At 34.9% G+C, this 71,799-nt stretch overlaps 1 protein-coding gene across 1 annotated transcript; it reads right to left on the reverse strand.

Moving 5' to 3' along the window:
• Positions 1–1,909: 1,909 nt before the first annotated feature.
• On the reverse strand, positions 1,910–27,760 carry LOC131950070 (multiple epidermal growth factor-like domains protein 6). Its single transcript, XM_059312108.1, has 11 exons — positions 27,613–27,760; positions 11,512–11,646; positions 10,995–11,129; positions 10,461–10,595; positions 9,917–10,051; positions 8,680–8,829; positions 8,019–8,109; positions 5,246–5,319; positions 4,652–4,728; positions 2,767–2,880; positions 1,910–2,059 (listed from the first exon to the last, which is right to left on the reverse strand). Exons 1-11 carry the CDS (start codon positions 27,758–27,760, stop codon positions 1,910–1,912), a joined length of 1,344 nt encoding a protein of 447 aa, XP_059168091.1.
• Positions 27,761–71,799: the final 44,039 nt, after the last annotated feature.

The raw sequence follows: 71,799 nt of genomic DNA on the forward strand, positions 1-71,799 counted from the left end.
GGGGGGGGGGGTTGCAAATCGAAATCTTGCGGGGGGGGGGGGGGGTTCAAATTGAAAAGTTTGTCCCCGGGTGCCGGGAAGGGTCGCCATGCCTCTGAGTGACAGACGTGATGTTTTTTGATGGATGACCCCCGAAACCCACAGTTATCCAACGGATGACGGGTAGTCTAGTCTAAAGTTAAAACTAGAATATTTTTAAAACAGAGTTGTAGAGCGTCGAACTTACAAAGCTTTGAACCGTTTTGGGCATGTCTTGTCTGAGTCTGGAGACCGTGTCGACAAAGTCCACGGCTTGGTTCAGCTTGGCTTGACGGATCAAATCGTGTAGTGCTATAAACACGGAGCTTCTCGTTGTATCCGTCCTGTTAGGTACACACGGGGAATAATGTGTCTAATGTGTTGCCTATATACAATGGCAGAAGTAGTTGATAAAGTACAGACTCGCTTCTGTTATCTCTGTATTAAATGCTATATATCTAAAATAGTTTATAGAATGTATGTGTACTATAAATACTAAATCGAGAAAATGTATATCAAATATAACCACCATATTAACTACTTTACTAACAAAATAAACCGGGAGTGATCTCCCCTAAACTTTCTCGACTATTGTTATCTATATATATATAATTCTCTTCTGGGAGCCGTTAGAAAACAGGCTGCAAGCGCGCCTTACAGTCCCCTCTCTTCCTCTCTATCGCTACCACCCCCACCCCCTTACATGGTCGGGTGAGCTGTGGTTCACGCTGTTTACATTTTACAATCATAGAGACGGGTTTGGTGACGGCTATTAGGGGCAGATAATTTAGTTTGAAACGATTTTAAACTTAGAGGAGGTAACTAAGAGGAGGCTGCTTTCACGTGGGGGGGGGGAAATGGGGGTTTAGTGTTTTTAAGCAAATATTTTCAGTGGCAGCATTGGTACTGTCGAATTCTCAAATTATAAATTACTGAAAAGTAGAAAAAATAAACTAAATAGCGCGTATGATACACAGCGGGTCGGCTCGTATAAAATAACAGGGGATGGGAACTCGGGCTATAGTCATGATTTTTAATCCATTTTAAATACTTAAAGTTTTAAAAATAGAATAAAATCTCGTAGACAAATTAAATGCACACCAAGTAAACGCCAAATAAAAAAGCGCATAATAGTGCGCAATATTATTAGTACTTTTAAAATTTACATTAGTTTTTTGAGAAATCGGAAGTAGCGTTAATTACTACTTCCACTCAAAGGAAATTACTCAAAATTTTACAGAAGGTAGAGAATTAGATCTTTTACTTACATGTGAAATTTCATTTATCTATCTGAAATAGTACTCAAGTTATAGGCTTTTGAAAAATTCAAAGTAGGAAAAGTACCACTTCCGTTTATAAGAAATCGCTCAAAAGTTAATACGAATCTACAATTTTGATAAAATACTTATATTTGAAATTTCATCATACTAGCTGTAACGGTACTCAAGTTATCGTGTTTACACACGGACACACTGACAGACAGACAGACACACAGACATGCGGACAAGATTACAAAATTATGTTTTTCCGTATCATTGAGGTGTAAACCGTCGAGATTTGTAAAAATCTCGATTTTTTTTGCACGATTACAAGACTTTCTCTATACATCGTGTATACGAGAAAGTAAAAATGTATTATTTAAAGTGTATATATATATATATATATATATATATATATATATATATATATATATATATATATATATATAAATATATATATATATATATATATATATATATATATATATATATGAATGTATATACATAAATATATATATATATATATATATATATATATATATATATATATATATATATATATATATATATATATATATACAGTCACAGTTAATACATGTTGTAAAATATGTCGTTTTTATGTCTTTCAAAGCTTACCCAGAATGCACCAGTGTGATAGTTTCTAGTGTGTTTATGAAGACCTTGTGTTCAAAGTCAACCAAACTCCACATACACGGGTCAGACCCGTCTTCCGGCCAGGCCGTGTACTGGAAGTGGGTCACACGACGTGGTGGGTTGTCGTCCTTATTATTGGGGAAGAAAGAAACAAGCATTATATTTATAGATGGCAGAAAATTCGATTAAACCTAACACATCCTATGCTAATGTGAGTTTTTGTAATATCCTTTCCTTAATTTCGATATGGTGTGTAATTATAATTGCTTTGTTTTTGTATGACTTTGTTGTAGTACTTTTAATTATGTTGCTGTTATTAGTTTACGTTTATCTCGTGTATGCTTGTTATCACCATGTAAATTTATATGAGACAACGTGGTCGGTCGTCTCAAGTTCGGATCCCGGGTTCGAATCGGTGTCACGCCCCATAGCCCACTAAGCTTTGATAGGTGCGTCACTTACATCAGGGAGAGCAAATTCAGCTGCTCATGTCACTGACCACGCTATCTTCATATACGCCTACCTTGGTCATGGAAATGGGTAAGCTCTACTTTATCCGAACTAGTGACTGTCAGATACATAACAGCATGCAATTTTACATGTAATACAATTTTAAAGTTCAAACAAAAATAAATATCGTAATTTTTTTCTTTAAAGGCTTAGCAAAATATCTATCTATTTCTTACTTTGTCAATGCGCACAGACGTAATATTTGTTATTTCTACTATTTTAGTTCTATTTTAGAGCGGGACTACACTCTCGACCTTTGAAATAATAGTTAAAATTTTATACCGTTTTAAAAAAGAATAAACTTTTGAAATAAAATACAATTTACTTTTGTGATTTCCAAAGTCCAAATAGTATAATCTAGAAAAACTTCTGTTTTCACCGTCTTCACTCTATAGCAATCAATGTTTTGATCTTTCATTGACCAATAGTTGTATTCATTCTAAAAAAATGATTTTTTGATAAAGTATTTTCACCTTAGAAATATTCAAGTTATCGAACAAAAAATATAAACAAAACCGCTGTCATTTTCCATACCAATCTTACATGTTTCAAAACACATTTTACATTGGGAAAAATCAGAATTATTATCTATTTAATTGGATAATGGAGCAGTACTCTGATGTTTGTGTGTTTTTGCAACTTACATCGATTTTCTCTGTGCTAATCATGACGACTTTTACAACTTGTTTGTCCCATAGCAGATTGAGAAAGCCGACCACAGTCGCAGCTACCGGACCTACGAGAAGATGTGAAAAAAATGAATGAATGTTATTTACCTAAGCAAATATTCGTAATAACAAATTTTGCTACTGACTATAGTAATATTTAAAGTAATTTTTAACTATGTAATGTCTAATTAGATTGGCAATTAGATACTGTTACGTTGTTATTGTAATAAATTTTACTTACTCAAGCATAAATTGAAAACAAGTTAAATAGTTTTTATTTCACGAAGACCTTCAAAAGCAAGTTAAATTACTTTCATTGCCTTAGGCTCAACTTCTTTCAATGATAAAAATGTGTATACGTATACAAAGTTAGTAATCCAAGCTAGACTCAACATTAACACATTTTACTAGAGAATATATGAAAACGTTAACAAATTACCTTGTGATACTATTATTTCTTCTTTAGCCAACTTAAAGAAATAGAATAATTCAACATGGTTAGTCAAAACAAGAAATATTCAGTTTTTTTTAATATTCGTGTTTCAACCCAAAATCTAGTTTATTAATATGTGCAAAGTAACAAATTGAGTATTATTGATGTATAAACGTATTATAATATGAATGTGCAAAATATGTATTAGCCGAAGTGAATAAGATAAAAACAGCATTTTTCATATATAGGAAGAGAGAGTTAAGTTATAGATTTTACATTGTGTTGCCGGTATGAATTAGCGTCTTGTTGTAACAATTATTGAAAACCAAGTTATAAACATCTTGAGATATTTAAAGAACATGCACAATAAAATTTACTTTACAAATTTTAGCTGCGCCATTTTTAAATAAAGAAAAAAAAGTCATTCCATACAAAAATATGGATAATAATCGTACTGATTTTAAAATTATATGACAGCAAGTAAAAATACTAAAAAATAAATCACTTTCATTTTGTGTAGTCAAAACATGTTTTGCTGAAAAATTATCTAAACAAGTACATTTTCGTTTAATCTCTTTTTAGTACTTTAAAAGCCTTATTTCACAAAAGTATTTACCTCATTTTTTTTTTACTTTTTAACAATTAGAAATTAAATTGCAAAGATAAATGTAACTTGAAACTGTTTAAATGAATACCTTTATTTATTTTTACATATCATGTATTTATTAGAGGTTTTAGTTTAAGATCAGATAATTAGCGAGCGCTCTTAACTCTAGACGACATAACTGTCTCATTAACGTCGGTCACTAAGTCTCAGGTGTGTAAACTCACGATTACAACACACCAGTCTCCCCCCCCCCCCCCCCCCACACCTCTCCCAAGTGGTTACAGCTAACTTCGCTACCGACTCTAGAAAAATTTAAAATATATTTAAAATAATTAATGATGTAATATCTAATTAGATTTGAAATTATATACTCTTGCATTGTCATTGGAAATAAAAATTTCTGGAAAGATTGAGTTACTCGATTCAACAAGAACCCCACCAGAGACGGAAGATTTAACTAAAGTAAAAACAAAACAATACATATTAAACATCCGCGCCTCACCGCCAGAAATGAGAGGCTGAGCAAATTGACAGGCTTTTTCTCGGGCCACGGTGTGACGTTGATGCATGCATGGTCATCTGGGGATATAGACCAATGGTCAGTTAGGGTGTAAAAGGTGTTCAAATAGATATGAACACATGTATGTGTAATGGGGATGTTAGTTCTTGATTGTTGATGTTTTAAACGTATTTTAAAATAATAATTTGAAATTAAGAAAAATAAAAAAATTAAATTAATAGGACAGTGAACATTGGTCTGATGGCAAACATTCCGTCACGTTATTCTAGAACTATTTGTCACTTTTGTCAAACCCTTCTATACTTATGTTACGCACTATAATACTTATATATTCCCTGATTTACTCGTTACGCGTATACAATATTTTGTTATAATTATCTATTATTTTAAGAAAAAAAATTAATTCAGACACTAATTCAGTAAATCAAGGGTTAATATCCCACTTAGACTTAAGTTACGGCCTCCAACATTCACATGATAACTTCATGCTTTACCCACTAACACACATAAACTTATTTTCTCACACACATTTCATTCATAATACAGTGACGATGTAATAAGAAACCAACGACTTACAGGTACCAGCCGTGTACTTTTTCTCAACTTTTTCACCATCATACACAGTTGGTATAGACTGTGGGATATAAATACTGTTATAATATAAATCAATACAGAAAAATTAGCTGTCTTTAAGAATTTTAAAAATATACTTGAAGTCAACACACGATAAAATTTCAAAGGAACGAAAAATGAAAAAAATTATTCAAACTTTTTAGTGACTACCTTGAACTGGTTGAGAAAGAATTCCTTGTTGTGTCCCAGTATGTAGACCTTTAGATTCGCGATGGGTACTGACGTATCTGTTTTGGTGGTTTCGTTCGGAAATAAACAAAACATACAATACTAATACACGACATTAATGCATATATAGGTGACGGAAGTTTATCCAAAGGTAGTTTTCTAGAAATAAAGACAAAACCCAAATAGAACACATGCACACGCACACATACACACACACACACACATATATATATATATATATATATACTAGCTGCATCCCGTGCTCCGCCACGGTAAATCTTTTTTAAATGTACCAACTTGGGAACAGAACAAAACTAAACACAACACAAACGAACGCAAAAAAAACAAACGAAAAAACAAACACAACACTCATAACATAGACACAATTTAAATGCAATCATACAGGCATATTGCTCACAGTCTAGCCCGTAGCGCCAAATTGCGCCCTTTCCGGTGATTTGCACCCCCCCCCTCAAACTTTCGATTTGCACCCCTCCCCCCCCCCCCCGCCCTAAAACTTTCGATTTCCACCACCCCCCCCCCCCCCTCGCTAATTTTTTCCAACCCACTTTGGCGCCCCCTAAGGTCGGCACTCGGGGACATATGCCCCCTCGCTACGCCTCTCCTATAAAACCCGAAAGATAGAATAATAATTAGAAATCAGCATAAATAATAGGCAGTATTTAAAATATCCGTGTTTTACCTACAATATTTCACTTTATCCTTTTACGAAAATTTTTCCAGTACTAATAATTTTAAAAATTTACAATAGAGTTTCATAACTAAAACCATTGCGAACCTAATGAACGTGATTGCCTTTTATCAATCCATGCTAATTATAATTTTCTAACAATAATTTCCTCTTATAAATCCGAATAATTTGCATTCACATTTTGCTAATTATATTATTGCAACACTAATTCCTTCTATGACGAACGTATATTTGCATTCACATTTTTTATTAGCGTGAGTTTAATGTATTTTTAAATTACCTCCTTTGTCCAAATTAGAAAAGAGTTAAATTAATTTGATTTTTTACCGTACTGTTATTGTGTTATTAAAATGTATCCACTTTTTCTAGGAATATAAACGAAAATGATATTTGACATTGATCCTTTTAATATGTTTTAGCAATGTGCATGTATTTAATATTTTCTTTAAGTTATGCAAAAGAGTAAACACAGTGGAAATTATAAAATAGCTCTATGCCGCTATATAAACAAACCCTACTCTACTACTTATAATAAGACACTGCGGTGCACTGAAAAGCACAGCATCGTGCGAATGTTTACTTTTATGGTTCCAAAAGCTATAGCGATGACAGAAGGAAGGAAGGAAGGAAGGACTGACACACGCTCAGCCCGCTTATATTATAGATATATATATATATATATATATATATATATATATATATATATATATATATATATATATATATATATATATACATATGTATATGCCTATATATGTGCTTAAACAAATGCTTATGTATGCTTATAGGTGAGCCGTTGCTCGTGCGTGTGAGTGTATGTGTGTGTGTGTTTGTGTGTGTGTGTGTTTGTGGTTATGTTTGTGTGTTTATGTGTGTGGGGAGGGGATGTATGCTTTAAAACAATAAAAAGCAGCCAGGTATACAATACAATAAGAATGAGATTGGTAGAATCAAGAGACAGAATAAAATGAAACAGAATAGAATTTACCTGGGACAGCCTCAGTCTTAACTGTTTTCATTTTTCTAGACAAATGGAGGAAATGTCTTTAAGAATATATTTATAAGGAAATCTATATATATATATTTTTTTTTCTTTTGCTTCGTTCTTAATTCTATTAAATATTTTGTGTCAACTTGTCCTGCGCTATTTAGGCCGATGACCCTGGATTTTTTTTTTTTTTTGTGGTTTTCTTTTTGGTTGATTCCATAGCTTTTGTCCAACCAAGAACAAACTTTAAGGCAGCAGTTGTTTGATTTTGTAGGTGCCTCTCCCAGATGAGTAGCAGTCCCCAGGGGTAGTCCATAAATGACGTCACACTCGTATGGGGGAGGGGGGGGGGGGGTCCGTAATTTTGTGACGGCTTGTGATGAGGGGGAGGGGGGGGGGTCAGATGGTGTGACGTCACACTTTTGCTTTATAAAAAAAAGCAATGTTAGAAAACGAATTTTAGACGTTATTTCGAGTTTTAAAAAACTGTTTTAATTTATTGTAATAGCAATTGATTAAAATACTCTTTTTTGACAGAGTTCAGACGAGATTTTAGAAAAAAATCGATGTTTAAAAAAAATGTGTGACGTCATTTTAGGGGGGTCTGGCATTATATGACGACGTGTGGCGGAGGGAAGGGGGGAGGTAAAAATCGTCAAAAAAGTCTGACGTCATTTATGTATGACCCCCCCCCCCCCCCCACCAGCTATTAAGACTCGTCTGTCCGGGTATCAAACTCGAGACCTCTCGAATATTTTCTCTTATTTAGTCTGTTCACAATAGCAAATGTATTGAAATAGAACAAGTAATTGACACGTTAAATCAGTACTGTACAGAGCGCTACGAACCTGCGTATGAATATAAAGATGACCAGGATTGCAATAAGTAATGCGGGCAGCACAATCAGTAAATACAGTATATATGTATCATCCTTGTTTTCTGTAAATTATTTACATTGTGTCATGTATTAAACATGGTGTATATACATTCTTGAACCATACAGGAATGTATATACAAATGAATATAGAAACACAATACATGAATAAAACATTAAGTAACAAATACACGAGTGAACATAACATACTCATATAAAAATACAATCGGGTCCAATATAGTGATGTTAGTTATGTAAGCAGAGTTTCTTTCAGGCATCTATTACTGGGGAGACTGAAGAAAGTCTACTGCCCCCCCACCCCCAAATTGAAATGAAATTCATATAGAAAATATATGCTTTGACCCCGGAACATTTAGTCCGCCCCACCCCCTTCCGAAAATTTCAAGTACGCCGCCCCCGATGAAAAAAGTTCGATTGAAAGAAACACTACGTACAAGGTATTGTATCTACTCCTGTAAAATGCAGACCCGTTAAAACAACAACCAATTTCATTTATTGGAATATGTATAAATTAATAATTAAATTTGTCAAAAACTATGTTAGAAAACAAATCGATTCCTTGTTCTGGATGTTCAAACTTTCTCTTGGCAAGCGTGTCTCGACCACACACTCACCCTCGGCATTTGGGTCAGCTAGAATCTTGCTTCTTAAAACACTATCTCCGCAGATGGCGTCACACAGGCGTTTGATCTCAGTAGACTCGGGCACACAATCAGGGTCGCATTGTTGTTTGCAGTTGGGCCCGAAAATTGTGTCGATACACTCTGTGGAAGTTTAAGGGTTAAATTGGTTCTAGTTAAAGGGTTAAAGTGGTTCTAAAAGGGTTAAATTTTCCCTATATAAACATTAATAATTTTTTGAAAAACGATGACTGTTTTTAAAACAATGTTATGGAACTTTGGCTCTCTATATCTGGCTCATTTTTTTCATAAAATGGATAAATGAATCGGCTATATATATGTATATATATATATATATATATATATATATATATATATATATATATATATATATATATATATATATATATATATATATATATAACTTTTGTATAGGATATGCTCACAAATAAAATTTAAATTGCCAACTTATATATAAAAACTACTTTATTTAACCACACTCAAAGTATGAATTCTATTAAAATAGAAACTGTAGCCTATATAGGGCCTACTGTGTAAATGCTTTAGTTGCAATAAATTAATTTAAATACTAAGTTGCAATAAATTAATTTAAATACTTAAATCTTTACAGATTTTCTTCTGGTGTAAGATCTAAAAAAAATCCTCTTTAGCTCATTCTTTATTTTGCCCTAAATATGTGTCACTGAGATCTCTATAGATAGGCTTATCTTGAGCATGAGTAACTAAACAAAGGAAGAATAAAAACTAAAGTTAACAAGTAAATTAAAATTAAACCAAAACCAATAATCTTTTTTTTTTAAATTTGAGGGATGGAAAAGAAATTTCCATTTTAAAAATAGTTAACATCTATCACTAGATGAGACACACTTGAAGCACCAGAGGCAAAACCTAAACATTCAAACAGCTAAATCGGCTAAATGATAGGCGCGAGAGTTTCAGATCGATCAAAACGACTACATTTTAAAATTAGCTAAAATGAAAAACAAAGACAATTTTTTTTTTATTTAAAACTCTATAGTAAAATCCGTATAAAGACTCCGAGCATATGCTAAAAGGAAAACAGTTTCTGTGATTCTGTTTGTATCATGTTATTACTTGTATACGGATGTAGCTTAAGGCTATCTATACGCTATGATGTAATTGTATGTGGCTTGAGAGTGCCTACATAACAAATGCATCACTTGTATAAAATACACAAAAAATAATTTACCCTGCTCACAGTAGTCTCCCCGCCATCCAGGGGGACATCTCAAACACCGGCCTGTGATGCTGTCACAGGTCTGATTCTCACATTTGACGCTGCAGTTGAAGGCACATTCCTTGCCGTAGGTTCCATGTTCGCAGTCTATAAATAGGTTTCAACAATCTTGAGATTGAGTATGTTTAAACACATTTTGAGAAAGTCAAAAAAATATGTTTATCAAATTTCGAAACAGTTCTTAAGTCTGTTTATACATACTCAAGGCAATTTATGTAATCTTAAAACCGTCTAAAAATGATTAAATATATTTTGATAGAGTCAGAAAAATGTTTTAGATAGTCTTGAGACCGTCTAAACACTTTAATATGCTATATTTTTACCTTGATGAGTTTAATAATATTTTGGTATCAAACCGCTATATTAAAACATACTAATAATAATACTGGTAATACTGAAACGAAACCTAATGACGGCATACGTATCAAAACCATGATATCAGTTAAGTTAGAGAATAAAATGTTCACTTGTATAAAATACACAAAAAATAATTTACCCTGCTCACAGTAGTCTCCCCGCCATCCAGGGGGACAACTCAAACACCGGCCTGTGATGCTGTCACAGGTCTGATTCTCACATTTGACGCTGCAGTTGAAGGCACATTCCTGGCCGTAGGTTCCATGTTCGCAGTCTATAAATAGGTTTCAACAATCTTGAGATTGAGTATGTTTAAACACATTTTGAGAAAGTCAAAAAAATATGTTAATCAAATTTCGAAACAGTTCTTAAGTCTGTTTATACATACTCAAGGCAATTTATGTAATTTTAAGACCGTCTAAAAATGATTAAATATATTTTGATAGAGTCAGAAAAATGTTTTAGCTAGTCTCGAGACAGTTAATATGCTATATTTTTACCTTGATGAGTGTAATTATATTTTGGTATCAAACCGCTATATTAAAACATACTAATAATAATACTGGTAATACTGAAACGAAACCTAATGACGGCATACGTATCAAAACCATGATATCAGTTAAGTTAGAGAATAAAATGTTCACTTGTATATAATACACAAAAAATAATTTACCCTGCTCACAGCAGTCTCCCCGCCATCCAGGCGGACAACATAAACACCGGCCTGTGATGCTGTCACAGGTCTGATTCTCACATTTGACGCTGCAACTGAAGGCACATTCCTGGCCGTAGGTTCCTTTTTCGCATTCTATAAATTGGTTTCAACAATCTTGAGATTGAGTATGTTTAAACACATTTTGAGAAAGTCAAAAAAATATGTTTATCAAATTTCGAAACAGTTCTTAAGTATGTTTATACATACTCAAGGCAATTTACATACCAAATGCTTTACGTGAAGAAAACACACACACACATATATAATATATATATATATATATAAATAAATAAATAAATATATATATATATATATATATATATATATATATATATATATATATATATATATATATATATATATATATATACGCGACGGCTAATATCAGAGCTACATTGTTTTAAAAAATTCTTAACTTGTGTTTCAAATATCCTCAAACTTTAGAAATAGATTCATCAAAAAAAAAAAGTTTTACCCTGCTCACAGTAGTCTCCCCGCCATCCAGGGGGACAACTCAAACACCTGCCTGTGATGCTGTGACAGGTCTGATTCTCACATTTGACGCTGCATTTCAAGTCACAATCCTGGCCGTAGGTTCCATGTTCGCAGTCTATAAATAGGTTTCAACAATCTTGAGACAGTCTAAAAGTATGTCTAAAAGATCAATCAGAAATTGTTACCTCCGCTACGTTTCAAATCGGTTAATTCCAAATTATCTGTCCCTAACCCGACTATACGATTCTAAACATTCGGGGTGAACCACAGCTCACCTGACAGGTTGGGATGAGGGTGGTGGCTAAGCTGCGTGGTGATTATAGTCTCCGTGAAGAGAATTATATATATAGATATTTTCCATACCAATAGTACTGTCTGTTTTTAACACGTTTTTCTTAACTCAGCTTCGCGTTTGTTTGTTTGTTTGGATGTTTGTTGTTAAAATTGACATCGAAAATTAGCCCACTTCTGATTGCTCTATAGATGTGAAATTTGGCATGCAGGCTACTTTCGCCTAACAATTTCAGATGCAATCATAAAAACTAGCAATTAGAGACCGTAATTAGCTTAATTTAATTACGCCTCAAGGACCATAAAATTGAGGACATGATTTCTAAAGATACCGACAAGACTGGAGGCCTATTGACACAGTTACTTCGGCCCCAAGATTTTTAGTCCGTGTATTTATAAACACTTAGTCAAGTCATACTTAATCAAGTCATTAGATAAAGTAGAAAATAAACTATATAAAAAACTTTTTTAAAAACCACGTTTTTCATGTGTAGCAACGGACTAAAAAGGAGAAAATAAAATACTTAAAAAAACTTTTAAAAAAACCACGTTTTTCTTGTGGACTAAAAAGTAGAAAATAAATTTTTCTTTTGTGCTTCCTCGAGCTGTGCAGATTCTTGTGATGACTGACAAAAAACGTGGGTCGGGCAGATGGGTCGGGAAATTTGATGGTGAACGTACCTACGTTTTTTGTCAGTCATCACAAGAATCTGCACAGCTCGAGGAAGCACAAAAGAAAAATTTATTTTCTACTTTTTAGTCCACAAGAAAAACGTGGTTTTTTAAAAAAAAAATTTAAGTATTTTATTTAATGTTTACCTTCTATTTACTAGTACTAGCGTGCTCTTCGGGATAGAAGAAAATCTGATGATATATGTAAGAAGCGTTCTATCAATGCGTTACCAATCATGTATTATTAGACGTGTGAGCTTTTTGTTTCTAATACTGAGTTTAAATTTAAATGTTAACAATGCCTGCGCCTATATTATATATATATATATATATATATATATATATATATATATATATATATATATATATATATATATATATATATATATATATATATATATATATATATATATATCGGGGCACTTGTTTACCTACCGCATGAAATCATGGTGAGGTAGAACACACTGTGGTGATCGCCCAGGTTACACTACCTCAGGGGCTCCGCGTACGGTCACTGGCTGTTTAAATTTACTATAGCGCCCTGATGCTCACAAGATAACCCAGAGAGCCTAATAGCTTATTGAAATATCGCTCACGGGATACCATTGGGCATCAAATTGCGCCCTGCAGGGGCAAGTGCAAACTCGACTGGTTAAATTTATTAAACGACTATAAAGCCCTAACGTATCCATATCCGATCGTGCTTTTGAAAAAGAACGTACGCGCCATAGTGCTCTCGGGTAATCTTGTGGCACCATATCACCCCCCTGCGAGGACGCGCCTGATTCGATAAAGTCAACGATTATTGTTATTGATAAAGACACAATGTCCTTAGTGTATAGCCCTTTTTTAAACGAACGTAGGTCCTCATTTCTCACAATAGGTTTGAAGTTTTAACGCTGAATATAGTAGTCTTCCTACACGCTATGATAACGGACATCAAGTGCTAAGATAGCCGATTAAGAACTCTGGGCGCCAAACCGTGTATTGACAAAAGACCCTTCCTCTTTCACAGAAAACGTCTCGAGAGTATTCTCATCAAGTATCCAAAGTTTCATGGCATTCGGATGAACGGTGTCAAACCGCATCCTATTTGTATTTTTAATACTGTATATAGAGAAAAATCGCACCCTTGCGAAATTAAAAACGTTTTTTTTTAAAGCAATCCTCACCTTTAGTGTTTTCATCTACTCCCCAAAGTTTCAAGGCGGTTGGATGATTGGTGTCAAACCGCAAACGACTTTAATTTTATATACCATGTTTATAGAATAATTGAATATCGCACTGCCGGGGTCACCCCTGCGACTTTTTGAATTTAATTCTCGCAAACACCTCCCCAGGAATATTCTAAAAAACTTCCGAAAGTTTCATAAAAATAAGGTGTAGTAATGTATAAAAGACACACACACACACACACAGAGATACACATACATTGCTTTATAGATAGATGAAGAGATTGCTATTTCTGGTTTTACAATTGAACCCACGGATCAAAATGTGTGGATCCTATACGTTACCTTTGTAGCAAAACGCTCGTGATGAGAAGCACTCGACGCATGAGCTCTCGACATTGTTACAGGCCTCGGGTTGGCACTTACGCTGGAACTTAGAGGCACATCCTTGGTCGAAATAGGGATTGGTGCATACTAAAAACATGTACAACGTATCATTAGTAATATCAGAGTTATCAAAAAGCCCCCTATTACACTACCGCAGGCTCACCGCGTACGGCACATGGCTTCTCAATACTAACATATGTGCAATAGTGCTCACAGGATAACCCATACCGCCAATTAGCATCCTGAAACAATAATGCAGATTGCGTCATCGCTATAGTGACACAAATCAATAGGATTTTTTTCTTTAACATGTAGGAAAAAAATTATTTGAAGTGTTATAAACATCAGTTATGACTGATGCAACTTGTTAGCGGTATTAGTGGTTTTTTATTATATGCTCGATCTCAAGTTCTAATTGGTCGTCTACCCACACTAATGCATGAAAATATAGTATATATATATATATATATATATATATATATATATATATATATATATATATATATATATATATATATATATATATATATATATATATATATACACTACAGTATCTAACGTTAGACCACTTAGCCCCTACAAAAACCTCAATAAAACTGCTAATCTACTTCTGAAGTAACAACAACTGATGTTCTTAGATCTCAACCCATTTGTGTAGCATGTTATGTAATTTATGTCCATCTTGGTTAAGCAGGGAAGTTATCAGACACATACCATTGCTACCCCCTCAAATTTTTTTACCTACATAATACCAAGCCCTCACCATAAAACTCCATCTCTTTGTAGGTAACATAGATTGCTGCTCTTAGATCTCAGCCGACAAGAGATAGCATCTCTAATGTAATTTATTACCCTAAAGGCGCAGCACGGAAACAATGGTGAAATCAGTATGACTAATCTGCTTCTAAATTTAACTAACCTCAATCCAGTATCAGATACATATTATTAGGCACATATTAGGTAGGACTAATTAATTTATTAAAGCCTTTTAAAACAAAAATAGTAACAACTTTTAAAATTAAATTCAAGGAGCGGATTCTAGGTTTAAGTCTCGTCACACAATCTATTTCAATTTCAGATAATTTTGTTTGCTAACTAAAATAATTAGAATCTACAGCTAGATTCTAGATATTTGAGACAATTAAATTTTTTTTTATTATTATGTCTATTTGTTTTTATTAATTATTGAATTATTTTGAATCGAATATAGATCTAAGTGTTTTCAATTAAATTTAATTTATCTTGTAGTTTAATTTAATTAAATAAGTAGATTTTAGATTCTGTGTCTACCTAGCGTAGCCAGTTTCGTGGACAACATGATTAGATTTTGAGCTAGATTTTATATCTTAATATTAAATAAATATTCCAATTAAATGTTATTATATTTTTTGACGTAGGTGAATGTCAAGCGTATTTGTTTTATTAATAGAAGTCTTGTGTTAATTAAAATGAAGTTTATTGTTTACTGTCCCTAACAAAAACAAAGTGTCGAGTACATATCCGCATTTGATTTGCCGCTGCTTCACTCACGCCACTTTGATATATATTGGCTAACAGTTGACAGCGTCTACGTTCTGTTAATTGTCGATCTCTATCATCTTGGTTTCATATAACTCTTGGCTGTCGAAGTAAACGAATTCCTTTAGATCTGCAACTTCTTGTATCACAGCTTTTTACAGCACAGATTGTCATTTTGAATGTGGATCCGTAACGTCATATCAAGGACTCTATACCCGGCATGGATGTTTGTCAAATACAGACATAACCCATAAATCCAACTCTAACTTTAACCAACAACAGTGAGTTTGCTTGTGTGTTTGCATTGTGTTTGTGCTTTTATTTGTGTTTTTATTTACGTTTGTTTTTTCTTTTGTGTTTGTGTGTGTGTGTTGCGTTTGTGTTTTATATATATATATATATATATATATATATATATATATATATATATATATATATATATATATATATATATATATATATATATATATATACATATAGCTCAAATGGTTTATGTGGCTCTGTATGAGGCGAAAAGCGGACAGAGCACGGTGCCTAAAGTGTTTATTATCTAAAATAATGATTAGAAAAATTATTATAATATGAGGTTTTGTAAAACAAGTTTCATTTCCTAAACGTATAATTTTAAATAAAGTCATGTGGAAAAAATAAAGTCAAAGAATTTGAATCATCTTTCAAAAAAAAAAATTAAGTGTTATTTTTAATTACTTGCCTTCATTGATCACAAAAGTTTTTTACTTATCTTTATGAAAAAATATTATATCGGGGGTGGGGGGATACTTTTTATTATTTTGTCTTGATGTTAAAAAATGTAAATAATTTGCGTTGATTGATCAAGTGTAATTTGGTATGTAAAACACGGATATTGTAAATACTGACTTTAATTTATTTTATACACAGAACGCACTGCACTGTTTACTAATTATTTTTAATCAATAACAGTTAAGAAGCCGCTACTAAATGTCCTCTATGTTTGCGGACAAGCTTGGGGTATTAAAGTTGTTCACTAAATTGAATCAGGCGTGTCCGCCGGTGCCCCGGCTATGTTCGATTTGCCGCCCTGTGTTATCTTGTAAGCGCTATGGTGCAAATGTTTATTTTAAAGAGTGCGATAGGCTGTGAATAAAAAGTGTTACTATAGTTGCACTACAAATCAAATGCAGAACATCAGTTTGGCGTCCCGACAGGGTGCAATTTAGCGCCCCGGGCATTCTCTTGAGCTCTATGGTGCCTAAGTTTGTTTTAAACTGTGCGATAGACAATGTATAAGAAGGGTTACAATGGCCATTATTTAATTCGAAACTGGTCATCCTCTAGCTCCCCGGGAATTCCCGTGATTGCTATGGCACCGACATTCGGTTTGAACTGTTTGATAGCTTACGGATAAGATGGAGTAATTTAGTTGTTTACCAAGTTGAATCAGGTGGATCAGCCGTTGCCCCGGCAGGGTGCTCTTTGGCGCCCTGTGCTATACTTTGAGCACTATGCTTTTATGTTAACATTTAAGTTTGTCTTATTTTCCTGGTTACTGTTTGCGTTTAGGTTTATGTTTGTGTTTGATTTTGTGTTTGTGTTGGCGATTGTACTTATGTTTATGTTTATGTTTTCGTTGTGTTTGTCTTTGTTTCCGTTAGTGTTGGTGTTTGTGTTTATTTTCGTATTTGCATTTTTGTTTGGCGTTACGTTTGTGTTTGTGCTTTCGTTTTTTTTTCGTTTAGGTTTGCGTTATGTTTGCGTTTGTTTATGTGTTTATGTTTTGTTTTTGTTGGTTGGGGTTAGGGTTATTTTGAAAAGTAATATATTTCCTAAAACCGGACAAAGCATGGTATATTCTGTTTAATAAACACATAAATCATGGTCCTTTATATGGGAAAAAGGCATAACCCCCTCTACCCGTCAATTACCTCTGATCATTCACCCCTTCCCATCCCCCGACATCCCCCCCCCCCGAGTAATCACCCTTAGTCAATTACCCCCGCAAAATAGGACATTACTCCCGCCCCCCCCCCACACACACGGACATTGCTTTAAGTTGCAGGTAGGATTAGTGTTATGTTCATGTTCATGTTCATGTTCATGTTCATGTTCATGTTCATGTTCATGTTCATGTTCATGTTCATGTTCATGTTCATGTTCATGTTCATGTTCATGTTCATGTTCATGTTCATGTTCATGTTCATGTTCATGTTCATGTTCATGTTCATGTTCATGTTCATGTTCATGTTCATGTTCATGTTCATGTTCATGTTCATGTTCATGTTCATGTTCATGTTCATGTTCATGTTCATGTTCATGTTCATGTTCATGTTCATGTTCACGTTCACGTTCACGTTCACGTTCACGTTCACGTTCACGTTCACGTTCACGTTCACGTTCGCGTTCGCGTTCGCGTTCGCTTTCGCGTTCGCGTTCGCGTTCGCGTACCCGTTCGCGTTCGTGTTCGCGTTCGTGTTCGTGTTCGTGTTCGTGGTTGTGGTTGTGGTTGTGGCTGTCGATTATACATTAAATAATTATATTTCAATTGAAATGGGATAACTTCGTTATTCTACAATTGGATGCAAATATTACTCACAATAGTTACATTCCTTATGCCAGTAAACACTGGGCACATAACATTTCTGAAGATCATCGCAATCTTTTTTCTGTAACGGGCAAGAACAGGCGTGCTCACACTCCAGGCCGAAATGAAAGGGGTCACATTGGATGTCTGTTGTGGTAGACAAATAGGCAAGTTTAATGGCAAATGTCTGACCATTGTCAGCAACACACACTACTCAAAGATATTGTAATTCTGATTGTAAATTAATGTTCCCCTTCCAAACTTGGCGGTGTATGACATTTCATATATAAGCATTATATAAAACTAGCCAGCGGTACCCGTTTTACGTGAATTATAGACCTATATATTTTAAAATGGTGTACTTGTTTGAGAAAAATAATTTATGAGATAGTTATTGATCAAAACTCAATGTGCTTTACTACACGCTGAACGATATTAGTGACAAAGCAAAGAAATAACTTTTTAGCTAAAAATACGACACATTTAAGATAACACAGGCACACACTGGTTAAGTGACTTAAATGATTCCGTTAAAAATCTGGCTATTCAATGGTCATTACGTTGTTTTTAAGTAATTTGTATTAGTTTGAGCGATAACATTGTATATATTTCATAGCGTACGTCTTGATAAGTAGATCTATAGATCTAGATCTAAATCAAATTTTAATGAAGTAGTTCCTTTCTTTATAGTCTAAAATCGGAAGATTCAAATATAAAAAAAAATTAAGTTTGCTTTGATGTGTCACGATCCTTCACAACCTGCGTGGTATTATGTACACTATCATCTCAGCTATTTTGGCACCTTATAAAACACGGAGAATGAAAGACGTATTTAAAAAGCTTAATTTACGCGAATACGCCTATTCTTTCAAATTAATTTTTTTATCCCAAATTAGCCAGTTCCATAGCTAAACAGATTTCTATAAAATAATTAAGGCCTGAAATAGTTTAACATAGAAATTTATTTTTGGAATAGATTCTAGTGTAGATGGTGTCTAAATCTAGGTCTTAGCTACTTAGCGTCTACGTCTAGTTTTTGCGTAGATTTGGATCTAGTCTAGATCTAGAATCTCTAGATCTAGAATCCAAATAGATTAAATACATTTTATAAATTTAGGTCGGGAAAATGTCATATCGTACGTAGATCTAAATCAAATTTAAATGAACTAGTTCATTTCTTTTTACTCTAAACTCGGCAGATGACGTCATATATTAATGTATAAGCATTAGTGACGTCATTGTTTCACGGGTTCTTTTTCACAACTATAAACACTTTTCCTGTTGCATAATTAAAACTGTTTTTCTACATTCGAATATGCCTTTATTTTTTATTTGTCTTCTTTAAATAAAATGTTGGTTATACATTTAAAACATCTACCATATTATTTTCAACCAAAGTCCGTATCAAGTTCTCTATATATCGCTGAAGATTCTAATGTGATACCCTGCGAAAATACTTTGCGAACTGAGAGAGAGAGATAGAGAGAGAGAGAGAGAGGGAGAGAGAGAGAGAGAGAGAAGTGCTCACATGGGCTTTTAAATATTAGGATTTGCAGTTCTGTATCAAGCTTTAGCGATTTCTGGTAATCGGGATTGGAAATAATTCTACTTTTGGTTTTTCAAAATCCTATAACTTGAGTATTGTTTCAGATAGATATACAAAATTTGAATTGTCAATAAAACATTGAATTATCTGCCATCTTTCCAATTTTGAGTAATTTCCGTTGTCTAGAAGTAGTACTTTACGCCCTTTCCGATTTCTCAAAAAATATTCCGCACTATTTTACAGACATTGTTTGCTGCTCACTTTGTGTGCAGTTTTTTTTCTACGTGTTTCTAATCTATTTTAAAAAGTTTAAGTAATTAAAAATCATGTCTATACCCAGAGTTGCCATCCCTCACTATGTTATATATGTACATTCGATAAAGTTAAGGGGAGATCACTCCCGCTTTTTCAGTTATGGAGAGATTTTTCATAACTTTTTGTTATTCCGTGATTTATTATTTCGAATTGTGTATTTACAATCATTTCGTATAAGCCGTTTACTAATACACACATAGCACCGCAATTTTCACACCATATCCCCAATAATAAGCGCAGTAAACATACTCAGCACACAAGAACCACAACTGCTTACTCGCCTCCAATAACCTCAACTTCACAAAAGTGAATATGCTTGCCAGCTAAAGTAACCCTGATTTCCATTTCCGACATTGCTTCTGTAATGCGTAGGCCAGGTGCCAGCATCACTCGGCTTCTGCTGTATCTAAAGAAAGGGTTACTAATATTCCAACCCCAACTGGAATGCTTTGCAGACTTAAAGCCTATGTCCATAACCTCGCCACCTGCAATGATCGAAATAAACTTACAATTACTTGGTCTTAAACGAGAGGTTTATTTTCCAGATATTTTCCTCCTGGCTACTTGAGTAGGGGGGGGGGCTTAAATTTATTGGGGAAGGTTGAAAGTTATTAAAGTATATATTTTCTTTATATAACTTCTATTTCGTTCACAGCGAGAGACGGTGAACTTCATTTGGGGGTGGGGCATATACCTTCCCTTCCCCTTCAAAGATGCCTCAGAGGATATAGGTGTGCTTTATATGAAATTATATTTTTAAAGAAAGATTATCTATATACTACTAAAACTCAAGTTTGTTTACATGTTTGAATATTTATTTTTTTGTTTGTTTGTCTGATTTCTTACTGTAAGGAAACTGCTTTATATGGGGGCTGTCAAATAGTATGTAGGTAGAGAATAATTTTTGATTGCAGACAGACTGTTAATCACACATTTATTTAAAGACGTTAATTAATTTATTGATTTATTCATAGGTAGATTAACCACATTTTTTAAAAAAGATTTGAAAAACGACTACACTCGATGGAACCGTGACGTCACAGTTTTTTTTTTACTTTTTTAGTACAATAAAATGGCGGCGCTATCGAAGAAGATTGTGTTCCCATTCAAAACTTTAACGCGTTCTAAATCTAATTTTCTGTCGGCAATAACTTAACAATACGTCCGTTTGCTGTATTTATTACGTTCCAACACTTAAAATCAATTTTCAACTGTCTTTTTCATTTAGTTTTACGATAAATTTCACTAGATCTACAGATCAGCTGTCGAAGGAAGAACATGTTATAAAATGAAATCTAGATTTTAGATCTAGATCTAGAATCTAGATCTAGCACTAGGGCACTAGACTTTACGTAAATTCTAGATCTATACTTAACGCAAATTCTACATCTAGAATCTATTTCAGGCCTTATTTTATATAAATCTTTGTTTAGCTTTAATGACCATCTAATTCGAGAATACATCGGATTTATCTGTCTAGGTTCTAGAGCTAGATATAGTAGGATTGGAGGCGTGGTCGGTTGCTAACAACAATGGCGTCCGGACCGGACGCGTGACTTCCGACTATTTTTAGGCTATGTTTACCACGAGCAAAATGGCGGGTTTTCACGTTATATAAACAAGCTAAACGAGTCGTAGAATCTAGATCTAGATAATTCTATCTAGATCTAGATAATTTTAAACCTTCATTATTTTATATAAATCTTTGTTTGGTTAATTTAAGATAAAATTTAATTTGAAAGTTACAAATACTAGACTTAGATCTAGATCTATGCGCGTAAATCAAGTTGCATAAGGAGACACAAAGTATTAAAGTATAGTATAAAAATTCACCTGTGACGTCACGAGTAAAGAACTAAGTTGTTAGTGTAATCGGCTCTCATACGGGTGGCACAGGTTCTAGAACAATACGTCAATGATTTTTTTTTTCTTAATTTTTTTTTTTTTTAGATGTGAATGATAAAGTTGCCTATCTGAACTTGGCGGGATACAGGGCAGGTGAAGTAGAGTTCATCTGTTTCTTTGTCCTAAGCATATGAAGGGATAGTGTGGTCAGAGACATGCTCGGTTGGAATCGTTTTTTTAGCGATAAAAACATGTTGTCTGAGACTTGGTGGGACACTGGGCAGGTGAAGTAGAGTTGAGTAGGTCACCTGTGACGTCAGTATATGAAGGGATAGTCCGAAATCGGTGTTTTAAAAGATTAAAAACATATTTTTTAATGTGCGGTCTGTTTTTTGTGACGATAAGTGACACTGCAGTAGCGTAGCGAGGGGGGGGGGGACATATGTTCCGGGCGCCGACCTTAGGGGAGCCAAAATGGGTTGGAAAAATAAATTGAAAGGTTGAGGGGGTGCAAATCGAAAGTTTGAGGGGGGGGGGGTGGGTGCACATCAAAAGTTTGAGGGGGGGAGTTCAAATCGAAAAGTTTGTCCCCGGGCGCCGGGAAGGGACGCTACGCCTCTGAGTGACAGACGTGATGTTTTTTTATGGATGACCCCCGAAACCCACAGTTATCCAACGGATGACGGGTAGTCTAGTATAACCTAAATGCCGTAGAGGACAAAGTTGTGTATACAGTAGAATATCTCATCTTTATTGATGCATGTGATGAGATTTGTATAAACAATAGCTAAATATGTTCCCTGTGATGGACCAGATTTTGTCTAATAAAAGAGAAATCCAAACATTTTGGCTGCGAATGAAGTAATGTTTTGAAACATGTTCTATTTTACTGTAACGAACTACTTTTTGGATCGTTCATGTAGATGATGATGCTATTTATATAAGACGGTCTAGCGAAGGAAACCCTCCAGCTCCTAGATTTCAAACAATTTGAGTTGCTTGTATCCCCATCCACGGTGATAGGGTCTGTCGCCTGCTGTTTTAGAGCCAGGTTTCTTCCTATGGTCAGCACATATGGAATAAATAAATTCTAGAAGTTAGGTTTGGATTGAAATGAAGATCAAACTTAAGTTTAAGTTTAGTTTTTTTAATTTGGTAATTAATATTATAGTGCAAATTCAAAATGTTCTCTGTTTTCATAAGAGGAAAAGGAAGTACAAAAGGAAAATAAAGCACATAAAAAGAAAAATATCAGTAAATGTAATAGTCATATTCAATAACAGACGTAAAAAAAAAAATAAGACATAATTAAAGTAAGCTATCGCTTGATCTACTTTTAACCGTCGTCATGGTAATGATAGCCGCGGGGAACAATAACACCGAGGTTCCGTTTTTACATTATTCCATGGTTAATATTAAATGCTCATACTTGTAATCGTTATTTTTGCGTGTTTTGGGCGAGACATCTTGTTTTAACAATAGGCAAATAGTGTTTGATGTGAGGTAGCCTTTTATACAATTTTTGGCCATCGCGCAGAACATAAGGTAAAAATAACTTTGATTTCCGTATTTAATACTATTTTGAAAATACACCAACTTATTATAACATATAAAACATTATATATTATGTCTTATTAAACTAATTTCATTAATTTAAAACATTGAAAAAAATGAATGTCAAGAGCACTAGCAGACAACACATTTGGGCAGATCGTTCAATCGCGTCACAACAACATTTCTTGAAAATTAACCAACCGTATCAGTCATAGCACTGTAGCCATTTATTAACAAACTCTTTTTTTATCATTTTCTAAATCTCTATAATAAAAATTGGGTAACAGGACAAATGATCCCAGGACAAATTATCTCAGACAAAATATCTCACGGACAAAAGATACCAGGACAAAAAATATCAGGGCAAATGATATCATGGACAAATGATCTCAGACAAAATATCTCAGAAAAAATATCTCACAGCAAAATTGTAATAGTGTATTGGATGATTTCAGTTGATCTGCACATTTTTATTGACTGTCATATGGTATTGTTTACTATATGTAATATTGTTTATAGGCCTATATAATAGTTTTTAAGAAATATTTGCAGCATAAATGTGTCATATTTCATTAAACATGTTAAAATTCAGATTACTAATATAGTATGTGAAGATTAAAGAAATTTTTCGATAGCCATCTTAGGTGGGCTTGCCAAAGATGAGACAATCCTACCACGTCAAGTGGACGAAACAAGATCAAAGGGAATTAAATAACAATAAAGACACACCTTTGTAACAAGGTGGCCGCCCCTTTGATGGCAGAGACATACCTTAAGGCACGGGTTCCCAAACTGGGGGTCGCGAAGGGCTATCTATGGGGTCGCCAACTGGTAGACTAAACCCTAGCATTGAAAAAAACGTAAATATCTAGAAGAGTATCTGAAATTCGGCTTTACTAACATCAGTGAAAATGGAATAGAGAAGAAGCAATGCCTACTGTATGAAGTTGTTCTCAGTCACGAGTTTATGAAATCTTCAAAACTAAAACGTCATTTGAGACGAGTCATTCGGAACACACCAAAAAAGATATGGAGTTCTTTCATCGGCATGAAGCTAGTTGCAATCGTCAGAGACTTAATTGAACAGGAAGTTAATTCTTGGGGATTCCAGTGCAGTAAAGATGCAACATACATCTCTGCCTAATATTCAGCGGCTTATAGCAGATGGGTTAAAACGGATGGTGCGCCATCTACGTTCAGGTCAAAATCGGGCTTTCAGAAAACAGAAAAGATTTAGCTCCCTAACCACTGTCCTTGCCATCATGACTCCATTGCTAGTAAAAGTCGTAAATTATATTAAATCTGGAGACTTCAAAGAACTGAGCAAAGACATGAATAAAGATCACGAGGTTCTACTTTTCTACATTACAGTACGCTGGCTGTCAAACGGAATGTTGTGAATCGTGTTTTTGAATTGAAATCTGAAATCATATTGTTCTTGGAAATGCAAAGGAAACAAGACCTTTTGGTATGCTTAAAACGACATAGAGTGGTTGGAGAGAGTATGATACCTAGCTGCAAAATCGGCGAAGAAAATAAATCTTGACAATATTGTAAATTTGAGAAACTCTGCACTGTGCTAGATGAATTTGATTGTGAGATAATTAAAATATTGAAAGAAGCTATTTCTGGGCATCTTAAATCTCTTGAAACCAAAATACAGCGCTATTTCTCTGGGCTGAAAAAAGAAGAATCTGCATTGACGCATTACCCATTCTGTTCTTCCCTTGATGTTGCAAGCATTCCAGATGAATTACAAGATGCATTCTTTGATTTGCAGAATGATTTCGCGTAAGATGAAAAAATGTTTACAGAATTTTGGTGTAGTATTCACCATTCATACCCAAACGTAAAATTGATTGACTTTTCGAGAGTAGATTTTCAACACTATTCTCCGATTATAAAAAAAATTAAGAAATAAATTGAATGTTGATAATGACATAGGTTGGCGTTAATAAAAACTTAACCTCGAATGTTTGGTAAATAGCATGCAGTTTTAATCATGGTATTAAAACAGTTATCAAGAGTAGTTCATATTGAAAGTCTACTAGAAAATCTTATTTTAGTGCTTATTAATTTCCATACTAATTTCGACTTTTTAATTCTATGGGGGTCGCGGGTCACTTACTTTTTATAAAAGTGGTTCGCCAGTCGAAAAAGTTTGGGAACCACTGCCTTAAGGGAACGAAATCCACCCTCCATGAACAACACAACTAACATCTAAAGTCAATAGTTATGCGTCGGTCACACCTTAGTGATTAGGTGACAAATGCTTATTTAAGACGAACATCGGTCAACTCGGAGCTACGTTTGTCGTAGTGTGCATGCAAACAAAGCAGTATTAGTGGAGATTACTCAGCTAAGGCCTCTCAAAAAGGGTATAGGACATTTGCTTCTGGTGATTTATGTTTATAAAAGCCAGAAGTGGAACAGCAGGCAAGGAGATTTGGAAATGTGAAGATAGAATATGTAAAGCAAGAGTTCATACAATACGTGATCACATAGTATTGGAGAGGTGTGATCATAACGATGTACCTGCCGGCATAGAAACGTAAGCGTTTTGTTTGTGTTCATGATGCAATAAAAACAATAATTTAACGTTACAAACCTAAAGACCCATTCACATTTTTGAAAAAATATTTCGCGTGTTTTGAACATTAATGTTGTATGTTTGTTTTATACATTATCATTTATTATACATTTCAGGAATAGGTTAGTTTTCATTTTTACTTTTTTAAATCAAATGCTGTTAGAAGGATTAAGTTTAATAAATGTTTTGATGCTTTGTTAAGTTTAACAGATTCATTTTAATCACAATTATTACGCGTAAAAAGTAAACAAAACCATATTGACAGTCAATAAAAAAAAGTTCAAATCAACTAAAATCATCGTACATACTTTTAAAATTTTGCTGTGAGATATTTTGTCTGAGATATTTTGTCTGAGATTATTTGATAATAATATCATTTGTCCTGATATATTTTGTCCTAGTATCTTTCGCCCGTGAGATCATTTGTCATTGAGATCATTTGTCCTGAGATCATTTGTCCTGAGATCATTTGTCCGTGAGATATTTTGTCTGAGATATTTTGTCTGAGATCATTTGTCCTGAGATCATTTGTCCGTGAGATATTTTGTCTGAGATATTTTGTCTGAGATCATTTGTCCTCAGATTATTTGTCATGGAACCGGTCGAATTCGTGCTTTCAGATTAAAAAGTAAAAGATCTAGCTCCGAAATTAACGGGAATCGACACAGTTCACCATTAGGCCCCAGTCAGGAAGTTTCTTACTCCTCTCTTACAAAAACTACGAAAATAAACATCGCTAATTACATTCAATCTGGAGCCTTTAAAAGCCATCTGTTTAACCCATTAACGCCGACTGTCGCGAAAACGCGACATACCGATTTTGCGCTTAGCATAAATTATACGCATACAATTATCCTACTTCTGCCGGTACCTTTACTAATATTTAGGAAAAGACCCACAAACCATTGCATTGCTATTGAGTACCCACATCAGTGGCATTATACTGGCATTTAATACCGACAGCAGTGTTATTGAGTACCCACATCTTCAGCACTGAGTACCAACATCAATGACACTGTACACCTACAGATTCTCCACAAAGTAGGCTACCCACAGCAGTGATACTGAGTACCCACTGCTAAGGCTAGGTACCCACAGCAATGTAATCGATTGCCAAAGGCGCCAGCACTGAGTACCTATAGCAGTGTCAGCAAGAACCGACTGCAGTAACACTGAGTACCCACAGCTTCAACACTCAGTAAACTTCTTAAATACCATTCAATCTGGAGCCTTTAAAAGACGTCTGTTTAAAAAGTAGTACAAAAAAATGGATTCTGTATTTTGTTTAATAAATACATGCTCACCCAATTGTGATGTGGCATGTACCCTTTATACTCTCATGTGGCATGTGTTAGGTCAGAATTCCACAAACATCCATTCACTAGATAATTACAGGGTACACTGTTTGCATTTTCCTGTATGAAGCTGTTCTGGTACCCGCTGTTCCTGTATTGCATGTTCCTGTATGAAGCTGTTCTGGTACCCGCTGTTACTGTATTGCATGTTCCTGTATGAAGCTGTTCTGGTACCAGCTGTTCCTGTATTGCATGTTCCTGTATGAAGCTGTTCTGCTACCCGCTGTTACTGTATTGCATGTTCCTGTATGAAGCTGTTCTGGTACCCGCTGTTACTGTATTGCATGTTCCTGTATGAAGCTGTTCTGGTACCCGCTGTTCTTGTATTGCATGTTCCTATATGAAGCTGTTCTGGTACCCGCTGTTCTTGTATTGCATTTTCCTGTATGAAGCTGTTCTGGTACCCGCTGTTCTTGTATTGCATGTTCCTGTAAACTAAACTGTGCTGTGCAACGAGCTCCCGTAACAACTGTTCCCGCAAGACGCTATCCGTTTAAGAAGTTGTTCCTGCAACAGACGTCCTTAAACAACGTTCCCATACGAAGTGTCCCTTGGCCAGTCTAGCAAGTCACGAAGTGAGCCGTGTGAAGACTACGCTGATGTCTACCCAACTCATCGTTGATGTCCTTTAGTCTACCAACCCAGAAGCCCAGTGTATTTTGTGTGTGAGCGTGTGAAGGTGCAGAAGGCTGCTGATATATTGGACCAGCACTCCTGACCTACAATCACACTCTGGGGTAAGTGCCTTTTGTATCAGCCCTCGTGCGGTGCTCTCGGCAAGCAATGACTCTGGTTTTCTTCTACCATTGGGTTTAGATATACCCGCGTGAAATTCTCTATAGTCGTAGAGGTTAAGTAAACTTACTGAGTTGCCATTACTGGGGTTTCTTGGTTATTACTTGGCAATGGGCCAGAAGTATAAAATTTGCCAAGAGAGTAAACTACTAGAGTGGGCTGAAAATAAACTAGCAGAAGCAGAAGAAAAACATAGAGAGGAAACAAAACTAAATATAGAGTTAGTCGAACGAGAGGCTAAGAGAGCTTTAGAAAAACTAAGAATAGAATCAGAAGAAATGTTTTAATTAAAAACCCTCGAATTGGAGCAACAAAGTTTGGGTAACCAACGGGTAGTTGAACAAACAAAATCATATGTCCCACGTCTTAAGCTGATTAACTTAAAAAGTAACGGTGGTCCAATGGACATGGAGGTAGTGATAGATATTTTTGAAAAAGAAGCTAGAGAGGTAGGGTTAGATCAAAGATATTGGTGCCATGAGTTCAGGAAAGTTCTGTTAGACAGAGGCTGTGATGCCTGGTTAACTGAGCTAGGAGCAGAAGACTACACCAAATTAAAACGAGAAGTTCTGAAACATTTTGGGCTGACAGAGTCAGGCTACAGCAATAGGTTTAACTCATCCAAACCCAACTCTGAGGACAAACCAGGAAGCTACATTAGGAGAACTAGACATTATTTGAAGAGATGGGTCGAACTAAGCGGGATAGAGAAAACTTATGACGGTCTGTTTGATCTGATTCTTAAAGACAAAATCTTAAGGACAGTAAGTGACCCTAGGACTGTTGACGAGGTGGAGAAACAGTGTGACAACTATTTCGCTATATTCCCGACGAAACAGCTAGGCGACTCTCCAGATGCACCGACAGAACTTATAGCTACAATAGCAGAACCAATGCATCAAAAGATGACCGACGTCTTAGTAGATCAAATTCTCCGCACTCTAGACACAGCTATAGACACAACACACGTAGCTCGAAATCACCGCAACTTTGGACCTCGCCTATCACACTTCACAAGATATAGACAGAATTTTGACTCAGACAGTTATAGTTATGTGCAGTCACCGGGTCCATCTCGACAAACTACACGGACTTATAACAACTCGCCTCGACAACAAACGAAATGTTTTTCATGCGGCCTAAAGGGCCATATAGCAGCTGATTGTAATGTCGATACCGAGCGGACACAACGACAGGGGCGTAATAATTCACCTAATGTGGATAAGAGCAGAAACAAACAGAAGAAGGTCAGTTTTAGAAGCAAAAAAAGATGACTAGTCCCGGAGTTTAGTGGAGAGTGCGAAGATTGCGATCAGTGTATCAACCACATGAAGTTTACCTTGCCAATAGGGAACATAGTTAGCGATCTGTGGGAAAAACATTGTAAGGGAAAACTACCTATCGTCTCAGGGAACCAGACAGTTACTGTTTTGCGCGACACAGGTTCTGTAGTCATAGCGTGTAGGAAACAGTTAGTGGACAGAAGTAGATGGAATCGTGGTAGGATGACGATTAAGACAGCCAACGGTGTCAGCAAGAGAGTGCCTAGAGCGTTGGTGAGCATTGAAACTCTTTATCTTACTGGAGAGTTTCTAGCCGTCCTCAAAAATTGTTGGAAGTCTGCAAAAAAGGGCAATAAGAAGTATACACTTGTAGACGGCTTGTTGTTCAAAGTCGTCGGACACAGTAGAGGGGAAGATCAAATTCGTTTAGTCGTTCCATCAGCACTTAGAGATACTGTGTTAAAACTAGGCCACGACACACCCATGGCCGGCCACATGGGGTTGGCTAGAACCAAAGCCCGGATCTTCTCAGAGTTTTGATGGCCAGGCGCAGCTGGAGACAAGTTTGCCAAGTAAGCTATTGATATTGTTGGACCATTAAGGCTTACAAAGAAGAGAAATGGGTTCATCCTAACGGCTATAGATCTACGTACACGATGGCCTGAAGCGGTACCTCTTAAAAGTATAACTGCATCGGAGGTTCAAGATGCTCTGGTCTCAATTTTTACTACAATGGGATTCCCTGAAGTTATTTTGTCGGATAATGGGTCCCAATTTACGTCAGAAATTTTCAACAAGGTTTCGAAGCTGCTAGGTATTAAACTGGGCAAGTTGAAAGATAGAATGGTACTTTCAAGGAAATTCTGAGAAAAATCACAGCAGATAGACAGGAAGACTAGGACAAATTTATACCGGCAGCTCTGCTTGCCTACAGGGAAGTCCCAAATGAAATCACTGGCTATTCACCCTTCGAACTCATGTTTGGTAGAAAAGTTAGTGGACCTATGAACATACTCAGGTCCATTTTTACAGGCGAAGGAACTAGCGACTGTAAGACTAAGTTAGCATATGGCTACTTACTTGACTTAAAACAAACATTACAGTCAGCGTGTAGGCACGCTACGAGAAAGACAGAACTGAGTAAAGATAAATACAAAGAGTAATAAGACAAATCAACAAAAGTAAAAGACAATAGAATTGGCGACCATGTGCTCGTCCTAAAGCCTCAACTGCTGAACAAGTTAGAGCAGCTTAGATGGGCAGGGCCTTACGAAGTTGTTAACAAAATCTCAGACCTAGACTATGTTGTTAGAGTCGGTGAGAAGACAAAAGTCTTCCATGTAAACCGGATAATACTGTACCACCACAGGAATAATTCAGATAAGTCCAAAACACATCCCGTGCTAGCGGCCGTATCAGGTGTTATCGAAGAAGAAGAAGAGGAGCCTGAGTGTGGCAATGATCCGCAACCGGGTGTCCCACCGGTTAGGATTAGAACGCCTGACGTGACAGAACCCACCGACCTAACCACATTTCAAATTAACGAAAAACTCTCCGAGTCGCAACGTACAGACCTACATCGTCTGATCCATGCGTTCAAAGATGTTATTAGTAATATACCAGGTAGAACAAACTTAGTTGAACATAACATTGAGTTAAGTGACTTTAAACCCATTCGGATGAAACCCTATTCTAAACCCTACGCACGCAGAGAAATAATGAGAGCAGAAATTGAAGAAATTGGAAAGATCAGGGATTATAGAAAAGTCAAACTCAGACTATAGCGCCCCGGTAGTTTTGGTCAAAAAGAAAGATGGGTCTGCCCGATTTTGTGTTGACTACCGCAGGCTGAACGCCGTCACCATATATGACGCTGAGCCTATCCCAGACCAAGAGGAGCTATTTGCCAATTTGAATAGTGCTAAATATTTTACTAAATTAGACCTGACCAAAGGCTACTGGCAAATACCCCTCAACGATAAACGCAAGAAGCTTACAGCGTTCTCTACACCCTGGGGACTTTACCATTTTAATTATCTCCCTTTTGGTCTGTCTACCGCCCCTGCAAACTTCGCCAGATTAATGCGTTTAGTTTTGAAAGGCTTAGAGAACGTAGTCTCATTCTTTCACGACATATGCATTTATAGTGACAGCTGGGGGAACACGTTAAAAGCTTAGAGGCAGTATTTAGGAGATTAAGGGAAGCGGGATTAACTGTAAAACCGTCAAAAATAGAACTAGGATTTGAACAGGTAATTTTCCTCGGTCATATAGTGGGAAGTGGAGTAATGGCACCTCAGAGAGAAGTAAAATAGATAAAATTCTAAACATTGCCATCCCAAGAACTAAGAGACAAGTGAGGCAACTTGTAGGCCTTATTAGCTATTACTCCAAATTTATCCCCAACTTCAGCAATCTTAAGGCGGTGCTGACTGACCTTTTGGCGGGGGATAAACCAGAGAGAGTTGCTTGGACAGAGGAGTGCAACAGGGCTCTTGGGCTGATACAGGAGTACTTAAACTCAGAGCCTGTCCTTGTCCTGGCCGATATTAACCAACCGTTCATACTCAGGACGGACGCCTCAGCACGCGGCATCGGCCCAGTGCTACTGCAGGCTCAAGAGGGGGTGCTGCGGCACGTCAAATATGTCAGCAGGAACTTGCTACCGCGAGAGACGAGGTACTCAACAATTGAGAGGGAATGTTTGGCCATTATCTGGGCAGTGGGGAAGTTAGCACTGTACTTAAACAACGTACACTTTACACTCCAAACGGACCAACGAGCTTTGAAGTATTTAAACAACGTACACTTTACACTCCAAACGGACCAACGAGCTTTGAAGTATTTAAACAACGTACACTTTACACTCCAAACGGACCAGCGAGCTTTGAAGTATTTAAACAACGTATACTTTATACTCCAAACGGACCAAAGAGCTTTAAAGTATTTAAACAACGTACACTTTACACGCCAAACGGACCAACGAGCTTTGAAGTATTTAAACAACTGTAGTTACATCAACTCTAGATTAACTCGATGGTCTCTATTGTTACAAGAATTTAAGTTTACTATTGAGCATATACCAGGCAAAGAGAATATAGTAGCGGACATGCTATCAAGGGAGTAGAGAGAAAGAGCGGTAGATGGTGGATTTTAAAAGTGTGAGTGCTAGACTCGCTATGTATTGTCACTAATAGCAATATAAACAAAAAGTATGCAAGTACACTTGAAATTTTATAATTGTTCTAATTGGCTCCAAGGAAGTTTAATTTTGCGTGAATAAGTGAGTGCGTGAGCTATTGAACGTGGGTTGCAATATATATATATATATATATATATATATATATATATATATATATATATATATATATATATATATATATATATATATCTATATATATATATATATATATATATATATATATATATAATTTTTTTTATTTTTACTTGTTTTCATCAAATGAGCTAATTGCTGTTGTAGATTCTGTTTTAAGCTTTGCTTGTTTTGTTTTGTTTTGTTTTGCTTTTTTGTTTTTAAATTTAAAAAATTTCTATATGCATTATATATTATGTATATTGTAATATAATATATGTATACACAGTTTAATTGTATGTGTATTTCATCTGCTGGGCAAAGGCAAATTTGCTATAGTAGTTTAGTATTTAGTTTTAGGCATTTGCTCTGGGTATGGGGGAGTATGTTAGGTCAGAATTCCACAAACACCTATTCACTAGATAATTACAGGGTACACAGTAGGGATGGACAGTAGGTGACACGTTCAAAGAGACTGACCACTCTGACAGAAAAATAGTAGTCTTTATACTGACCAGTAGCTAGGGTTGTTAGCGCCAGGGAGGATAATTTGTTAGGTAACAAGTTCTGAGCTCATTGTCCCGTGGGAATAGCTAGGGGGTTAGAACAGGGGTATAAATACAGGCAGGTTAGTTAGTCTCTCTCTCTCGCACAAGCGCTCACGACGTTAGCGGTTAGGGGAAGCCTAGCTCAGAAGAACAAGCATCCAGCGAATTAATAAACAGCATAAACTAAGAAAGTCTCCTGTCCCGTTGATTATTTTACTGTAGCTGACTCGGGTAGAATCATTAAATACCCCTAGACAACGACGGCCTTATTGGCTAGTGCCCGAGCCAGTGTCAGCAACGTATTCGGCCGGCGACTAAGCAACCGGACAGCAACATCGTAGTCCGGTTTGCAACAGCACGTACCCTTTATACCCACATGTGGCATGTACCCTTTATACCCACATGTGGCATGTACCCTTTATACCCACATGTGGCATGTACCCTTTATACCCACATGTGGCATGTACCCTTTATATCCACATGTGGCGATGCTGGCTTTTCTAGTTTTAAGTACCGTTTGTTTCTACATATCTCGCAAGTGATGTTCTACATTTGATGTCGAGCATGACATGTTCATGGCGTGAACGAAAATTCAACCGCGAATTTTGAGACTAAATAAAAGCAAGCAATTCAACCCATTGCATGATGTTGATTACATTTTTGTTTTTAATACGGCATTAGAAATCTAGTCTCAGTTGTTGTTTTTAAAAACTTACTCAAATTTCCTTTTTTACTTTCTCGTATATACGAAGCATAGAGAGAGTCTGGTAATCGTGCAAAATAATAATCGAGATTATTGCAAATCTCGACGTTCTACAGTCCTTGGGTCGAAAAAACATAGTTTTGCAATCTTGTCCGTATGTCTGTGTGTGTATATGTGTGTGTGTGTAAACACGATAACTTGAGTACCGTTACAGCTAGGTTTATGAAATTTCATATATAAGTATTATATTAAAATTGTAAATCCGTGAAAACTTTTAAGTGATTTCTGAAAACCGGAAGTGGAACTTACTCTACTTGAGTACTATTTCAGATAGATAAATAAAATTTCACACGTAAGTAAAAAATCTAATTCTCTGCCTTCTATCAAATTTTGAGTAATTTCTGTTGACCGGAAGTAGTAATTTTTGCTATTCCGTTTTATTTATAAAGTACTAATAATATTACGCACTATTATGCACATTTTATTTGACGTTCACTTGGTGTGCAATTTTTTTTTCTACGAGATTTTTCTTTTTTTTTAATTTTAAATAATTAAAATGAATTAAAATTCATGTCTATATCCCGATTTGCCATCCCCTGTTGATTCAAATAAGAATATTCGAGAAAGTTTAGGGGAGATCACTCCCGATTTATTTAAATTGTACAAGAATCGAGGGTTACTTAGTTTTTATGAAATGCGGTCCCCACTCAATATCCAATATATTATAGTTTAACAAAACTTAACCGTTATTTAAGCAGTTACTAATAAAAGAAACACACACTTCCCTCTTCTGTTGATTAGGAATATGGATTAAATTGATTAACCTCTAATCAATCACTATTTAAATTGTGAACAAACCACAGGTGACTAACCTCGACTGATTTGAACCAAAAATTGTTTCGCGCTTCCCTCAAAAAACCTGTGATGTAAGTCCATGAATGGTCGGCAAAAGAAATCTAAGCCGTTATTACCAAAGCGGGAGAGATAATAGCTTTCGCATTCCAATGTTTTATACTCATATGTTCGAAAAAGAATTTCCACTTTCCTTGGCAAAATGTTATCTGGTTAGAGAAAAAAAATTATATTTAATTTTTATATTTAAAATTTAAAGTTAATATTTAAAAAAAAAACAACTGGAAAGCGAGACTTTGACAAATCTCTGCGTTTTTCACCTCGGTGATTCAGAAAAAAAAGCCTTAGTCTTACAGTTAGTCTGAATGTCTGTGTGTTTGTGTCTCATGGTATGCCTGTGAACACGATAGCTTGAATGTGTATGTACAGACTCTAAATCTAATCGCGGATCAGTGTTAACAATAATAGTATACATTTTAATGCACCGTAAATGGTTGGAACTTTGTGGAATTTAGACTTTTTTTTGGAAAATAGGGGGTCGGACTGGCTTTCTAACGTATTTTTTTCTGTTTTTTTTTCTTTGCAGAACAAGCAAGCAGCAATTTTTTTAAAAGAATTTTTAACTAAGGGAGGAGAGTTTTAAATCTACTTTGATTACCGTCAAAAATGAATCTAGCCCACGAAAAGTGCGTCAGATACAACATGGGTCCAGATGTATAGCCATCATCCTTTCCGCTAACGTTTATAGTTGGGTCTAAGGACTCAAAGTAATCCACTGTTGAAAAATAGCAATTAATGTATACATGTAATAGTAACATTAGTATTACAAAGAAATGTGATGGGACTTTAAGACCATTGTTTTATATATAAATAATATTCTAGCTATTACGTCTAAGGCAATGTTCTGTACTATCATCATCTTTTCCCTTCTGAATATACACAGATCTATTTCAGTCAACAGATTTATTCTAGGGTAGATGTCAAGATTTTAATGTATTGTAATTCACATTCATCGTTTTTTCCCCTTTCATGTCCAAGACACATCGGGCAAGACACATGGGGCAGATAAAGTAGATTGTACCTGTTTTCAATAACCTCAGCATACTATGGGATGGTGTGTCAGGTACCTATCTAAGCTGGGTGGACTCAGGGACGTCATACAGATTCAAGCCCGGGATCCGAACTCGAGACTATTGAGTTAGCAGTTAAACTGGTGTGTGAGATGCTTTGTTATAATAGAGACACAGTAAATTGTATACAAAAGTAATCGTCTCACTTTTCTCACAGTTCATTAAATATTATTTAATATTGCTGGACATTATGTACATTATCGCAAGAATATTTAAGTATAGGATGTGATTAACGACAAAATACTTTCAATAAATTATTTAATATGATCCATTCTACTTGAATCTACTTTACCATACTGGCACTTGTGACCAAAGTAGCGGTAATCACATCCGTATTTACAGTCCCCCGTAGCGCTGCATGATGTATTTGGCATGCAGTGACACATATACTGGCACTTAGAGCCGAACCAGCCGGTCGGACATTCTGCGGAGGGAAACGAAAACCCTGGCTTAAATCCTAATCAGATAATCTATTAAATTAGGAAGTCTTTAATCCTAATTAACTGGGCTGTTGTGTTAAATGTTAAGCATCTTTAGACCTGTCCATCGATCAGTATCGTCAACTCCACACCACTTTAATACTTTCATAATTTTTTCTTTTTAATTTGGAAGCTGAAATGTATTTGTAAACTCTCTGGAAATACTTCCCACATAATACACAGTCAAATAAACCACAGCAGGTCTTGTGTCCTGTATGAACACTCCCTACAATTATATATATATATATATATATATATATATATATATATATATATATATATATATATATATATATATATATATATATATATATATATATATATATATATATAAATATATATATATATATATATATATATATATATATATATATATATTAAAGTATATACATGTATAAATCCAATTGTGTCGCATCTAGTATGTATGATTCCTTACAATGTGTATATCAATTCAACTTACTTATAGCCGGTGCGCCTAAAGCGACTCCAACAAAAACTGTAAACTGTACAAAAGCGGATATCATTTGTGAGTGTCGATTTGGAGGCCAAGCTGAAAGTTAAAAAAAATAGTTAAATATAGTAAAAAATATAGCTGTAGGCCTACAACTGTTTTCATATCTTTTTATCTTAGAATAACAGCGCTGTACTAATATTATTATTACCTTTACCTAATTCTCTTTCAAACATAGATGTAAAAACGTGACAGTAATATTTAATTGTAATATAGGAACATTTGAACCTGAAATATTAATATACTGTTGATAAACACAAACTTCTCTTACGTTTAAGAGCGATTATTTTATTTTCACAAAGTAAAACATTCGGCATCGAAATGTTAGAAAACCCTAAACCTAACAATATAACATTAAACAAAATTTAAATCCAAAGAGTTTATGACATGCAAATGGAAAATACTCGAAACGACAAATTTCTACAAATATATTATAGTAAAAGCATACGTGTGTGTTTTAATGATTTTCTAAAGACTGGACACATTTCATGCTTTTAAGTATTTCGGTAACGAAACTAAATTTTAAAATCAGTTAAAACGATGAGTTTTTCTTGTTTGTAGGCTTAATTAAAACCAAACTTTAACTAATTAGGGCTGCGTTGAATTTAAAAAGTATCCGTGTATCAAAATAAGCAGTTTCATATTATATTTAAAGGTGGGGGGGGGGGGGCGTAGAAAGCTACCTAACATAACTCACGTTGAATAAAATAGCCAATCAAAGTGGCTTAGCGAAATGAAACAAAAGATTAAAATGTTGAATTCATGTAATTATAAATACAGTTATAAATAAAATGATATGTAGCTTTAAAAGCAAGCATATTATCAAGATCTCTACCTAAGAAATTCTATAACATAATTTCTAACATATACAACTTCTTAATTATACTAAGCATGATTAAAGTTTTTTTTAATTATTATTACTGCTACTCTGAAGACTAAGTTAACAGAAACACGTTTTTTAGTTCATGTCAACAATATGAACGGGTCTTCTTCTTATATAAGACAAATACCAGCTTTACAGATGTAGATATAAATAAACAATCACTCAATTATCTAATTGAGGAAGGGGTTATCAAACTGACGAAGCAAAAGTATAACAACAATGAAGATAATTCGAGACTATGTGGTTGTAAGGTACAGCGCTTGAAAACATGCTCGAATTCGATTCCAAACTTAAGTAAGGACGTCCCAGAGTCCACCCAGCTGTTTAGGGTACCTGGCTTATGTTTAGAAAGTAAAAGCGAATGAGCGTAGTGCTGACCACTGGGCGGTCAAGAAAATACCTGAGCTCTACTTCAACTGACTCGCAGATCGCCAGTTCTGATAATGTAACTTTTGTGTTCTCTAGCTAATTCAAATGTAAGGAGTTTGTTCTTAGGATATCTTCGTCATACAACATGGAGTTTCTAAATAAATAGATCTACTCTAGCAGCTATCCTTAACTTATTATAAAAAAATGCACGCTGCTTTACTTATTCCTTTTATGCATAACAGCGTCCTCAAACAGAAAAAGTATGTACATACTTATGGGTACACGTAGTCTTATGTTTATATTCAGTAACAAGAGAAGCAATCCTCTTCCTTCAAAGGTTTCTAATTGTTTACAATGTGTATTACGGCCATGTTTATGGTGTCTGGAAAAAAATTGTGTTGATTCATGTTACTACGTCATATCTCTTCTTCATTTGTATTAGAGATTTTTTTTGTGCTTAATATTATATTTTTATTTTATTTTATCTTCTATTTTATTCATTTTAAAATAAAGGTTTTGTACACACGAAAATCATATGAAAAGATTCCATTATGTGTTTGCGTTCGAGAAATAATAGAGCTAGATCAAAAAAAGTAAGAACATAATTGCGAATATTTTGTTTAGATAAGGCCCACTCATTTGTAAATATATGTTCCAACAGTGCTTTTTAACTCGGCGAACTGAAAAAGCGAATTTTATGATTACCTAACATTTTACCTATAATTAATTATCATTTACCTAATGATTCTTTCCGGCTACCCTGGCCAAGATATGGGAGGCTCGCCCATTCATCCGAATGATACTAGATCGTGCGTTGCCGTGTATAGAATGATATGATAGCAGCGCTATCTACATCGCGAACTATCGATCGTGTTTAAAGAAAATATTCGAGGGACACAATGTCCAACTGCTTATTGCAAGTATCTTCATGGCATCTTCGAAAAATGTCTACCGTTCACACCATTTCCACACTGACAATTGCGATTATTAATTCGTTATTTCTGGATGGATGGATGGATGTGTGTTTGTCCGCAGCTTTAAGTCGTATCTCCTCCTCAACGAAGCAATATCGAGGACTAGTTCAAAAGCAAATATGTTTAGCAAGTTACGAGGATGATTGTGGGCCAAAAAAATTCCCGGAATTCCTTCCTGGATTTCCCGGAAAAGCCAAAAAAACTCGAAAAAATGCAGTTTTTGGCCCATATGTCGGCAACCAGACCACTTAGCGACTTGAATTTAGAACAATATTGCCGAAGAAAGTTTTCAAAAATATCCTTTCGTTCGGTCACAAAAAATTAATTAAGGAAATCGCGCTTAAATTGTCACTAGACTTTTTATTTTACTTGTTTTTCTTTAGAGTGTATTCTCCCCCCCCCCCCTCACCATCCCATCCAGAAAGAAGTAGACTGGAAGAAAAACATTGTCGAAGTTTCATTGATTGTTGAGAAAGTGTCTTGTATATTAGGATATTAGGTGATAAAGCAATCACACTTAAATGAATTAATTTAATTAACACTACTAGACAAAAAATAGAAGACAAAATTAGGCTATTAATTGATCAACTGTTTGAAACTTTAGGAATAAAATTGCCAAATTAAAAAAAAATAATGATGGTGAAGGACAAACTAACACCTAAACCGTACGATTAGGAATGAACTCGTTAAAACCGTGAACAGCGATGGACCGATTTTATCCACAAAGAGGGACAAGCGTTGACTATCTGACAGCTGATCAAAGGGAAATAACAAGAAAAATACACATTTCTACAGTAAAACTAGGTAGCATCCCTTGTTTCTGTTGAAGACACACAATATTGTTAGACGCTCAGTACACAAACAATACAATAATTTATTTTCATTTAATCTATAATGTCTAACCACCCGTCACACCTTCTCCATCATGTGTTACACGTTTGATTTATATATAGTAAAAAATCATGTTTAATCATTACATTTTACTCTCTACTCTTCTTGATTTCATAGTAACAATGAACAATTAGCGCTTAGTAAAGTACATGGACCGTTGTGGAATGGTTTTTTTTTTACCTTTTAGATAGCTCCATTGAATAACTCAATAATGACATTGAATTACCTGGCCTATTGCATTTATGTGGCAACAAAAGACATTGACTTGACGATAACAATAACTTTACAGTAACCTGACAATTATAAAAATGTACTTCTCTTGTACCTGGCTGAGACAGTGTACTTGTCTTGTACCTGGCTGAGACAGAGTACTTGTGTCTTGTACCTGGCTGAGACTCTACTTGTGTCTTGTACCTGACTGAGACTCTACTTGTGTCTTGTACCTGGCTGAGACTCTACATGTGTCTTGTACCTGGCTGAGACAGAGTACTTGTGTCTTGTACCTGGCTGAGACAGAGTACTTGTCTTATACCTCTCTGAGACACTACTTGTGTCTTGTACCTGGCTGAGACAGAGTACTTGTGTCTTGTACCTGGCTGATACTCTACTTGTGTCTTGTACCTGGCTGAGACTCTACTTGTGTCTTGTACCTGGCTGAGACAGAGTACTTGTGTCTTGTACCTGGCTGAGGCTCTACTTGTGTCTTGTACCTGGCTGAGACAGAGTACTTGTGTCTTGTACCTGGCTGAGACAGGGTACTTGTGTCTTGTACCTGGCTGATACTCTACTTGTGTCTTGTACCTGGCTGAGACTCTACTTGTGTCTTGTACCTGGCTGAGACAGAGTACTTGTCTTGTACCTGGCTGAGACAGAGTACTTGTGTCTTGTGCCTGGCTGAGACAGAGTACTTGTGTCTTTTACCTGACTGAGACTCTACTTGTGTCTTTTACCTGACTGAGACTCTACTTGTGTCTTGTACCTGACTGAGACTCTACTTGTGTCTTGTACCTGGCTGAGACAGAGTACTTGTGTCTTGTGCCTGGCTGAGACAGAGTACTTGTGTCTTTTACCTGACTGAGACTCTACTTGTGTCTTGTACCTGACTGAGACTCTACTTGTGTCTTGTACCTGGCTGAGACAGAGTACTTGTGTCTTGTGCCTGGCTGAGACAGAGTACTTGTGTCTTTTACCTGACTGAGACTCTACTTGTGTCTTTTACCTGACTGAGACTCTACTTGTGTCTTGTACCTGACTGAGACTCTACTTGTGTCTTGTACCTGGCTGAGAAAGAGTAATTATGTCTTGTACCAGGCTGAGACAGAGTACTTGTTTTGTACCTGGCTGTGACAGAGTACTTGTGTCTTGTACCTGGCTGAGACAGAGTACGTGTCTTGTACCTTGCTGAGACAGAGTACGTGTCTTGTACCTGGCTGAGACAGAATACTTGTGTCTTGTACCTGGCTGAGACAGAGTACTTGTGTCTTGTACCTGGCTGAGACAGAGTACGTGTCTTGTACCTGGCTGAGACAGCGGATGTCACTGAATGCAGACATTTCCGACGGGTAACTGACTAGAGCTTACCAACAAAAGCGGCTGGTCGTTGTGTTGACAACAAATCCGTGTCTGAGAAAACGATGGACTCGATCAAATGGAGGGTCACAAAATCTTATTCTGTTTTTTTTTGTTTTGTTTTTTACTTTCTCGTATATACGTAGTATAGAGAAAGTCTTGTAATCGTGCAAAAAAAATCGAGATTTTTGCAAATCTCAAAGTTTTACATCTCACAGATACGGAAAAACATAAATTTGCAATCTTGTCCGTATGTCTCTGTGTGTGTGTGTGTGTGTGTGTCTGTGTGTGTGTCCGTGTGTAAACACGATAACTTGAGTACCGTTAAAGCTAGGTTGATGAAATTTCATATATAAGTATTTTATCAAAATCGTAGATCCGTATCAACTTTTGAGCGATTTCCGATAACCGGAAGTGGTACTTTTACTACTATGAATTTTTCAAAAGCCTTTAACTTGAGTTCTATTTCAGATAGATAAATGTAATTTGATATGTCAGTAAAAGATCTAATTCTCTACCTTCTGTCAAATTTTGAGTAATTTCCGTTGAGCGGAAGTACTTATTTACGCTATTTCCGATTTCTCAAAAAACGCATGTAAATTTATAAAGTACTAATAATATTGCGCACTATTATGCACATCTTTATTTAGCGTTCACTTGGTGTGCATTTCTTTTTTCTACGAGATTATATTCTATTTTTAAAAATGTGAGTATTTAAAATGGATTAAAAATCATGTCTAGAAGTCTATATCCCGAGTTGCCATCCCCCGTAGTGTTATATTAGAATATTCGAGAAAGTTTAGGGGAGATCACTCCCGGTTTATTTTTTTACGTTTTAATGAGATTGAACATGTCTACATAAAAAATCTGAATGCATTTTCGTTGTAATATTCACTAAATACGTTTATTTATCTTACAACTTACTTTAGTTAATTTAGCGTATTTTATTTATTTTGGTCTGCTCCTTTTCACTACATGAGTAACTAAGGTCAAACTTGGGTGTATTTTAATCACGCCTTTTATTTTGTAGGGTCTACAGTACAAATCATGTTGAACCTTGTATTTTTTGTCTCTGAAATAGTGATTTAGCTGAATCTTCGCATGTCTACTTAATAATTATATTTAATGCGTAACCGTTATAATGGTCTCATATTTTAAACTTTGTTTAGTTTAACAACCATACTTGCTAATACATTTAACAAATAAAATCATTTAAAATATTGAATGTGTACAGAATTTTGTATACTAAAAAGTTTTTAAGTTTTAATTGAAAAATGTTGTGTTATTCCAATTGAAAGTTTAGCGTGTGAGTTGTTTTGCTTTTTTCGCCCACACAGCATCAACGGCGTGGTCTAGCGGTAGATACATAGACTATGTAGAATGTTTGGAGTTCAATTCAATAACACGTTCATGAGTTCACCCAGCTCTGATGGGTTCATAACTCACATTAGGAAAAGGTAGGGCGGCTGAGCATAGTGCTGACCACACTACCCTTTCATATGCCGAGTCACAGAAACAGGTTAACTCTACTTCACCTGCCCCATTGTCTGGAGTTCAAACTGGGTTCAGGTCAGCAAGCTCTGATGAGTATCTCACTCACGTTAGGGAAAGTAAATGCGGCTGACCACACTCATATGCAGAGGTCACAGAAACACGTTAACTCTACTTCACTTTCCCTATGGACCGTCAGGTTCCAAAAGTGAACACAGACATACGCCTTGTCAGACTTTCTTGTAGGTAGTTGGACTGTGGCTTTCTGTTGTTTGCCGTTACTCATCAATGCTTCCATTCTGTTAGTGCATGGCTGTACCGCATGTATCACTTCTAACTTGTGAGTAAAGGGGGTTTTGTTCTCACCGCCTACACAACCTTTAGTTTATCGGGTGGGTTGTCTTGTGAAGGCAAAAGGCGGGAGTTGACAGTCTATTTATCACCACTTTTACAGTTCAACTAAAAGAGTTAGAGTCGATTCCTTTGTATCATTCACCTTTTTCATGTGTTTGGTCAATATAATTTGACACAGGCTTTATGAATCAGTAAAGATCTCCTGTTAGGTTTACTAAATGATCCGTTTTCAAACAATAATATGACATACAAAACTATACAAGATACTTAATAAAAATAATTTAGTTTTATAATAACAAGTTTATTTTAAAAGATAAATAAAACAAAATACAATAACCAGATATTTAACAATCCCCAGCAAACAGGTCAACTCTTCTGCCAAACTCCGCAACCAACTGTCGTACACATACACACGACACAGCACACGTCAACTATCAGTCTCCACGTGAACACCTATCATTCCATAACACAACACAGTCAAGGGCTACAACTATGTACACATTAGCAGTACCGGTCTTTGGATAACACAATCAGGGGAGGCTACAAGTGAGGGACCCAACTTCCCTCCCCTTCACATCACTTCTTGTAAGAGATCCACTGTTTACAATTTAATTTGCCGCAACCAAACGGATGTTCCAACTCTCGACGAGTTCTAGAAATACAATCAGTCGCATTCGGGCAAGTAATATTCGGGCGTATGTCGTATTTGCGCATGCGTCCATTCGGGTGTTCGTCGCATTTGGTCAAGTGTCCATTCGGGCGTTTGTCGCGTTCGGGCAAGCGTACATTCGAAAAATTGTTTTTTAGGGCTTTTTTTTTAAATGCGTTCATCCATATTTGTGGAAAAGGCGATCTAATGAATTAACAAGTTAAGATAGTTTAAACTTGGGTCTATTTAATTGATCTGTGTTATATGGGTCTGTAAGTCTTAGTAATATGAGTTTTTTATGCATATGTGTATTAATTGGATCTTTTTCTGTGTAACATGCTCTGTATATAAGTCCCTGTTACATTTATGTAACAAGATTTTAAATATATGAGTTAATTTAGTTTTGTTCTGTACTTTGCCTTTACGATACTGTACTACATTGGAAATTGTTTGTTTTTTCTGTTTCTAAAGTGTTTTTTAATGGACACATTCAATGTTTGATATTAAAATTTACGACGGACTGTAAAGGAATTTAAAGTAACTTTACTAGAGTGTAGGCAAAATATAATTGAATAAATGTGTGTTATTACACACATTTGAAAACTTTTGTAATGGAGATGTATACATAGACAAGGGACGCAATACTGTTCACTCACGAAAATGACTGGATGTAAAAAAAAATGTAAAAAAAATGTTTAATCATTACAATATATTCTATAATCTACAGAAAAGATAATTTAATTTCGTTGTAATATTCACTAAACACTTATATTTAGCTTAAAGCCTATTTTAGGTAATTTAGCGTATTTTATTTATTATTTTGGTCTGCTCATTTCCACACTACATGAGTAACAAAGGTCAAACTTGGGTGTGTTTTAATCAGGCCTTTTATTATGCAGGGTCTACAGTACAAATCACGTTGTATATTGGTTTTTCTTTACCCAAAATATTGATTTAGCTGAATCTTCACATGTCTACTTAATAACTATATTTCATGCTAATACATTTTACAAATAAAATAATTTAAAATGTTAACAGAATTGCAGTTATGCTCGTTTTGTATATTAAACGTTTTTTTTTAAGTTTTAATCGAAAAACTTTGTGTTATGTCATTTGAATATTTAGCGTGTGAGTTGTTTTTCTTATTTACCCTCACGCTACATCAACAGCGTGGTCTAGCGATAAATACCTAGACTGCTAACTCAACTGTTTGGAGTTCAAGTCGGTAGAACGTTCATGATTTCACCCAGCACTAATGAGTACCTAACTCGAGTTAGGGAAAGTAAAGGCGGCTGACCACACTATCCACTCATATGCCGAGGTGACAGAAACACGTTAACTCTACTTCACTTTCCCTATGGACCGTCAGGTTCCAAAAGTGAACACAGACCGACGCCTTGTCGGACGTTCTTTTAGGTAGTTGGACTGTGGTTTTCTGTTCTTTGCCGTTACGCATCAATGCTTCAATTCTGTTAGTGAATGGCAGCACCGCCTGAATCACTTCTAACTTGTGGGTAAAGGCAAAAGGCGGGAGTCGACAGTCTATTTATCCCCACTTTCACAGTTCAACTATTAGAGTTAGAGTCGATTCCTTTGTACCTTTCACCTTTTTCATGTGTTTGGTCAATATAATTTGACACGGGTTTTATGAATCAGTAAAGATCTCCTGTTAGGTTTACCAACTGCCTCCGTTTTTCAAACAACATTATACTTTTTTTCTCCTGATGACCGGCGGCAGCCATTTTCTAATGCCCTTGTGACCTATTTTGTCAGTGTGGACAGTACCAAACTTTATCCAGATTCTCTCATATGGAGATTTTCGCATGTATTTTAAGGTCTTATGGTGACGTAAGTTACTTTAATTTCACCATAGTAATAATGACCTTTTATCTACAAAATAGGCACCCCGACCATGACAGAGAAGTGTGAAAAAAATTATCTTCCATTAACGAAGCATGTGATACGTACAACTAATTACTGTACAACATGAAGCCGTGAAAAAAATATTACACAACTCATGACACAATTGTTAATAGAGAAATAAAAACATTTTACTCAAGGAAAGATAAACTATAAAATAATACTGCATTTTTTATAAAGCAAAAGTTGTTTTTCTGTAATACCGTTTCATTAGATACCGTATTCTAATTTTGATTTGTGATGTTTATTTGTGTTTCAGCTAATGTTACGTAAGAACTTAACAAAACACCATGTACACTATTTGTAGTTGCCTACAACAATAGGTTGTTTATAATGAAATGGGAGACGTCTTATTATTTAAATACATCCTAAAGTTTACCTGGCATGCACATGAAAATAGTGATGGATACGATGATTGTACTGTTGATCTAAGTTGGCCACAATGATTAACATTAACTGCACTTATAACCGTTGTATACGCTACTAAACCATGTCAAACACAGCATTCATTACAAATTAAAATTAAGTTGCAATTTTTACATTTCCAGTTTAAACATTTAATTAAATGTTAAAAATAAGATAGTAAAACACTGTGTAAAGAAAAATAAATTCATTTCCAATTTTTAAATGTATGTTTAATAGAATACTTTGAAAACTGTAACATATTTTTAAAAAATATTTAAGTATGAAAATTATAATACGAATAATATTTGTAAAGAAGAGTTCAAATTGAAATTAGTGTTGTAACGCATTTAAAAAAAATTAAAACAAAACTCAATGAAAGCGCATGATAACAAACATGCGATGCAGAATATGTAACAGTAGAGTCTATGACTTCCAATGTTGATACTCAGGGCATACACACATCAGACAGTTGAGCTGTACTCTGCTCGATGCCTCTCTGTAGAGATCACTGCTTCAGTGTAGAGTTTCATTGTCTCGTACACAAGAATATACTGTTGCTGTAGGTAAACAAAGAACATATATATCATAGGCTTTTTTGTATGTGTTGCATAAATTAGAAAAAAGAAATCGAAAACATTTGCAAAGTGTAGATTGGCACACATTAAATGTACACAAGTACTTGGACAACGTAAGATAAGGAAAATAATTGGTTAGACTTACAAGTGTAGGAATGGCGTGCGGTCTGATGGATTTGACTTTACCAACAACAACAGGAACGGTCAAATAGTTCTCTTGGTCCAGTCTGTCCATCAGAGTTGTCACAACATAGGCCAGTCCACTCAGTTCAGCACCGTTTCTTGGAAAAAAACAATTAAAAATACAAACATAAGGTTAAAGTTCAAAGGTCTGAGTTAAGTTTGTTTACTTCAGATGGTCTTCTATAAATAATACTGCAGTTCTCCAGTTATATCTGCAAATATCTAATTATCTACAGTAGTTAAAAATAGTATGGTTAAGTAAGTTTTGCACTTTACTTAATTTCTATTTGACTCGTAGATGTAAACTTTTACGTTGGTGTTGTTGTAAAAAGAATGGCGATGGATGGAGGGGGGGGGGACTACACCATGTATCACGTATCCTAGATACAACACTAAGTAGGCTTAAGTTCTAAGATCCATATGGAAAAGGGAGTATATTTCATAACTTTTTTTACACTGGTATATGAATGTGGGGCTAAACTATCCCCATCCGCCTTTACTTTCCCCAACGCCAGTCATGTACCCATCAAGCCTGGATAGAGTCAGAAATGTCCGGAAACACCAGTCATGTACCCATCAAGCCTGGATAGAGTCAGGAATGTCCGGAAACACCAGTCATGTACCCATCAAGCCTGGATAGAGTCAGGAATGTCCGGAAACACCAGTCATGTACCCATCAAGCCTGGATAGAGTCAGGAATGTCTGGAAACACCAGTCATGTACCCATCAAGCCTGGATAGAGTCAGGAATGTCCGGATACACCAGTCATGTACCCATCAAGCCTGGATAGAGTCAGGAATGTCCGGAAACACCAGTCATGTACCTATCAAGCCTGGATAGAGTCAGGAATGTCCGGAAACACCAGTCATGTACCCATCAAGCCTGGATAGAGTCAGGAATGTCCGGAAACACCAGTCATGTACCCATCAAGCCTGGATAGAGTCAGGAATGTCCGGAAACACCAGTCATGTACCCATCAAGCCTGGATAGAGTCAGGAATGTCCGGAAACACCAGTCATGTACCCATCAAGCCTGGATAGAGTCAGGAATGTCCGGACCGATCGCTCTACCACACCACCACGGCGTCTCAGTTAAAGATCTATCGGTCTATATACTGCGTTGGTGACTTTAATGGAACTGTGTATGTCGGGGGGTTAAAGGTGACGATGCTATCTGATGTTATAGATTTAGTCTAGCTAGTGGTGGATGGGCGTAAGTTAAAGCTTATATTCAATACCAAAGACAACAGACAATTCAAACATGCATGCATGTACAATTACGCCAATGGTTGCTATAAATAAATAAAACGCATAACCAACACACTTGCCTGCACGTGTAAACTACTGACTTATCCGGAGTTCTCAACGATCGCGCGTATTGAACAAACGGCAGGAGATTTTTGGGTTCGATAAGACGCTCTGTAAACGTGAGATGAGTCACTTCTTGCGTTTGTTTCCCCTAAGAGAAAGGAAAAAAAAATATGTTTTTTTTTAAAATTAAGTTCGAGCTACAGTGTCCTTTCTTACATTGTAAAAAATATTGGTGAAAAATGAAAAATTCAAAGCAGCATTTTAATACTAGTAAACTTAAAAATCCCGAAACACAAACATAAACACTATGTAGACATTTTAATATACACCAACATTTATATTTTATATAAACAAACTTCTATGCATATATATATATATATATCTGTATATGTATATATATGTATATGCATGTTTTAATAGTTACATATATATATATATATATATATATATATATATATATATATATATATATATATATATATATATATATATAAATGTATTTTTGTGTAACATCTTAATTGCATATTTCGCGTTTCTATGATGAAAAGCGTACGCTATATAGTTCTCAAACAACGTGTAAGATGTCAGCAGTGTATTGTGCAACATTACCTTAACGGTAAGCTTCATTTCTGTCCATGTTGGTGCTGTTGTTACTGACTCGACATTGACAGCTATGTTACCACATTGTAACGGCTGGCCTTGTTCTTCAGGTAAGTAGATAGCTAAGGACTGGAGAAAAAAAAACATGTTTTTTTTTGTTAACTTTATTTCAACATTTACACGTTGAAGGTCGGGGTGCTTTAGATTTTGGTATAACAAACTGTATATTAGGCCGTCAAGAAACCACTCGCTGCAGAAGTGACAACATCAGATTTTTCCAGTCCACCTCATCAAGTCAACATTCCGTCTCGGCTTCTTCAGTTACTTGTAAGCCTTTCACCATATTTTATGTTTGGTTGGCTTGAGTCGGGTACCTATATACAGCTCGATATATTTTTAAACATCTGAACCAAGCTCTTACCCCTGGTCACAAGCCGAATTCGACACAGAACGCTTCTATTATTATCTTCTATTATTAGCTTCTATTATTAGCTTCTATTTTTAGCTTCTATTAATAGCTTCTATTTTTAGCTTCTATTATTAGCTTCTATTATTAGTTTCTAATATTAGCTTCTATTATTTGCTTCTATTATTAACTTCTATTAATAGCTTCTATTATTAACTTTTATTACTAGCTTCTATTATTGGCTTCTATTATTTGCTTCTATTATTAGCTTCTATTAATAGCTTCTATTATTAATGTTTAACCTGGCATAAAACACTACACTACAGCACTCAATTAGGATAGAGGTTAAATGGTAGAGCTGTTAACTGATAACTCGAGCCTCGAGTTCGGATCCCTGGTTTGAGTCCACTCAGCTTTTAATGGGTACCTGACTCACGTTAAGGAATCTAAAGGCGGTTCGGCATAGTAATAACCACATTATCGCTTTATACTGCAACTGGTCTACTCAAATTCTCTTGTTCCATGGACCGTAGGATTTTAAAAAATTTACGTTTACTGCAACACACACACACATACACACACACATACACCTACCTTGTCCTTTTCATAGGATTTAAAAGCAACAATCAAGGAGACTTTATACTGTGTGACCAGTCTCCAGAAATCATTGACCGTAGTGGGCATGGGAAGCTGGGTCAGAAACTGTTTGGTCTGGGTGTACAGGCTCTGGTTTTAGATGGGATACAAATCAATAATAGCCGAATAATCAAGTATAAATTATTGTTAGCTCAATAATCAAGAACAAATCATTAATAGCCCAATAATCAAGAACAAGTCAATCTTGTCACAACCATAAACACTTTTCCGATTGCATAATTTATAATGTGTTTCTACAATTGTATATTGCTAAATTTTTATTTTCTTTCATTAAATAAAAATTAGTTTGTACATTTATAACATCCACTATATTATTTTCAACAAAAGTCCGTATCGTTAAGTGCTCGATATATCGCTGAACATACTGATTATATAGCCTCAAAAATATTGCGAACAGAGAGAGAGAGAGAGAGAGAGAAGTGCGCAATGGGCTTTTAGATATAAGGATTGTATACAATTAAAAACATTTAAAAACTAAGCGAAAAAACAGTCTTACAGGTAATGTGACAGCATTGATATAGCCCTCTTCTCCGGGGGAATCCACTTGTAAAAGAGGTTGATACTTTTTGTCTAAACAATACATAGATTAGTTAATTGATCAGAAATAATTTATAGTATAAGCCGCTTGTGTCATTTCGCTACTTCCGTTCGTCAGTCAACAGTATAGCTACTTTTTCTTCGTTTCTCAAGCTTCATTTCAACTCACGACAGTAAGAACATAATTAATGGAATACACGGCCGTTTGTTTGATTAAGCAATTTAATAACGCGTTTGCGGTTATATTTTATTTTGTGTTTGCATTTTTGTTTGCGTTTGCGTGTTGCGTTTGCATTAGCGTTTGTGTTTGCGTTTAAGTGATGCGTTTGCCATAGCGTTTGCGTTTTGTTTTGTGTTTATGCTTGTGTTTATATTTGCGTTTTCGTTTGTGTTTGCGTTTGCGTTTGTGTATGTGTGTATGTGTATGTGTATGTGTATGTGTATGTGTATGTGTATGTGTATGTATATCTGTATGTGTATGTGTATGTGTATGTGTATGTGTATGTGTATGTGTATGTGTATGTGTATGTGTATGTGTATGTGTATGTGTATGTGTATGTGTATGTGTATGTGTATGTGTATGTGTATGTGTATGTGTATGTGTATGTGTATGTGTATGTGTTTTTGTATGTGTATGTGTATGTGTATGTGTATGTGTATGTGTATGTGTATGTGTATGTGTATGTGTATGTGTATGTGTATGTGTATGTGTATGTGTATGTGTATGTGTATGTGTATGTGTATGTGTATGTGTATGTGTATGTGTATGTGTATGTGTATGTGTATGTGTATGTGTATGTGTATGTGTATGTGTATGTGTATGTGTATGTGTATGTGTATGTGTATGTGTATGTGTATGTGTATGTGTATGTGTATGTGTATGTGTATGTGTATGTGTATGTGTATGTGTATGTGTATGTGTATGTGTATGTGTATGTGTATGTGTATGTGTATGTGTATGTGTATGTGTATGTGTATGTGTATGTGTATGTGTATGTGTATGTGTATGTGTATGTGTATGTGTATGTGTATGTGTATGTGTATGTGTATGTGTATGTGTATGTGTATGTGTATGTGTATGTGTATGTGTATGTGTATGTGTATGTGTATGTGTATGTGTATGTGTATGTGTATGTGTATGTGTATGTGTATGTGTATGTGTATGTGTATGTGTATGTGTATGTGTATGTGTATGTGTATGTGTATGTGTATGTGTATGTGTATGTGTATGTGTATGTGTATGTGTATCTGTATGTGTATGTGTATGTGTATGTGTATGTGTATGTGTATGTGTATGTGTATGTGTATGTGTATGTGTATGTGTATGTGTATGTGTATGTGTATGTGTATGTGTATGTGTATGTGTATGTGTATGTGTATGTGTATGTGTATGTGCACGTGCACGTGCACGTGCACGTGTACGTGTACGTGTACGTGTACGTGTACGTGTACGTGTACGTGTACGTGTACGTGTACGTGTACGTGTACGTGTACGTGTACGTGTGCGTGTACGTGTACGTGTACGTGTACGTGTACGTGTACGTGTACGTGTACGTGTACGTGTACGTGTACGTGTACGTGTACGTGTACGTGTATGTGCATGTGCATGTGCACGTGCATGTGCATGTGCATGTGCATGTGCTTGTGATTGTGCATTTGCACGCGCGTGTGCGTGTGCTTGTGCTTGTGCATGTGCTTGTGATTGTGCATTTGCACGCGCGTGTGCGTGTGCTTGTGCTTGTGCTTGTGCATTTGCATTTGCATTTGCATTTGCATTTGCATTTGCATTTGCATTTGCATTTGCATTTGCATTTGCATTTGCATTTGCATTTGCGTTTGCATTTGCATTTGCATTTGCATTTACATTTGCATTTGCATTTGCATTTGAATTTGAATTTGAATTTGAATTTGAATTTGAATTTGAATTTGAATTTGAATTTGAATTTGAATTTGCATTTGCATTTGCATTTGCATTTGCATTTGCATTTGCATTTGCATTTGTCTTTGTTTTTGTGTTACGGTTGTGTTTGCGTTTTTGCTTGCGTTTGCGCTTGTGTTTGCGATTGCGTTTACGTCGAATCTATACTTACACTGACCAAGTAGAATGTCGATTCTATATTTTTATTTATTAGGTAGAATGTCGATTCTATATTTACACTTACTAGGTTGAATGTCGATTCTTTATTTACATTTACCATGTAGAATATCGATTCTAAAATTTACTCTTACCAAGTAGAATGGTGTTTCTATATTTACACTTACTATGTAGAATGTTTAATCTGTCGTTACGCTGAGTGATAGAATGGTGTGCCTATTTTTACACTTAACTAGTAGAATGTTGAATCTGTCTTTACACTTAGTAGTAAAATATAAAATCTATTTTCACACTTACTATAGTTAATGTCGTTGCACACTTACCTGGTGCAATGTCGAATGTTGTGTTACACCTCTTACATACTTAGATTCTAGATTGGTGAATCCATCTTACTCATGTTCCACACTTACCTGATAGAATTTCTGAATCTATCTTTACTGTTGGTATACACTTACCTGGTATAATGAGGAATCTATTTTTACTATTGGTATTCACTTACCTGGTATAATGAAGAATCTATTTTTACTTTTTGGATCTTGGGTAACGTCCCCTACACCACCAGTAAGTTGTGTCTCAAAACTAAACAGGTTCTGAAATAATGGGTATTGAACACCAATTTAATAGTGATTTACTTGAATAAAAATCATGTTGTAAAAGCACATGTTTAACAGTAGGTAATGTGTAACTAATTCTTATTAAGGTTAGGTTGGCTGACCCAAGCACATTACCCCGAGGCTAATGAGGCTGCAACCAATGTAGATGAGGAAATGGAGTCTATTAAGTGATATGACTACAAAATATGCTTTTTTTACTTATGTTTCGGCAACCTAATCTGGTACAAAAGATAATGCATAGTATTCCTTTGAGATATTCCGGCACACTATACTGGTTGTATCTGATAGTCGGAATCATAATTTATTAAACATATTATATAGTTGTAAGGAACCATACCCCCGCATAATAAGAGCTGCCGAGTGTTGGCAATCGAAAAAAATATTATTCATTGAGCATTGATGTTTTCATCAAAATATTTTTATTTACAATCAGAATACGAAGAAACAAAGCCACTGAATACAAACTTACATTGAATTCATTTTCAAAATTATTTTTCCCGTCGACGAGGTTCCTCATGAGATGTAGTTTGAGACAGATGGCGCTGATGTGTGTGTAGCTGCCTGTACAGGCGACGCTAGCCTGCGCAGCGTGGTGCAGGAACATGTACTGCTCCTGGAAAACAAATGCAAGTAGCTAGTCTCTCTCTCTCTCTCTCTCTTTCTCTCTGAGGCCTGGTCAAGAAGCATGTTCTTCTCCTGGAAGACACATGTTTCGTTAAGTAACAAGTCTCTCTCTCTCCCTCTCTCTGTCCCTCTCTCTCTCATTCTATCTCTCTCTTCCTCCATCTCCATCTCTCTCTCTCTCTCTCCTTCTCTCTCTCTCTCTCTTCCACTCTCTCCTAGTTTGCCCCACTTAGTTTTGGTGTCACATATCTTCTAGTGTGTACTTATATTACCAACACTTCCTCTATGCAGCGAATACAACAATATCGATGACAGTGATAACACAGTACAAAACGTCTGTTAGAAATTATCCAGTGATCTAAACAATTGTCCTAGTATTATTCTTAATAACAATTCAATTTTTACTGGGTTTTTTTTTTATTTTACTAAACAGTTGTACACTTCCTCCAAACTAAAAAAGAGTTGTGAAACAATGACAAATTGTTTGGTGATAATTAGAATGCTTGTTTTTTTAACGTTGTATAAATAAACCTAATGCATTTGTAATGTTTGATTCCAATTGAAAAAAATTAACTGTAGAGCGTTTCAGAAAGGAGTTGTGTTATTAACTAGATCCGTTGTATGTTTTTCTTTTTTATTTAAATCCGTTAATCCGGCTACTCATATCTCACTTTTTCTCGTATATACACATGTTTTTTTTAGCTCACTCGATGACTCTATTCTAAAACATCTCATGTGTGAGTTATTTTGAAACCAAAATATCAATTCCTTTTTTCTTTTTATCAATTACAATATTAGTGTAGTTTAATATTGATTTAGAATTAGTTAGAATCTAATATCAAGTTAAAAATTTGCTATACAATAATCTAAATCTGATGCTTTATTTAGCGAATAAATTTGCTACGTTTTTGTTTTAAACATTTTATGCAAGAAATAATTTTACATCTTTTGATGAAGGAAAAAATCTTGACAATTTGTTAAAATATTTCATTTAATGTTCGTTATTTTATTTTATTTTTTTATACTAAAGAGCTAGTGAGAAAACATTGCAAGTGCAATAAACCGGGAGTGATCTCCCCTAAAATTTCTCGAATATTTTTATATAAAATAACAGGGGATGGGAACTCGGGCTATAGACATGATTTTTAATCCATTTTAAATACTTAAAGTTTTAAAAATAGAAAAAAATCTCGTAGACAAAAGAATTGCACGCCAAATAAAAAAGCGCATAATAGTGCGCAATATTATTAGTATTTTAAAAATTTACATTAGTATTTTTAGAAATCGGAAGTAGCGTAAATTACTACTTCCTGTCAACGGAAATGACTCAAAATTTAACAGAAGGTAGAAAACTAGATTTTAAACTTACATGTGAAATTTCGTTTATCTATCTCAAATAGTACGTAAGTTATAGGCTTTTGAAAATTTCAAAGTAGAAAAAGTACCACTTCCGGTTATCGGAAATCGCTCAAAAGTTGATACGGATCTACGATTTTCATAGAATACTTATATATGAAATTTCATCAACCTAGCTGTTGCGGTACTTAAGTTATCGTGTTTACACATACACACAGACAGACACAAAGACACACAGACATACGGACAAGATTGCAAAATTATGTTTTTCCGTATCAGTGAGATGTAAAACGTCAAGATTTGTAAAAATCTCGATTTTTATTTTGCACGATTACAAGACTTTCTCTATAGCATACTTCTAATATACGAGAAAGTAAAAATGTCATTTCTTGTAACATGTTAATAAATAAACCGGGAGTGATCTCCCCTAAACTTTCTCGAATCTAATAAAGAAAGCTGAATCCAGTATATTTGTTTGTAAAAATAAGTTTGTCGTTGACATACTTTTATGGATTTAAGTGTTAGACTATTATCGATTTCATGGTCTAAATTTAACAGTTAAAAAATTACTATTGAAAGTGTTGGGAAATAATTTTAATTTTTCAAACTGATAGTAATAATTGTCGGCATGTTCATTAAACACAATTTTAAAAAAATAACAAAAATTCTAATTATGTCTGAAAATTATTTATATTTAGTCCTTTAGCACTTACTTCCCTTTGATAAATTAGGAAAACACAATTACTTCCCTTTATAAAACATTCCATTAGTGGAAAAGAATTTACTTTTTATTACTTTGTTTTGGTGTTGGGAAAAAAATAATTACATAATTAGCGGGGATAGATCAAGTGCAAATGTTGTAGGTATTTTACGAATAAGCTTGTAGTATTATAATTGTTCATTTGCTTTGGTTTGGCATCTACGTTCGTTTAAGTGAGTGCAAAAGACTATGAATAAGTTGGGGTACTATAGTCGATTATTAAGCTGAAACAGGCGATTCTGCCCCGGCTAGACTGTGAGCACTTTGCGTTTATGTTCGCGTTAGTGTTTTCTTTGTGTTTAGGTTGGTTTTGCGTTAGTGGTTGCGTTTTGATTTGTTTCGTTTTTGTTCTTTCCTTTTTCGTTTTCGTTTGTGTTTTTTTCTTTGGGTTTGTGTTTGTATTTGTGTTTGTGGTTGGTTTTGCGTTTGGATTTGGTTTGTTTTTGTTTGCTTTTTCGTTTGTGTTTTTTTCTTTGTGTTCGTATTGGTGTTTGTGGCTGTGGTTGGGTTTGTTGTTAGGTTTTTGTTTTCGTCTGCTTTTTTGTTTGTTTTTTCTTTGTGTTTGTATTGGTGTTTGTGATTGTGGTTGGGTTTGTTGTTAGGTTTTTGTTTTTGTTTGTATTTGTAATTGTGTTAGCGTTATGTTTGCGTTTTGTTGTTTTGGTTGGTTGTGGTTTGGGTGGGCAATGCCGTGTTTATGATGATAACTAAACACACAGGTAATGGTCTTTAACAGAAAGGTTTTTCACAGAAGCCAGAGCAGGGCCTGGCCGGGACGGCTAGTATTCTTATATAACTTGGAATATAGACATGATTTTTAATTACTTAAACTTTTAAAAATAGAAAATAATCTCATAGAAAAAAAAATTGCGCACCAAGGGAACGCCAAACGAAATGTGCATAATAGTGCGCAATATTATTAGTACTTTATAAATTTACATGCATTTTTTGAGAAATCGGAAATTGCGTAAATTAGTACTTCCGGTCAACGGAAATTACTCAATATTTGACAGAAGGTAGAGAATTAGATCTTTTACTTACACGTGAAATTTCATTTATCTATCTGAAATAGTACTCAAGTTATAGGCTTTTGAAAAATTCAAAGTAGAAAAAGTACCACTTCAGGTTATCAGAAATCGCTCAAAAGTTGATACGAATCTACGATTTTGATAAAATACTTATATATAAAATTTCATTAACCTAGCAGTAACGGTACTCAAGTTATCGTGTTTACACACAGACAGACAGACAGACAGACAGACAGACAGACACACAGACATACGGACAAGATTGCAAAATTATGTTTTTCCATATCAGTGAGGTGTAAAACGTCGAGATTTGTAAAAATCTCGATTTTTTTTGCACGATTACAAGACTTTCTCTATACTTCGTATTTACGAGAAAGTAAAAAAGAATGGTTTCTTTTAATTATGATTAGAAACATTTCTGGTGTATAATCTATATACTACTAAAAGTCAAGTTTGTTTACATGTTTCAATATTTATTTTTTTGTTTGTTTTTTTGTTTGGCTGATTGACTATTGCACATGGTTGCACTCATCGTGGAGAGCTGTAAAATAGTATGTAGGTTGAGAATTTTTTTTGTTTTAAGTCAGACTGTTAATCACACCTTTATTTGAAGACGTTAATTAATTTATTGATTTATTCATAGGTAGAGTAACCCTATTTTTTTAAAAAGATCAGAACGACCACTACACTCGGCGGGACCGTGACGTCACAGTTTTTTGTTTACTCTTTAGTACAATAAAATGGCGGCGTCTATCGAAGAAAATTATGTTCCCATTCAAAAGTTTAACGCTTTCTAAATCTAAATTTCTGTCGGTCATAACTTTAACAATACGTCCGTTTGCTGTATTTATTACGTTCCAACACTTATATCAATTTTCAACTGTCTTTTTCATTTAGTTTTACGATAAATTTCTAGAATTTAGAATCTAGGTCAAATCAAAGATTTATTAGTTATAAATACAATCCAAAAAAAACGAGACTTAAGCAAACCAGTCGTAGATCTAGAATATAGATAATTCTATCTAGATTTAGATAATAATGAGTTTCTATATACTAAACTATTTTAGACCTTTATTATTTTGTATAAATCTTTGTTTCGACTATGCAAATTTTGAAATGCTGATTCCAGGGCCTATTTGCGTAGCTTAAGATTCATACGCGGCTTCGATACCGGTAATTTTGCTAAATTATAAACGTAAATTCTAAATATAGCTCAGTCGTAGATCTAAAATATAGATAATTTTCTATCTAGATTTAGAAAATAATGATTTTCTGTATACTAAACTATTTTAGACCTTTATTATTTTATATAAATCTTGGTTTGGAATATGGTAATTTTGAAATGCTCGCTCCGGGCCTATTCGCGTAGCTAATGATTAGATCTAGATCTAGATTCTAGATCTAGCAAGAAAAACTAAACTTAAGACTTAAGCAAACGAGACCTTCTTTATTTTATATAAATCTTTGTTTGGCTAATTTAAGATAAAATTTAATTCGAAAGTTACTACTACTAGACTTAGATCTAGATCTATGAGCGTAAATCAAGTTGCAAAAGGAGACTTAAAATATAGTATAAAAATTCACTTGTGACGGCACGAGTAAATAGCTAAGTTGGTAGTGTAGTCGACACTCATGCGGGTGGCACAGGTTCAAGACCAATTTGTCAATGATATTTTTTTTTTCATTTTTTTTTAATGTGAATGATAAAGTTGCCTATCTGAACTTGGCAGGATACAGGGCAGGTGAAGTGGAGTTCCATCTGTTTCTTTGTCCTAAGCATATGAAAGGATAGTGTGGTCAGAGACATGCTCGGCTGGAATCGTTTTTTAAACGATAAAAACATGTTGTCTGAGACTTGGCGGGACACTGGGCAGGTGAAGTAGAGTTGAGTAGGTCACCTGTGACGTCAGTATAGGAAGGGATAGTCCGAAATCGGTGTTTTCGTTGTTTTTAAAAGATAAAAAACATATTTTTGAATGTGGGGTCTGTTTTTTGTGACGATAAGTGACACTGCAGTAGCGTAGCGAGGAGGGGGGGGGGGTGGGGGGGGGGACATATGTCCCCGGGCGCCGACCTTAGGGGGCGCCAAAATGGGTTGGAAAAATAAATTGAAAGGTTGAGGGGGGTGCAAATCGAAAGTTTGGGTGGGGGGGGGGTTCAAATCAAAATCTTGAGGGGGGGGGGGTGCACATCAAAAGTTTGGGGGGGGGGGGGGTTGCAAATCGAAATCTTGCGGGGTGGGGGGTTCAAATTGAAAAGTTTGTCCCCGGGTGCCGGGAAGGGTCGCCATGCCTCTGAGTGACAGACGTGATGTTTTTTGATGGATTACCCACGAAACCCACAGTTATCCAACGGATGACGGGTAGTCTAGTCTAAAGTTAAAACTAGAATATTTTTAAAACAGAATTGTAGAGCGTCGAACTTACAAAGGTTTGAACCGTGTTGGGCATGTCGTGTCTGAGTCTGGAGACCGTGTCGACAAAGTCCACGGCTTGGTTCAGCTTGGCTTGACGGATCAAATCGTGTAGTGCTATAAACACGGAGCTTTTCGTTGTATCCGTCCTGTTAGGTACACACGGGAAATAATGTGTCAAATGTGGTGCCTATATACAATGGCAGAAGTAGTTGATAAAGTACAGACTCGCTTCTGTTATCTCTGTATTAAATGCTATATTTGTCTAAAATAGTTTATAGAATGTATGTGTACTATAAATACTAAATCGAGAAAATGTATATCAAATATAACCACCATATTAACTACTTTACTAACAAAATAAATCGGGAGTGATATCCCCTAAACTTTCTGAAATATTCTTATCTATATATATAATTCTCTTCAGGGAGCCGTTAGAAAACAAGCTGCAAGCGCGCCTTACAGTCCCCTCTCTTCCTCTCTATCGCTACCACCCCCACCCCCTCACATGGTCTGGTGAGCTGTGGTTCACGCTGTTTACATTTTACAATCATAGAGACGGGTTTGGTGACGGCTATTAGGGGCAGATAATTTAGGTTGAAACGATTTTAAACTTAGAGGAGGTAACTAAGAGGAGGCTGCTTTCACGTGGGGGGGGGGGGGGGAATGGGGGTTTAGTGTTTTTAAGCAAATATTTTCAGTGGCAGCATTGGTACTGTCGAATTCACAAATTATAAATTACTGAAAAGTAGAAAAAAAAACAACTAAATAGCGGCGTATGATACGCAGCGGGTCGGCTCGTACAAAATAACAGGGGACGGGAACTCGGGCTATAGACATGATTTTTAATCCATTTTAAATACTTAACGTTTTAAAAATAGAATAAAATCTCGTAGACAAATTAATTGCACACAAAGTAAACGCCAAATAAAAAAAGCGCATAATAGTGCACAATATTATTAGTACTTTTAAAATTTACATTAGTTTTTTGAGAAATCTGAAGTAGCGTTAATTACTACTTCCTGTCAACGGAAATTACTCAAAATTTTACAGAAGGTAGAGAATTAGATCTTTTACTTACATGTGAAATTTCATTTATCTATCTGAAATAGTACTCAAGTTATAGGGTTTTGAAAAATTCAAAGTAGGAAAAGTACCACTTCCGGTTATCGGAAATCGCTCAAAAGTTGATACGGATCTACGATTTTGATAAAATACTTACATTTGAAATTTCATCAACCTAGCTGTAACGGTACTCAAGTGATCGTGTTTACATACGGACACACAGACAGACAGACACACAGATATACGGACAAGATTGCAAAATTATGTTTTTCCGTATCATTGAGGTGTAAACCGTCGAGATTTGAAAAAATCTCGATTTTTTTTGCACGACTATAAGACTTTCTCTATACTTCGTAAATAAGAGAAAGTAAAAATGTATTATTTAAATGATATATATATATATATATATATATATATATATATATATATATATATATATTTATTTATTTATTTATATATATATATAGTCACAGTTAATACATGTTGTAAAATATGTCGTTTTTGTGTCTTTCAAAGCTTACCCAGAATGCACCAGTGTGATAGTTTCTAGTGTGTTTATGAAGACCTTGTGTTCAAAGTCAACCAAACTCCACATACACGGGTCAGACCCGTCTTCCGGCCAAGCCGTGTACTGGAAGTGGGTCACACGACGTGGTGGGTTGTCGTCCTTATCATTGGGGAAGAAAGAAACAAGCATTATATTTATAGATGGCAGAAAATTCGATTAAACCTAACACATCCTATGCTAATGTGAGTTTTTGTAATATCCTTTCCTTAATTTCGATATGGTGTGTAATTATAATTGCTTTGTTTTTGTATGACTTTGTTGTAGTACTTATAATTATGTTGCTGTTATTAGTTTACGTTTATCTCGTGTATGCTTGTTATCACCATGTAAATTTATATGAGACAATGTGGTCGGTCGTCTCAAGTTCGGATCCCGGGTTCGAATCTGTGTCACGCCCCATAGCCCACTAAGCTTTGATAGGTTCGTCACTTACATCAGGGAGAGCAAATTCAGCTGCTCATGTCACTGACCACGCTATCTTCATATACGCCTACCTTGGTCATGGAAATGGGTAAGCTCTACTTTATCCGAACTAGTGACTGTCAGATACATAACAGCATGCAATTTTACATTTAATACAATTTTAAAGTTTAAACAAAAATAAATATCGTTATTTTTTTCTTCAAAGGCTTAGCAAAATATCTATCTATATCTTACTTTGTCAATGCGCACAGACGTAATATTTGTTATTTCTACTATTTTAGTTCTATTTTAGAGCGGGACTACACTCTCGACCTTTGAAATAATAGTTTAAATTTTATACCGTTTTAAAAAAGAATAAACCTTTGAAATAAAATACAATTTACTTTTGTGATTTCCAAAGTCCGAATAGTATAATCTAGAAAAACTTCTGTTTTCACCGTCTTCACTCTATAGCAATCAATGTTTTGATCTTTCATTGACCAATAGCTGTATTCATTCTAAAAAAATGATTTTTTGATAAAGTATTTTCACCTTAGAAATATTCAAGTTATCGAACAAAAAATATAAACAAAACCGCTGTCATTTTCCATACCAATCTTACATGTTTCAAAACACATTTTACATTGGGAAAAATCAGAATTATTATCTATTTAATTGGATAATGGAGCAGTACTCTGATGTTTGTGTGTTTTTGCAACTTACATCGATTTTCTCTGTGCTAATCATGACGACTTTTACAACTTGTTTGTCCCATAGCAGATTGAGAAAGCCGACCACAGTCGCAGCTACCGGACCTACGAGAAGATGTGAAAAAAATGAATGAATGTTATTTACCTAAGCAAATATTCGTAATAACAAATTTTGCTACTGACTATAGTAATATTTAAAGTAATTTTTAACTATGTAATGTCTAATTAGATTGGCAATTAGAAACTGTTACGTTGTTATTGTAATAAATTTTACTTACTCAAGCATAGATTGAAAACAAGTTAAATAGTTTTTATTTCACGAAGACCTTCAAAAGCAAGTTAAATTACTTTCATTGCCTTAGGCTCAACTTCTTTCAATGATAAAAATGTGTATACGTATACAAAGTTAGTAATCCAAGCTAGACTCAACATTAACACATTTTACTAGAGAATATATGAAAACGTTAACAAATTACCTTGTGATACTATTATTTCTTCTTTAGCCAACTTAAAGAAATAGAATAATTCAACATGGTTAGTCAAAACAAGAAATATTCAGTTTTTTTTTTATATTCATGTTTCAACCCAAAATCTAGTTTATTAATATGTGCAAAGTAACAAATTGAGTATTATTGATGTATAAACGTATTATAATATGAATGTGCAAAATATGTATTAGCCGAAGTGAATAAGATAAAAACAGTATTTTTCATGTATAGGAAGAGAGAGTTAAGTTATAGATTTTACATTGTGTTGCCGGTATGAATTAGCGTCTTGTTGTAACAATTATTGAAAACCAAGTTATAAACATCTTGAGATATTTAAAGAACATGCACAATAAAATTTACTTTACAAATTTTAGCTGCGCCATTTTTAAATAAAGAAAAAAAGTCATTACATACAAAAATATGGATAATCGTACTGATTTTAAAATTATATGACAGCAAGTAAAAATACTAAAAAATAAATCACTTTTATTTTGTGTAGTCAAAACATGTTTTGCTGAAAAATTATCTAAACAAGTACATTTTCGATTAATCTCTTTTTAGTACTTTAAAAGCCTTATTTCACAAAAGTATTTACCTCATTTTTTTTTTACTTTTTAACAATTAAAAATTAAATTGCAAAGATAAATGTAACTTGAAACTGTTTAAATGAATACCTTTATTTATTTTTATATATCATGTATTTATTAGAGGTTTTAGTTTAAGATCAGATATTTAGCGCGCGCTCTTAACTCTAGACGACACACCTGTCTCATTAACGTCGGTCACTAAGTCTCAGGTGTGTAAACTCACGATTACAACACACCAGTCTCCCCCCCCCCCCCACCCCTCTCCCAAGTGGTTATAGCTAACTTCGCTACAGACTCTAGGAATATTTAAAATATATTTAAAATAATTAACAATGTAATATCTAATTAGATTTGAAATTATATACTCTTGCATTGTCATTGGAAATAAAAATTTCTGGAAAGATTGAGTTACTCGATTCAACAAGAACCCCACCAGAGACGGAAGATTTAACTAAAGTAAAAACAAAACAATACATATTAAACATCCGCGCCTCACCGCCAGAAATGAGAGGCTGAGCAAATTGACAGGCTTTTTCTCGGGCCACGGTGTGACGTTGATGCATGCATGGTCATCTGGGGATGTAGACCAATGGTCATTTATGGTGTAAAAGGTGTACAAATAGATATGAACAAATGTATGTATAATGGGGATGTTAGTTCTTGATTGTTAATGTTTTAAACGTATTTTAAAATCTATATACTACTAAAAGTCAAGTTTGTTTACATGTTTGAATATTTATTTTTTTGTTTGTTTGTTTGTTTGCCTGATTGACTATCTCGCATGGTTGCACTCATCGTGGAAAGCTGTAAAATAGTATGTAGGTAGAGAAAAAATTTTGTTTTAAGACAAACTGTTAATCACAAATTTATTTAAAGACGTTAATTAATTTATTGATTTATTCATTGTTAAATTAACCGTATTTTTTTAAAAATGTTAATACTTTGAATAAACTTTGTGGGGATAGTGACGTCCCTTGATGTGTTTACTTTTTTGGTACAATAAAAATGGCGGACTCCATCATAGACTTTGTGGCCCATTCAAAAGTTTAACGCGTTACAAAGCTAATTTTCTGCCGGCTATAACTTAAACAATACGTCCGTTTGCTGTATTTATTACGTTCCAACACTTATATCAATTTTCAACTGTCTTTTTCATTTAGTTTTACGATAAATTTCTCTAGATCTAAAGATCAGCTATCGAAGGAAAGTTACGAATCTAGCCTAGATCTAGATCTAGATCTAGCCTAGATGTAGGTCACTAGACTCAATGTAAATTCTAGATCTAGGCTTAATGTAAATTTTACATCTAGATCTAGAATCTATTTCAGGCCTTAATTATTTTATATAAATCTTTGTTTGGCTAATTTAAGATAAAATTTAATTTGAAAGTTAGTACTACTAGACTTAGATCTAGATCTAGAATCTATCCGCGTAAATCAAGTTGCATAAGGAGACGCATAGTATAGTATAAAAATTCACTTGTGACGTCACGAGTAAATAGCTAAGCTGGTAGCGTAGTCGGCTCTCATGGAGGTGGCACGGGTTCTAGACCAATATGTCGATGAATTTTTTTTTTCAATTTTTTTTTTTTAGATGTAAATGATAAAGTTGCCTTGCTGAACTTGGCAAGATACAGGGCAGGTGAAGTAGAGTTCATCTGTTTCTTTGTCCTAAGCATATGAAAGGATAGTGTAGTCAGAGACATGCTCGGCTGGAATCGTTTTTTTAAAGGATAAAAACATGTTGTCTGAGACTTGGCGGTACACTGGGCAGGTGAAGTAGAGTTGAGTAGGTCACCTGTGACGTCAGTATATGAAGGGATAGTCCGAAATCGGTGTTTTCGGTGTTTTTAAAAGATAAAAAACATATTTTTGAATGTGGGGTCTGTTTTTTGTGACGATAAGTGACACTGCAGTAGCGTAGCGAGGAGGGGGGGGGGGCGGGAGGTGAAGAGGAGGCGGGAGAGGGGAGGCGGGGTGAGGGGGAAGGGGGGGGGGGGACATATGTTGGGGCGCCAAAATAGTTTGGAAAAATAAATTGAAAGGTTGAGGGGGGTTCAATTCGAAAGTTTGAGTGGGGGGGGGGGGGGGGTGCACATCAAAAGTTTGAGGGGGGGGGGGTTGCAAATCGAAATCTTGCGGGGGGGGGGGGGGTTCAAATAGAAAAGTTTGTCCCCGGGCGCCGGGAAGGGTCGCTATGCCTCTGAGTGACAGACGTGATGTTTTTTGATGGATGACCCCCGAAACCCACAGTTATCCAACGGATGACGGGTATTCTAGTAATAATTTGAAATTAAGAAAAATAAAAAAAATAAATTAATAGGACAGTGAACATTTGTCTGATGGCAAACATTCCGTCACGTTATTCTAGAACTATTTGTCACTTTTGTCAAACCCTTCTATACTTATGTTACGCACTATAATACTTATATATTCCCTGATTTACTCGTTACGCGTATACAATATTTTGTTATAATTATCTATTATTTTAAGAAAGAAAATTAATTCAGACACTAATTCAGTGAATCAAGGGTTAATATCCCACTTAGACTTAAGTTACGGCCTCCAACATTCACGTGATAACTTCATGCTTTACCCACTAACACACATAAACTTATTTTCTCACACACATTTCATTCACAATACAGTGACGATGTAATAAGAAACCAACGACTTACAGGTACCAGCCGTGTACTTTTTCTCAACTTTTTCACCATCATACACAGTTGGTATAGACTGTGGAATATAAATACTGTCATAATGTAAATCAATACAGAAAATTAGCTGTCTTTAAGCATTTTAAAAATATACTTGAAGTCAACACACGATAAAATTTCAAAGGAACGAAAAATGAAAAAAATTATTCAAACTTTTTAGTGACTACCTTGAACTGGTTGAGAAAGAATTCCTTGTTGTGTCCAAGTATGTAGACCTTTAGATTCGCGATGGGTACTGACGTATCTGTTTTGGTGGTTTCGTTCGGAAATTAAAAAAAAAAACATACAATACCAATACACGACATGTATGCATATATAGGTGACGGAAGTTTATCCAAAGGTAGTTTTCTTGAAATAAAGACTAAACCCAAATAGAACACATGCACACGCACACACACACACACACACACATATATATATATATATATATATATATATATATATATATATATATATATATATATATATATATATAAATACATATGTATATGCCTATATATGTTCTTAAACAAATGCTTATGTATGCTTATAGGTGAGCCGTTGCTCGTGCGTGTGTGTGTATGTGTGTGTGTGTGTTTGTGGTTATGTGTGTGTGTTTATGTGTGTGGGGAGGGGATGTATGCTTTAAAACAATAAAAAGCAGCCAGGTATACAATACAATAAGAATGAGATTGGTAGAATCAAGAGACAGAATAAAATGAAACAGAATAGAATTTACCTGGGACAGCCTCAGTTTTAACTGTTTTCATTTTTCTAGACAAATGGAGGAAATGTCTTTAAGAATATATTGATAAGGAAATCTATATATATTTTTTTTCTTCTTTTGCTTCGTTCTTAATTCTATTAAATATTTCGTGTCAACTTGTCCTGCGCTATTTAGGCCGATGACCCTGGATTTTTTTTTTTTGTGGTTTTCTTTTTGGTTGATTCTATAGCTTTTGTCCAACCAAGAACAAACTTTAAGGCAGCAGTTGTTTGATTTTGTAGGTGCCTATCCCAGATGAGTAGCAGTACCCAGGGGTAGTCCATAAATGACGTCACACTCGTATGTGGGAGGGTGGGTCCGTAATTTTGTGACGGCTTGTGATGAGGGGAGGGGGGGGTCAGATGGTGTGACGTCACACTTTTACTTTATAAGAAAAGCAATGTTAGAAAACGAATTTTAGACGTTATTTCGAGTTTTAAAAAACTGTTTTAATTTATTGTAATAGGAATTGATTAAAATACTCTTTTTTGACAGAGTTCAGACAAGATTTTAGAAAAATATCGATGTTTAAAAAAAATGCAACTGCAATTTTGATTGGGGTTGTGTGACGTCATTTTAGGGGGGTCTGGCATTATATGACGACGTGTGACGGAGGGAAGGGGGAGGGAGGTAAAAATCGTCAAAAAAGTCTGACGTCATTTATGTATGACCCCCCCCCCCCCCCCCCCACCAGCTGTTAAGCCTCGTCTGTCCGGGTTTCAAACTCGAGACCTCTCGAATATTTTCTCTTATTTAGTCTGTTCACAATAGCAAATGTATTGAAATAGAACAAGTAATTGACACGTTAAATCAGTACTCTACAGAGCGCTACGAACCTGCGTATGAATATAAAGATGACCAGGATTGCAATAAGTAATGCGGGCAGCACAATCAGTAAATACAGTATATATGTATCATCCTTGTTTTCTGTAAATTATTTACATTGTGTCATGTATTAAACATGGTGTATATACATTCTTGAACCATACAGGAATGTATATACAAATGCATATGGAAACACAATACATGAATAAAAAATTAAGTAACAAATACACGAGTGAACATAACATACTCATATAAAAATACAATCGGGTCCAATATAGTGATGTTAGTTATGTAAGCAGAGTTTCTTTCAGGCATCTATTACTGGGGAGACTGAAGAAAGTCTACTGCCCATCCCCCACCCCACCCCAAATCGAAATGAAATTGATATAGAAAATGTATGCTTTAACCCCGGAACATTAGTCCGCCCCACCCCCTTCCGAAAATTTCAAGTACGCCGCCCCCGATGAAAAAAGTTCGATTGAAAGAAACACTACGTACACGGTATTGTCTCTACACCTGTAAAATGAAGACCCGTTAAAACTACAACTAATTTCATTTATTGGAATATGTATTAAATTAAGATTTAAATTTTTCAAAAACTATGTTAGAAAACCAATCGATTCCTTGTTCTGAATGTTCAAACTTGCTCTTGGCAAGCGTGTCTCGACCACACACTCACCCTGGGCATTTGGGTCAGCTAGAATCTCGCTTCTTAAAACACTATCTCCGTAGATGGCGTCACACAGGCGTTTGATCTCAGTAGACTCGGGCACACAATTAGGGTCGCATTGTTGTTTGCAGTTGGGCCCAAAAATTGTGTCGATACACTCTGTCGAAGTTTAAGGGTTAACTTGGTTCTAGTTAAAGGGTTAAAGTGGTTCTAAAAGGGTTGTAAACATTTCAGTTACAACGCCTGCTTCCATCCTTTACCATGTTTACACTATACCCATTTAAGGAAGCTACTATTTGTCTGTATCGTCGTCCCTGTATTTGTGTCGCCTGTGTGGTCGAATAATGGTCCTTGTTGTGTGTATGAGGCTAACGGTCAGTCCCATTCGGGGTTCAAAGGTCACGCCAGCCCGCGTCTTCCGTGAACAAGTTGTTGATAGTGCTCGGCCATGAAAGCTTTATTTTTGTAAAGCTGATTGGCTGAATCGGTTACACGTCTGATTTGATGCATGGAGGGCGAGGCGATTCGGTGCCGTGTGGAATGGTAGGTTTCGGATCCCGTCTGGGTTCTGACTGTTCTGTCTTTACTTGGACTATATTCTGTACCTTTGTCTACCCTTGGCGTTGAAATATCACTTTCTGTTTACATTGCTTTTTCAGTTACAACGCCTGCTTCCACCCTTTACCATGTTTACTTCTAAAAGGGTTAAATTTTCCCTATATAAACATTAATCATTTTTTGAAAAACGATGACTGTTTTTAAAACAATGTTATGGAACTTTGGCTCTCTATATCTGGCTCATTTTTTTCCAAAACTTGGATAAATGAATCGGCTTTATATATATATATATATATATATATATATATATATATATATATATATATATATATATATATATATATATATATATGTATATATATATATATATATATATATATATATATGTATATATATATATATATATATATATATATATATATATATATATATATATATATATATATATATATATATATATATATATATATATTTACTACCGCATTGATTATTATAGGTTAAGGTTCATAAATAAAAGAGAAAAATGTTAAGATTATTGGTATTATTTATTATTATTTTCTAATTAGTCTATGATTTCTTAAAATCACTATTTTTTTGCTTTTGTTTTTCGGTGTTATGAAAACAGATGGTGAGATTTCACTTTTGTATACTCTCAAATAAAACTTAAATAGCCAACTTTTATATAAAAACTAGTTTATTTAACCACACTCAAAGTATGAATTCTATTAAAATAGAAACTGTAGCCTATATAGGGCCTACTGTGTAAATGCTTTAGTTGCAATAAATTAATTTAAATACTAAAATCTCTACAGATTTTCTTCTGGGGTAAGATCTAAAAAAAATCTTCTTTAGCTCATTCTTTATTTTGCCCTAAATATGTGTCACTGAGATCTCTATAGATAGGCTTACCTGGAGCATGAATAACTAAACAAAGGAAGAATAAAAACTAAAGTTAACAAGTAAATTAAAATTAAACCAAAACCAATAATCTTTTTTTTTTTTAAATTTGAGGGATGGAAAAGAAATTTCCATTTTAAAAATAGTTAACATCTATCACTAGATGAGACACACTTGAAGCACCAGAGACAAAACCTATACATTCAAACAGCTAAATCGGCTAAATGATAGACGCGGGAGTTTGTGATCGATCAAACGACTACATTTTAAAATGAAAAGCTAAAATGAAAAACAAAGACACAAAAAATTGTAATTTAAAAACTCTATAGTAAAATCAGTATAAAGACTCCGAGCATATGTTAAAAGGAAAACAGTTTCTGTGATTCTCTATAGTAATACAGTCTTTGGCTTTTTATCTCGCCTGTAGATATTACATTTTCAGAGATAGTTTACGCCATCGAATCGCTGTAAATGTTTGTCGACTATTCCAATTTCTGTAATTGTTTGTGTCATGTTATTACTTATATACGGATGTAGCTTAAGGCTAGCTATACGCTATGATGTAATTGTATGAAGCTTGAGGGTGCCTACATAACAAATGCATCACTTGTATAAAATACACAAAAAATAATTTACCCTGCTCACAGTAGTCTCCCCGCCATCCAGGGGGACAACTCATACACCGGCCTGTGATCCTGTCACAGGTCTGATTCTCACATTTGACGCTGCAGTAGAAGGCACATTCCTTACCGTAGGTTCCTTTTTCGCAGTCTATAAGTAGATTTCAACAATCTTGAAATTGAGTATGTTTAAACACATTTTGAGAAAGTCAAAAAAATATGTTTATCAAATTTCGAAACAGTTCTTAAGTCTGTTTATACATACTCAAGGCAATTTACATACCAAATGCTTTACTTGTAGAAAATACACACACACATATCTAATATATATATATATATATATATATATATATATATATATATATATATATATATATATATATATATATATATATATATATATATATATATATATATATATATATATATATAAAAATACATATACATATATATATATATATACATATTTATATATATATATATATATATATATATATATGTATATATATATATATATATATATATATATATATATATATATATATATATATATTTATTTATTTATTGATATATATATATATATATATATATATATATATATATATATATATATATATATATATATATATATATATATATATATATATATATATATAAATATATATATATATATATATATATATATATATATATATATATATATATATATACGCAACGGCTAATATCAGAGCTACATTGTTTTAAAAAATTCTTAACTTGTGTTTCAAATATCCTCAAACTTTAGAAATAGATTCATCAATAAAAAAAAGTTTTACCCTGCTCACAGTAGTCTCCCCGCCATCCAGGGGCACAACTCAAACACCGGCCTGTGGTGCTGTCACAGGTCTGGTTCTCACATTTGAAGCTGCAGTTCAAGTCACATTCCTGGCCGTAGGTTCCATGTTCGCAGTCTATAAATAGGTTGAGACAGTCTAAAAGTATGTCTAAAAGATCAATCAGAAATTGTTACCTCCGCTTCGTTTCAAATCGGTTAATTCCAAATTATCTGCCCCTAACCCGACTATACGATTGTAAACATTCGGGGTGAACCACAGCTCACCTGACAGGTTGGGATGAGGGTGGTGGCTAAGCTGTGTGGTGATTATAGTCTCAGTGAAGAGAATTATATATATAGATATTTTCCATACCAATAGTACTGTCTGTTTTTTATTGTTTACCTTCTATTTAATAGTACTAGCGTGCTCTTCGGGATAGAAGAAAATCTGATGATATATGTAAGAAGCGTTCTATCAATGCGTTATCAATCATGTATTATTAGACGTGTGAGCTTTTTGT

This window comes from Physella acuta, unplaced genomic scaffold (genome assembly GCF_028476545.2).
Source record: "Physella acuta isolate Inbredline_101_S28 unplaced genomic scaffold, ASM2847654v3 ptg000732l, whole genome shotgun sequence".
Taxonomy (NCBI): Eukaryota; Metazoa; Mollusca; class Gastropoda; family Physidae; genus Physella; species Physella acuta.

Excerpts from the sequence above, each read along its gene's own strand:
- LOC131950070 (XM_059312108.1), bottom strand. The coding sequence starts at position 27,760 with ATGCAATACAAGAACAGCGGGTACCAGAACAGCTTCATACAGGAAAAT. Across the intron at positions 11,647-27,612 it reads ATACAGGAACATGCAATACA|ACTGCGAACATGGAACCTAC; the intron begins GTAACAGCGGGT and ends ACCTATTTATAG. Across the intron at positions 8,110-8,679 it reads AGCTGACCCAAATGCCGAGG|AAAACAAGGATGATACATAT; the intron begins GTGAGTGTGTGG and ends AATAATTTACAG.